Here is a 71,454-nt window from a genome sequence, read left to right on the forward strand (position 1 = left end):
CTGGCCTTCATGTTTGAAACACGGGGAGTGCTCTGTAAAACTACCCATGGCGACCCCTACCTCACAGCCACTAAGTCAGAAGCCCTGCAGACCTGGTCCTGGTCAAGGATTAGAAACCCTGCACTAGGGGCGTCTGGGTGGCACAGCGGTTAAGCGTCTGCCTTCAGCTCAGGGCGTGATCCTGGCGTCAGGGGATCGAGCCCCACATCAGGCTCTTCCACTAGGAGCCTGCTTCTTCCTCTCCCACTCCCCCTGCTTGTGTTCCCTCTCTCGCTGGCTGTCTCTATCTCTGTCGAATAAATAAAAAAATAAAATCTTTAAAAAAAAAAAAGAAAAAAGAAACCCTGCGCTAAATCACCACACAATGCCCATTAACCTCTCTAGCCTCGATTGAGGGAGTGAAAGGGGTAGAGTGAGAAAGGAATGTGGTGGCCAACAGAACGCCATTTCTCCACTTCCTGGGTCACATCCCAAGCGCCATCTGTGCCTTCGTGCAGACAGGCTTTTCCATTCATTTCCAGTCTCCGCTACCCAAGTCACACCCAGCATTTACTGCAAGCTGTGGTCCCCCCCACCATGCCATTCATTCTTTCCCCACAATCCCCTCAACACGATTTGGTTTCTGTTCTGGCTGTTCTCGGGGCACTTTAATACCTCCCAAGGAGACTACCTAATTTAGATCTTCATTATATGTGTGTTGTTTATTATTCTCGGGTTATATCTGTTTTAGAAGCATGGCCTGTTCAATAAGAAGAGAGTGGGACGCCTGGGTGGCTCAGCGGGTGAAGCGTCTACCTTCGGCTCAGCTCATGATCCCAGGGTCCTGGGATGGAGTCCCCACATCGGGCTCCTTGCTCAGCGGGGAGTCTGGTTCTCCCTCTGCCTCTGCCTGCTGCTCCCCCTGCTTGTGCTCTCTCTCTCTGTCTCTCTGACAAATAAATACATAAAATCTTTTAAAAAAATAAGGAAAAGAGACTCCTCTTTGGCAAAGAATGGTTTGCCAACACACCCCACGGAATCCTGAGCAGCAGCAAGGATCACTAGAGGAAGGAGAAGCAGAGCCAAACAACAAGAGCTCCGCACAAACGGACTACCTCATGCACGTGCTTGTGCCTCAGCGGCTTCACCGACACGGCCTTTCTGCTCAGCGTGTCCAACTGGGTGCAAAACTCAACTTCTACTCGGTCCCCCTGGTAAGGCTCAAACCCTAAAACAGGAGAGAAATCGAGTTGGAATGATCTCTTAGTCTTGGTAATGTTCAGTTTCACAGTTACTTTGATGTTATAAGACCCTAAAATAATTTCTACTACATCGAAAGTACATTTTGAACCTTTTAACAGGTAATCTGGAAGTCTTCCTGTCAGAAAGGACGTTTATAATCCGGGCATAACAGGCCAAGTTCTTGGGGGCGCCTGGGTGGCACAGCGGTTAGGCATCTGCCTTCGGCTCAGGGCGTGATCCCGGCGTTCTGGGATCGAGCCCCACATCAGGCTCCTCCGCTGGGAGCCTGCTTCTTCCTCTCCCGCTCCCCCTGCCTGTGTTCCCTCTCTTGCTGGCTGTCTCTCTCTGTCAAATAAATAAATAAAATCTTTAAAAAACAACAACAACAACAAAAAACAGGCCAAGCTCTTGGAGAGCACCATGGGATTTATTAAACCACTGGTCACGTGCACAAGTCCCCCTGGAGAGGCACAGAAGTACAGAAGTCAGGGCACAAGTGTGAATCTGGCTGCCTGGGTTCAAACCTCGATGCTGCCACTCACTCAACCTGCAGCCTTGGGCAAGTTACTTAACCTCTCTGTGCCTTGATTTCTTCATCTAAAAAACGAGAAGCATAATGGCAGGACTTACCACAGAGGGTTGAAGGCAGAATTAATCCATACATATAAAACTCAGAGAACAGTGCCTAGCACATAGACAGCCCCAAATACACACCACAGCCTAAAAATGGCAAGATTCTGCCAGGCTAGCAAGTTGGGAGGGTTGCTGGGAAATGCGAGATACTCTAGGTTATGTTTACGTGAAACATTTATAGGAAAACTCGGTTCTGATGTCTTGTCATGCAGTGCAGAGATTAGTCTGATGGTCTTGTTATAGTATAAACCTATAACTATTTATTTGTTTAATAATTTGGTAACCCCTTTTTTAGTTTTCAATAAACCCTTTTGGCAGCCATGAGCAAAAGAATGAATGCGTGCTTAGGGAAAATGAGTAATGAATTAATTTTCCAAGAAAGTTGATGAATACATGAATTATGTAATTCATCTGTGCTATCGACTGAATGTATCCTCCTAAAATTCATATGTCAAAGCCCTGACCTCCAGGGTGACTATATTTGGAGATGGGGCCTCTAAGATTAAATGAGCTCCTAAGGAAGGGCACCTGGCTGGTTCAGTCAACAGAGCCTGTGACTCTTGATCTTGGGGTCCTGAGTTCAAGCCCCACGTTGGGTGAAGAAAGGAAAGAGAGAGGAAGGAAGAAATAAAGAAAGAAAGAAAGAAAGAAAGAAAGAAAGAGAGAGAGAAAGAAAAGAAAAGAAAAGAATAGGAAGGAGGGAAGAAAGGAGCTCATAAGGAAGGGACTCTAATCTGATAGGATTAATGTCCTTGTAAGAAGGGACACTGAGAGCTCTGTGCTCTCTCTCTCTCCCCCTCACACACGCCAAGGAAGAGTCACGTGAGGACTCTGTAGCTGGTTAAGCATCTGCCTTTGGCTTAGGTCATGATATCCCAGGGTCCTGGGACTGAGCCCCATGTTGGACTCCCTGCTCAGCAGGGAGTCTGCCCTTCCCCCTGCTTGTGCTCTGTCTCTCTCTCAAATAAAAAAGAAAAATATATTAGTACTATTTTAAATGTCCAAACTTAAAACCAATTTGTTAGTCCTATATAAAAACTTCAAAAGCTGATTTAACTTTATCAATCGTAACACCCTTTTTTAGTCCCCAAAATGACTCAGATTGGACAGCAGAGGATACGGTCACCCCCCTATAGCTATAGCGGTAGGAGGGGGTGCCCTCCACAAGCTACGGCCCTTGGTAGATGTATAAAGTCATTGCCGATGTGCAGCCAGGCAAAGAGGTATCTGGGGGAATAAAAATTCCAACATATGGGGCATCTGGGGGGCACAGTGGTTGGGCGTCTGCCTTCGGCTCAGGGCGTGATCCCGGCGTTATGGGATCGAGCCCCACATCAGGCTCCTCCGCTATGAGCCTGCTTCTTCCTCTCCCACTCTCCCTGCTTGTGTTCCCTCTCTCGCTGGCTGTCTCTATCTCTGTCAAATAAATAAATAAAATCTTAAAAAAAGAAATTCCAACATCTCCCTGCCCACTCCAGTCTCCTGAATCCAACCATAAGAATGTCAGCAGCTGAAGAACAGGGTCATACTGAAACAGGGACGCTACCTCTGAACCGAATAAGACGCTGCACAATTGAGTAATTCAAGGCATTAAGGGAAAGTCCAAAAAGGGATAAGAAGGAATTTCCTTTTTCATCTTTCAAGTGGGCACTCAAGCCAATATATTCTTTTTTTTTTAAAGATGTCATTTACTTATTTGAGAGAGTGGGAGAAAGAATCTGAAGCCGACTCTGCACTGAGCAGGGAGCCCGATGTGGGGCTCGATCCCAGGACCCCGAGATCATGACCTGAGCCCAAGGCAGACGCTTCACCGACTGAGCCACCCGGGTGCTCCTCAAGGCAATATATTCTGAAAAATAAAGAAATGACCTTATTTGTGACCCCAGGCTTTTAACTCAGGTCACACCAGTTAGATAAGGATAGTTAGGATGTTATAGGACTGTATCCGTGCATAACCTGAAAAATAAAGGGGAATGAAATACCAACACTGTGTACTTGGTAGACTCCCCAACCCCACCCTGAGGCTGACCACTCAATTCCATTTTAGCATCCTTCACCAAAATGGTTAAGATTTATTGTTTATTTACATAAAAAGCACAATCTTGGACCCATTACTGATGTTAACCATTTCCCACAAGCAAACACTCCTGGACCTGAACTCTCACATCTTGTCTGCAAAATGGCGCGGATCAGCACCATTCCGTGAAGCAGGTCAAAAGAAACGGGATCTTGGGCCCTGAGGCACCCATTTGAGCACCTCCACTGACATCAACACCTTCACGTTGTTCATAGAAGCACACACACGCTCAGCTCCTCCCTCTCCCGCGCTCCCATCTCCCGCAGTCTCCATACACTCACTTCCCACTCCCTCCTCAACCTACTTACAGTTGTTCTGTCACTGTCCCATCCTACTGGAACTGACTGCATCAAGGTTACCTCAGAAGGTTCTCGACAGGATTACATCCAGTGTAAATTATGCACTTAACACGGGACCAGATTGTACCCCATCTGGGTCCTACTGGCACTAACAGTCCCATCTCATACCATCCCTCATCCAGGTCATACGGCACATACACCACCCTGCCCTCCCTTCAGTTCTGACGACAGGCCACGATTTTCCCACCTTAGGACTTGTACAGTGACTCTTCCCTGATTTCGAATATTTTCCCCACCTAACTCCTTCTCCTCCTTCAGATCCAAGTCACTTCCTCCTCAAGGCCTTCCCTAATCTGCTATCTATGGCAAACTCCACCCCACCCCACTCCCAGGGGGTACTATCACGCACCTGGTTCCAATCCTGGAGAGTAGGAAACAATCTGGAACTCTCTCTTTTGGCAGGGGTGGGGGGGACACACTAACTTGTTGCCTGTCTGAGATCACCTCATTAGAACGCATATATTAGGAAAACAATACCTGGACAGAGCCAGGCACTCAAATAAATATTTTGTTGCATGACTGTCAACAAGAAAAGAATATATGTGGACTCCCCATCGTATGGGACAAGAAAATTTAATGCAATTTTCCCTTCTTTTAGATTCCCGTTATTTTTTTTTTAAAGATTTGTTTATTTATTTTATTTTATTTATTTGAGAGAGAGAGAGAGAGATTGGGGGGAGGGGCAGAGGGAGGGAATCCCAAGCAGACTCCCCACTGAGGGCAGAGCTGGTGGTGGGGCTTGATCTCAGGACCCATGAGATCATGACCTGAGCTGAAATCATGAGTTGGATACTTAGCCAACTGAGCCACCCAGGGGCCCCAATTCCAATTATGTTTTTGGCTTAAGATTTATTTATTTGAGAGAGAGAGAGAGACAGAGAGTGTGTGTGGTGGGGGAGGCAGAGGGAGAGGGAGAGAGGGAATCACAAGCAGACTCCCCGCTGAGCATGGAGCCCAATATGGGCTTGATCTCACTACCCTACCATCATGACCTGAGCCGAAATCAAGAGTTGGACATTGGCCGCTTAACCGACTGAGCCCCTCCTGTTATGTTTTAAATTGGCATGTCTTTTGTCATTTTCATTAGGTTTCATAATCAGATTAACAGCAGCTAATTGGACAAGGCTAAGGATGACGGAGTAGGTGCTCAGGGCTTTTTAAGACACTCTCTTTTTCACCCTCGAGAGGTTGATTACTCTGACCCACCCAATTTATTTGGCAGCAGTAAATCCCTTCACCAGAGCTTTGGGTCCCGGCCTCTCTTTATGCCTCAGGGCCCTGGTTCCATCGGTCCTTCCTGCTCTCTTCTGCACCTTTAATCACTACCTTCGGCGTTAAAAACATGTCCAAGTGTTTCCCATCTTGAGAAGAATTCTCCCAGCAGGGGCTACCGCTGGTGGTGTCTTCCTGTCGGCATGGTTATAGGGACCAGGAAATTAACTTAGGAGCTTAGCAATCCCAGCGGCCTTTTCTCCTTGAATTCGCTATTTCTAACTAAACGTGCCTTAAAATCCCAGCTGCCACCAGATAATCACCTTTGGAGACTTCCACGGTTATCAATGACGGTCAAGTCCTGGCTTTTAAATCCCCGAAAAACTAAATGCAAAGCTGCCTGGTGTGGCGGAACTAACTCTCCCTTTTGTATTCAAGCTACACGGCAGCGGGTGGAACTTGAACAGGTACAAAGTTTTACTTCTGTTCATCTTTTCAAAGCCGGCCTGGCAGAGGCTGGCCAGGGACAGAGTCCAGCTGGGAAAGCATCTTATTCACGCAGCCTTTCCCCAAGGCTCCCCCTAGCAGGCAGCCATTCTGTCTTCTCTGCTCAGCAGTGTTGTTTTCAGGATGTCCTTTTAAAGCACCCCCACGTCAGTCTCTCCCAATTAGACCCTGAGCTCTTCCCAGGCAGGGTTTAAGAAAGTCTTCCTTACCTTGTCTTGCCAATACCTAGCACGCTATCATGAGCTGAGTTGAACTCAAATAGCACAAACAAATGAACAAATTACTGCTTTAGGCATAAAACAACAAAATGTCAGACCTGATAATTACAAATAGAATTCAGCAAGAGTGTACACACACACACACACACACACACACACACACACACACACACAGAAAGTGCTGGAGGAGGTCATCAAGAGGACGTGACCACCAGTTGACCTATGAGCTCGACCCCGGGGTTTAGAGGCTCCTCACCCCCTTCCCTGTCCTGGGAATGTATGTTCTGCCCACCATTCCCACAGCTGGAGGTCGCATAAGGTGTGGCTGAGACCATCTGGACAGTGCGTGTGACTGAACCCAATTAAGGCATCTATGTAAACGTTTAACATTCCGGGAGGTGGGTGCAGAGATCTACTCATTTTGGGTCCGCCCCAGACAAGCCTCGTATGTAAGTTCCCTTGCTTATTACACCGGCCGCCCACCAATCAGGAGTGGCCTGCCTCTTTCGTTGGTCTCTCCTTGCCCTCCATGTACGGGGGCCAGTGTGCAAACCAACAGAAAGGTACACGGCTATCTCCAAACCTTATTTTAAAGCATTTGAACGATATTTTTTTAAAGAGTATCCCTGTGCGGCGCCTGAGTGGCTCAGTTGGTTGGGCACCTGGGTGGCTCGCTTGGTTTTGGCTCAGGTGTGATCTCGGGGTCCTGGGAACGAGCCCCACATGGGGCTCCACACTCAGCAGGGAGTCTGCTTCAGGATTCTCTCTCTCCCTCTACTGCCCTCCCCCACTTGCTCTCTCTCTCAAATAAATAAATAAATCTTTAAAAAATTAAAATAAAATAAAAATAAAAAGAATATCCCTGTTTACTTGTAATGTTTTCCGGTTAGATTAGAAATTCAGTGCCTAGACTCATGGACAAATTACACAAATACTAGCAGCTACGTCCAATAACTGAAACGTCAACAAATGCTAGCCTGAGTTTTTAAGAACACTATGTATCTGTCCCTTGCTGCACATTATTTTCTTTTTTTTTTAAAGATTTTATTTATTTATTTGACAGAGATGGAGACAGCCAGCGAGAGAGGGAACACAAGCAGGGGGAGTGGGAGAGGAAGAAGCAGGCGCATATCAGAGGAGCCTGATGTGGGGCTCGATCCCATAACGCTGGGATCACGCCCTGAGCCGAAGGCAGATGCTTAACCGCTGTGCCATCCAGGCGCCCCTGCACATTATTTTCAATTCCAGAGGTCCACTTCAAGTATCAAAGAGCCTCTGATGGGAGCCAAGGACACTAGAGAAGTAGTCCTAATCCAAAAAGCCTCTTGCCAAATAGCATGTTCCAAATCTGACCCTGGAAATGGTGCCTGTAACCATCTCCAAAGCCAATCGATAAAATTTTAAAAAGACAGGTAAAACCTCATTTTAAATTTTAAAACGTGTAAACTGTACCTTTACAAACGACATCTAGAGAGAAGTAAGTTGTGTGATCAATGTAGTCAGCACCTTCCACTTCAGACAAAATACAGCCAAATGCAACTCTAGGACAGGAGTCGGAGGGTCTGGCACCATGGCAACCATCACAGCCAGCATCCACCTGCGAGAAAAGGAAACCATGACAGCAAACACAACGCAGGGTTAAAAAGCAGAAACATGCTCGAATCCTTGTCGTTCCAGAAGTGGTTTAAAGAACTGAAATAAACAGTGGTGAAGAGATTTCACCTAACGAACGTATCACAGACATGAGACGAAGATAAAACAATGAATGAGCTTTGTATCTTTTATTACTTTATTTTTTAAAGCAGTTTAGGAACATCGAGCCGAAATTTCCCGTACATTCCTCCCGTCTATCCTTAGCTTGCCCTATTACTGGCACCTGGCAATTGTTGGATTGGTACATCTGCTCAACTGATGGACAGATATTGGTACAGTCTATTTAAAGTTTATAGTTTAATAAGGGGTCACTCTTCGTGTTGTTCTGTCACGTATTTTAAAAATGTGTCTAAAAACATACTTTGTGGACCAACCAGCTTCAAGGCATTAAGAGAACTAGATTCGAAGGTAGAAGACAGACTGTTCCTGCCCTTCAGCAAGTCACAATCCAAGGGGAGTAAACGACAAAAATCACTAATTCAGTGCACGTTGTGACAAATGGTGAAACCAAGTGCAAATGTAGGCTTCTGGGAATTCCCAGTAGGGAGAGAATTTCAAATCGAAAGAATAGAGGACAAATTCTTAGAGAGAGTAGGATCTGACATGGGCTTTGAGAGAAGAGAATGATTTTTACCTGGCAAATGGGAGGGAGTAGGGTTGAGGACAGGGGTAGGGAGACGGCAAGGGAGGAGAGACAACACGTCTCAAGGAAGAAAACTGTAAGATTCCAGGTCAGTGCACCCAGAGGGGCAGAGCATGAGATAAAGTTGGGAAAGTAAGGAACAGGGGTACAGAGAAGCTCTAAAAAGACAAAGTTGTGACTTAATTTATCTACAATACGGAGGAATTCAAAACCTTTATTATTGGAAGTGCAGCGGCCTTCATTTTATATTTTTTCCTTTCTTTTCTTTTTTTTTTAGAGAGAGAGAGCATGTGCACTCAGGGAGGGGGGCAGAGGGACAGCGAGAGAAAGAATCTCAGGCTCCTCCCTGAGCGTGGAGCCCAACTCAGGGCTGGATCCCACAACCCTGAGATCATGACCTGACCCAACGTCAAGAGCTGGCTGCTTAACCGACTGAGCCACCCAGGCACCCCTTTGCTTTTCTAAATATACAAATAATACATATTTATTACAGAAATAAATATGAGACAGAGAAAGAAGCAAAACCAATTACACGTAATCCATAAGTCTACTGCCTATCTAAAGATAAACACTGACCACATTCTGATACTTACCCTGCTCCAGATGTTTTTACTCTGCATAAATATCTATGCACTGTTTTAAGGAAAACTGTAATATTATATATATTATTAATTTATTACCAAATGATTGCAAATATGTCAACAGACTGTTGAAACATTATTTTATTTTTTTCTAAAGATTTTATTTATTTATTTGTGGGGGGAGCACAAGCAGGGGAGCGGCAGGCTGAGGGAGAAGCAGACTCCCCGCTGAGCGAGGAGCCCGATGCGGGACTCGATCCCACGTCCTAAGATCATGACCTGACCAGAGCCAAAGGCAGACATTCACTGACTGAGCCACCCAGGTACCCCTTATTTCTAGCCATATTTTTAAATGCTGAAGAACAGATATGCAATTGATACTTTTATAAACAGAAACCACTACAAAGCTAAGAACAAGCGTCCCACACAAAGCAGTGAATTGGACTTCAAATTCCACTCTTCCACCACACCGAGTCGCCTCAGAGAGGCGGAGTACACAGAAGCAAGGCTGAAAGCCCCCCAGGAATAAAGCCGGTTCCCAAACTCCTACTCATCTTACTTTGATCGCTTTCGATCCGTATGTTTTATCTTCTTCCACAATGGCAGTGACTTCTTGTCCGACTTTGAGAGAGACATCGCCAGTCACAGCATCACTACTGAAGTAGATAAACTCATCAATCAAGCCATAATCACTATAGATCTTTGTCACCACTCCTCGCACTGTTTTCGGCCCGTCGCCACCTACGAGATGGGTGAACAACACATATCATTAGTTCATGTCCAAAGCAAATTACACATGAGAAATAAGCCCTCCCGCAGGAAGATATGGTAGACGACGACCTAAATCGAGAAAGAAATTGGACTCGGTTGAGATACAGATGACCGTGACAGAGGGAGCATAATGATTAAATGTTTGGGAGGCAGAAGGCTCACGTTAAAAGGTTGATGCCACCATTTCTCGGTAAGGCACAGTGGCCCAATGCTCTTGGTAGTGGATTTCTGCTGAAGAAGGCAGAGTCTGGGACCACACTGCCTGGCTGTGACCACAGCTCTTCCCTTTATCATCTGTGCAACCCTGGGCACATTTCTTAACCTCCCAGAATTTGTTTTCATCTGTAAAAGCAGGGCATTACTCATGCCTGCCTAGGAGAGTAGATCTTAAATGTTCTCACCACACTCACACTCACACACACACACACACACACACGGGATAATTATAAGGTGATGGACGTGTTAATGAACCTTACTGTGCAATCATTTCACAATATATACATATAACAAGTCATCGTGCGCACCTTAAACTTACAGTGTGATACGTTATTATGTCTCAATAAAGTGGGGGGAAAGGGTTGTTCTAATTATGAACTGACACGTACATGTCAACTGCTTTAAAACTGTGAATGCCTCCCACAGGTTAGAGCTTACACGGTAGTTGTTGTCATGGTTTCCGCATCTAGAGAGTCTTTGAACAGCCATTATCGTTACAGAATTTTATCATTATCAACAAGAGAAGCAGCAGCAGCACCTGGAAATTATTCAAACATCTCACCAGACAAAAGCACATAAAGAGATCTGGGGGTTTAAATCTAGCCCAAATGTGCATCCAAAACACTCGGGTTTATTTTTTTCCGAACAAACACAGTTAGGAAGCCAAAATTTGGGATCTGAACCTAGAGAGGAAGGCTGCAGAGCCCATTATGAACCACAAGGCCTTAGGTGCCTCCCCAAAATGAGGCTGGGAGAAATGGAAGGGAGGCTGGGAGACACATTGATTGTAAATGATTACGGTTTCAGAAGCCAAAAAAATCCTAAAAACTTTTATTTAAAGAATTTATTGGAGACAGAGCTCACCCACCAGCGGGGGTGGGGGGGTGCAGAGGGAGAAGCAGACTCTACTGAGCGGGGAGCCCTACTCGGGGCTCCATCCCAGGACCCTGAGATCACAACCTGAGGTGAAATCTGCCTCCTAACCCGACTGAGCCACCCAGATGTCCCGAGACATATTTTAAAAATGGGTCAAACTTGTCAAGCGAAATTATAAAACACGAAAAAGTGGAAGGGACAAGGGTGACAACCGCCACTCAAGCTCATGAAAATATATCAGAAAACTCTTCTGTATTGTCCCATTGGCAAAAAACGGCTAATAGGGCACCTGACAACGCTCCCGCCTCCCTGCGGGGTTTTCCGAGGACCACGTGGCAGGAAGGCCCGGTCAGCCCTGAGCCCGCGCAGGGCCAAAAAAAGGCCTTGGCATGCTTCAGAGCAGGACCACCGCCACCCCAGCGAACCTTCTCGTTTTCACGGGGGCCCGCCGGCACAGTGACGCCAGTGTCCCCTGAGTCACCCCCTCAGTGCCAGACTCTGGGGCAGGATTTCAGGATACAAAGGTGAGCCGCTTCAATGTGCCTCTGGCCTCCTACCAGCGACAGACCTAGGACTTGACCACTTGGCTTCAAGTACACGCGTGTTTGGGAAACAACAGCAAAGGCAGCCTCTCTCTAATCAGGGTGATCCACTCCTACTGGAAACACGAGAAGGAATCGGTTGCACATTTACATAACATAGGCACGATATAAGTTCCGAAGGCATCGGGCGAAACACAAGGGTGGGGCACAGCTCCCCAGGGGCCTTCTCTGTCTACACCACCATCACTTTGGACAGGAGGGTTCTGGGCACGCTCAGGGACTCGGGAATGCCTCTCCCCCAAGACAGCCATGGCCACGCAGCCCCCTTCTGAGCCCCTGAGGCTCTGAACAAGGAGAGGGGAGCACCTTTAGGTGCAGGCCCCTGGGAGGGAGAAGTCGAAACGAATACCTTCCAAGAGCCTCATCTGCTGCTCCCTCTCGGCCTCCGACGAGTTCACCCTCCTCCGGAAGAAGGCAAGAGCCCTGGAAATAAACCGAAGCATGGTTCGGCGGTTTGGGCAGCCTGGGCCCCCAGTCACAGCACCAAGCTCGCTCCCGTCCCAGTCTCTGCCACCCAGCCGCACACTGATCACAGCGGTTGTTCCGACGCCGCGCCCGCCCCTCTGCCCCGCGGGCGGTCTAGCCAGGGGGCCACACGAGCCTTGGCGCAGGTTGCCACCCGACGGGCCTTAACGTGCCGCGTGCCCAACATCCAGCCAATGGGGGCGTAGTGCACTCCGTGGAAGCCACCCAGGGGCGGCGAGCTGGTGGGCGGGGTTTCGTGGCTCCTCCCATCACAGGCGGGGGGGGGGGCGGAAATGTGGTGGCCCACCGGACATCACTTCCAGTGCGACCTCGTTTTGCACGTCTTAGCGTGGAGGGTCCCTGTGCGCTTCTGCAAGGCGGGCCTGATGCCTGCCTTGGAAGGTGGCACAGCAACTTGCCCCGAGGTCGGAGGCAGGCCCCCAGGCTCTGCTCCCAGGTGTGGAGCCCCCACTCCTCACTGCGTGAATTCTTTCTCTTTCTTTGCCTCTAAGTGCCCTGCACCACCAGCCCCCACCAGACCCACCTCCTCACCCCTACACTCACTCCACGGGGAGATCAGTGGTCAGCTCTAAGCAGGGCTTTCTGTTCTGTGTTAAGTGATACCACCGATACTGTGGGAAAGCCGAACTGGCACGTCTACACGGGTCTCAAACCAGAGGCTGTGTCTCGCTCTTCTAGGAAGGGAGCCGACTGTGCCAGAGCACTCACTATGGGGCCGAGAGCCACTTTTAAGTAGTATCTGGAGATGAGGATGGCTAGGTAAGGAGAGCCGGGTGATGGAGCACGATGCAGGGAGTTTGGATTTCGTCACTACTCTTTTGGGGACCATGCGGACATCACATTAATAATGTTAAAAGGAAAAAAAGAATAGTAAATATTTTAACAGCAAAATGAGTTTATTTGGGAAGAGCAGACCAAATGCAATTCAGTACACATGAACCATGGCGAACTGTCAGCAAGAACAGAGGACAACATAAAGCTTTCTTTGATAGAGAAGAGGAGGGCGGGTGGTTTTGAAGGAGAGTCATTAGAGGGGCGTGAGAGTCCAGGGTTGTGATGGCCTCTCATTGGCTGAGTTGTGGCACTTTCTCATTGGCGGGGCTGTTGCTGAGCCCGGAGGAAATCTTCCTTCCTCCTGCTGCGGTTGTAAAGCAGGCTCCTGCCTGTCCTCGGCGAAAAATGCTGTTGACAAGTGGTAGTGAGTGAGAGCTCCCCTTTTAGAGCTTTCCCACTCCGTCTTAAATGTGGTTGCCTTTGTTCATTTTCACATTTTCCCCTTTTGATCAAGGTCTTCCCCCCAAAGCATCACTGATCAAGAGTCAGGTTTTCCACATTTAGTGGTTTTGTCCCTTAGTACCAGGGAGGACCTTCCCTGGCTGCCATATCTCACGTCGGAGGGCAACCTTTGAGATCACACTTAGTGACAAGGAAGGGTAGGAGGGAGAGTTCTCAGGCATTCACATCTAATGTGTATATCTTGGGGCCCCTGGGTGGCTCAGGTTGGGTGGCTGCCTTTGGCTCAGGTCATGATCTCAGGGTCCTGGGATCGAGCCCCCCCATAGGGCTCCCTGCTTAGCAGGAAGCCTACAAGACTGCTTCTCCCTCTCCTCCCTGGCTTGTGCTCTCTGTGGCTATATCTGTCTCTCTCTCAAAGAAATAAATAAACTCTTAAAAAATAATAAAATGAAGTATATATCTTATCAGGTTTATAGGCATTGGAGATCATCTCAAAGTTTTGGGCTAGTGTCACCCTGTTAGGCACATTGTTTCTACAAAGGTTTATTGGGCTCATATACAAAGCTTAAAAATAAAGCAGAATTAAAAGTAATATGACAAATCCAGATTGAGCAATGGTTCTAAGCCTGGAGCCCCAGCCTCAAGGGAACCAGCTAAAGAGATCAAAGGACCATGGATTGTTAGGTGAAATTCACTGTAGCCAATGTGCTTGTTCTCTCATTTCATGCAATCGGGTTTCTATTTCTCCAGAGGACTTTCTACAAGTGTCTCAGGCGGTATTGGCTATGGCACAAGCATCTCCTTGTTCAACAAGTAGATGATTGAGGGCTGCACGATTATCCCAAACTACTTTAGCCAGCGAGTCAAGTGATTGCTGTTGGGCTGCTACTGCTTTGGCTGTGGAGTCAGCTACCTCCACTAATGTGAGGGAGAGAGTTCTGATCATGTGTTCATCGGCACTTCCTCTGACCCAAGGAAGAAAGACTCTCCCTACGGAGGCAAACCCAGAGACGCGTACATCTCCTGGAAGTTCCCATTTAAGGCAACTGTGGAGGTTTCTTGGGATGAGCTGATGGGAAGCTTCTGCTTTATTATGGATGTTGACAGGGATGGCTAACCAACCCAATAAACATTGACTTCCAGTTTGCCTGCTATCTAGTCACAGGCCCACGGGAAATGCCATCCACCACCAGACAAAAATGAAACCAGGCGGAGCTTGGAGTACTCTAGCTGGGGTCTGGTTATTGATAGGTCCATGAGCCAGAATTTCCTAATGGACACGTTCAAGCCAGGAATCAGAGGAGTTGGGATGACAGCCTGTGAGAGGCCATCCCATCCTCAAAGAGTCCTTTCTAAAAATCCTGCAGAGAGGAATCAGCCGATTTGTATTTCCGCTGGGCGCAGAGCGACCGGATACACTTAGATAAGGAAAAGAGCATGAGGTGGTGAAGATTATACAATTGGCAAAGGCGGAAGGATTTAACTGACCCAGTACAGTTATGGCTGAAGAAAGATGGAGACAAGGTGTGGGGACAGTGGACCACAGTAGTGTAACTTGATAGGTAACATCCATGAGTGTGTGGGAATAATTGAAAGTGGCATTTGGGAACTAAGGACACATTGGTGACAGGCAAGACCAAGGGGTCTCTGACACCATGAACAGATCCAGCAGTCTGAAAGCTTTCCCCCTTTTGCAATAGATTGGATAAGAGCATTATTTTTCCAAGAATGAGAGGGAGAAAATAAGGTAAAAAGCAGCAGCAAGAAAATGGTATGCTTTACACATAATAACCAATCATAGCCTACTGGCACTGACAATTTAAACCACTTCCAGTGAGGTGTAGAAATCTTACTTCCATTTAGGTCTATTGAACCTTTTCTCTCTCTTTTTTTTAAACCTGTGCAGGTTTTTGAAGACTTTATTTATTTGCTTATTTGAGAGAGAGAGAAAGAGATCACAGGGGAGGGGCAGAGAGAAAATGCTAAGCAGGCTCCATGCCCAGGGCAGAGCCCAATGTGGGGCTGGATCTCATGACCCTGAGATTATGACCTGAGCCTAAACCGAAGAGCTGGTCGCTTAACCAACTGAGCCACCCACACACCCCACCCTTTTCACTTCTAAATATAAATGTCAAGTATTTCCTCCACATCAGATGACACGATTTTTGCTTCGACCATCAAAATAATTTTAAAAACTCAAGAGGAAGATAGTTTATTATATTTCCTCTTATTTTTACCCATTCCAATTACTTTTTCTCCTTCCTAAAGTGCCATCCTCCTCAGGTGATCACTTCCTTTCTGTTTAGGAAACTTCTCTTAGCCATTCTTTTTTTTTTTAATATTTATTTATTTATTTTGAGAGAGAAAGAGTGCACATGCGATGCGTGGCCGGGGGGGGGGGGGGGGGGGGGGGACAGAGGAAGAGGGAGAGAATCTCAAGCAGACTCCCTGCTGAGTGCAGAGCCTGACATGGGGCTCTCGGGTGTCTTGACCTTGAGACTATGACCTGAGCCAAAACCAAGAGTCGGTCGCTACCCCTCTTAGTCTTTAAAGGTATGTCTACTGGTCAAAATTTCTCTTAATTTTCCTTATCTGAGAATGTCTTTATTTCCCCTTCATTTCTGAAGGATGTATTCACAGGGATGGGATTTGTGTTCCAGTGGGAAAGTGAACCACTGATTAGTCCGGCTCCTTACCACCTCCTTCAGTTTCTTCAAAGCATCAGGTTTGCCTTTTTTCCCTTGAGCAAGTAGGAATTGCCAGATCAGTACACACAACTTTGTTGAGTTCCTTAAACAGTTCTAGAGAGGCCACTGAGATGTTCAAGAGCAGTGGTGAACGGGCATTGTCAGGGAGTCTAAATACTCCAGCCAGCTCTCATCGTTAAAACTGGGGCGGCATCGTTGGGAATCCACTTCTTGCAGGCAGCTTTTTAAAAGTCATGTGTATAAGCAAACATACATATTTACACAATTTATTAAATGGTCTTAAAAAATGATCAAGCTTGAGTTGGATTTGGCTGAGAAGAAAGATTAGATGAAACCACAGAAGCGCTTCTGAGCATACCAGCAAGAAATGCCGTGAACAAGGGCAAACGAAAACATGAGAAGATCCCGTACGGTATCCAGGACCAACAATGGGTTAAGAGGAGTCCTTAGAAATGACTATGTGGTTAGAAGGAGTTCAGGATATGCCACGCCAACATATGCACTTTTGTATATTATTTTGAGCTAAAAAAGCACTTGAAAAACAGCAAATACAGGCAGAGGCTTTCCCTGAAATCCCTGTGAAAATTAATAAAAGGAAACCTCATTTAAAGTGCAGTCAGGGGGCGCCTGGGTGGCTCAGATGTTTGGGCATCTGCCTTCGGCTCGGGTCGTGATCCTGGGGTCCGGGGATCCAGCCCCATGTTGGACTCCCTGCTCAGCGGGGAGCCTGCTTCTCCCTCTCCCTCTGCTGTTCCCCCTGCTTGTGCTCTCTCTGCCTCTCCCTCTCAAACGAATAAATAAAATCTTAAAAAAAAAATAAAGTGGAGTCGGAAGATCAGAAGGGGAAGGTTTTAGGTCCTACCATTCCTTATAAATTGCAGACCCCAACAGGAAGAGACATATCTTGCAAATAAGACACGACATTAGCTATTACTATCCCAGCAGGAAAAACAAAAGGTGTTCCCCCTTCCCTGTCCCTCAACAGCCCAGCAAATGAGAGACAGTCATAACTCAAGCCAATGAAAAGCCACTGTACTTGGAACTCCGAGTTGACTCTAATGGACTTTTTGTTTCCAACAGCACTTTCAGCCTCCCACTTTCCTCTATAAAAGAGCATTCCTGGGACACTGGGGTGGCTCAGTCGGTTAAGCATCTGCCTTCAGCTCAGGTCATGAGCCCAGGATCCTGGGATAAAGCCCCGAGTCGGGCTCCCTGTTCAGCTGGGGAGTCTGCTTCTGCCTCTGCCCCTGCTCCTGTGCTCTCTCGCTCATGCTCTCCCAAATAAGTAAGTAGAATCTTTAAAAAAGCCTTCCTCTCTTTTGTTCTCCCGATTTGCCTGCCATTAAGCCCTTGTTTGCTTGTCCTTAGTTATATTGTAATTCTCTCCTATTCCCAAATAAACACATTTTTACTGGTAAATGACTGACAATTTTAAGATTAACATCCCCTTATGAGTCTAAAGACAGATCCTCCAAAATGAACTCAATTGTCATGAAACCCCTCCTTAGAAATTTCGTCAACCAGGGAAATTGATTCTTAACCACAGGGGGGAAATGAGAAGTCCACACCACATCCAAACTCTGTCACAAACTACCGTAACTCCCATCTATTCTACTAAGAATCCACTCATGTTTCCTAAAAATCATTTACTCTCCCCTAAATTGCCTACATCTCCGTTCCACTTCCCCTATTAAGATGATATATAAGCTCTCAAATCTCACTGCCTCTCCGGGTGTTCACATTTTGTTTTCTGTGATGTCCCCGTGCAGGTAATATTAAAAATTAGTAAATGTGTATACCTTTTCTACAGTTAATCTGCCTGTTGTCGATTTATTTCATAACCTAGAGGTGTGTATAAATAGAATCTTAGAGTATAGAGGGAAAGTTTTCCTCTCTTACAGGTAAGAGAAGGACAATGGGGCAATTCAATAAAGAAATACACATGACCAGCAAATATACCAAAAAGAAAACAATGCGCCTGTGGGATTGGTGAAACTCACAGTGCTGAGTTAGCAGAGAAATGTGAATTAAAAAAAGGTACAATGGGTTGGCTGGCCGGGTTTTCTGTGGAGACAGTGGGGAAGGGGGGTAAGGTAAACAGGCGGAGCCTTCCCGGGACGCCATCTGCACGGAATCAGTATAGCGGTCCAGACACTCCCGGTCCCCGAGGACGTTCCCGGAAAGCGATCCCTGGGGAATACCACCTTCCAATCCAATCCCTTCCTGCCCTCGGGCTGTGCCCTTGGGAGCCCAGAAGGAGGCGGAGCTTGATGGGGGAGGTCCCGGGGGTGGTCTGGTGGGCGGTCCCGTGTCGGCAGTCGCCGCTCTGTGGACCCGGGAGGGGGGCGTGTCCACACTAGGGGCGGGGTTACGCTGGCGGCGGCCGCCCCGGCAGCCGGCGAGGGGCGGAGCTCTCCATACGCTGCTCCGGAGGGGCGGTGGCGGTGGCCGCGGAGGCTGCATCGCCGGCCCAGCCGGGGAAGGGGTGACCGAGGGCGGGGCGGGGCGCCTCAGGCCTCGCGTCCACCTGTCCAGCCGCTCGCGCTCCCCTGGGTCGGCGGGGCCTGCGCCGGCCCGGGCCCATGGCGGCGTCGGCGGCTCTGTCGGCGGCAGCGGCGGCGGCGGCCCTGTCGGGCCTGGTGGTGCGGCTGTCGCGCTCGGCGGCCGCCCGCGGCTCGTATGGCGCCTTCTGCAAGGGGCTCACGCGCACGCTGATCACCTTCTTCGACCTGGCCTGGCGGCTGCGCATGAACTTCCCCTACTTCTACGTGGTGGCCTCGGTGATGCTCAACGTCCGCCTGCAGGTGCGGATCGAGTGAGCGGGCGCCGCCGCAGCCCCGGCAGGAGGGTCCCGCGCGCCGGGCCGCGACGGACAGGGGCGCCGGCATGAGGGCCGGCCGCCGGGACACGGCGGGGGCAGGAGGCGGGGCGGCCCGGGCCCCCGGGCCCTAGACCTCTGCGGGACCACGCCGGCCACCCGGCCGCCGAGCCGCTCGGCCCCGGCCACGACCCGCCTGCCCGCGGCGCCGCCGGTGACCTATTGCACAGAAACTCGCCAAACGGGCCCTTTCCGTTGGGCTTGAGAAAAAAAAAAACACACACAACAGAAAACCCAATTTGAGTGCGGCCGACCTGTTGCCTCACGTTGGCCAGAGCCCGGGAAGCAGCAAGGAAAAATTCTGCAGCAGGTACTTGACTGGCCCCGATCCGCAAGGTAGGAGGCCAGAAGCTGGACCCGCGGGCTGGCGGCGGCGCTTGCCATGACATCTCGGTGACAGGGGGAACTGTGGACGGGACCCCAGGAAGCCAACCCCTGAGCTGCTCAGGCGGGGAGCCACAGGAGTCCCGGAATCCCTGGTCCTCATTCCCATACAGGAGTGAGGGGTGGCGGCAGCCCGGGCATCTCAGAGGGTCAGCCCATCCTCGCCTGGCTTTCCCCAGAGGCCCTGGTGCTGCCACCTGAACCCCAGGGAATGGAGGGGAATGGGCTGGGGGAGGCGCTGGGGAAGGCCCTAGAAGGAAAAGATGCTGCCACCCTTCACCCCTTAGGGGGCCAGACAGGGAGGGTGGTTGTGTTCTTGGTCAAAGCCCTGGTCGGGCCCCTTCTAAGCCCTCAGGCCCCTGGGGTCGGGGCCTGCTCCTGCTGTGCCTGCTGCTCCCCGCCCGCTCTGGGGGCGTCCTCTGGCGCTGGGCATTTGGACGTTAGGAGTGGGGAGGCCAGTGGGAAGGCCACTCGGCCCTGTCCCTGCCCTGCAGTCTTGCTCTGGCGCCATCGCAGCCACCCTCCCTCCAGCCCCTGTGTCTGCCCTCCCGGTGCCACTGAACACTGCCTCCAGCAGCCCCTGTGCACCCAGAGGAGCCTGGAAATGGAGATCTTCTTGAGCCCAGGGCAGCTCTCAGGCTGGGGTGGAGAGAGCGGGTGGAGGAGGGGCTTGCGAGGAGGCTGCACTTGGGCAAACTGGCACCACTCTCCCTGGGGAGGCCACTGTAAAGTCTCCATCTCTTTGTCTTTTCAGGAACCAGCGTTTGTAGGTGGTGACCCACCCCTTGTCTGGCCTTGTCAGGAGACTCCAATCCCTGCCCAGGGGCCACCCCTGGCCCCAGAGCTGCCTGGGGAGCAGCTGGGTGAAGGGCCTGGCCCAGGAGGAGAGAAAGGACCATCCCGGCAGAGGCACGGAGGGCTGGGGTAGCCAGTGGTCCGGTTCTGGCATGGGGAAGGATGCCACCCTGTCACTCAGCACTGCAGCTCCTAGCAACACTTTGAGGGAGTTCTGTTCTCCCACCTGATCATTGGAAAAGCTGGCTCTGGGACAGGGAGAGGTCTGGCCTGGTCATACAGATAAGAAGTGGTGGGGCTGAATCTGCCCCCAGCCTTGGAGAAAACCTGGCATGGGTGGGGTGGGGGAGGGGAGCCGAAGGCCCCCCTGGGGGACCTAGGGGCAGAGAGAGTGAGGTCCAGGGTAGGTAGTGTGGGGAGCTGGCTTTTCTTGGAGTGGAGTGGGAGGTCACAGGGAAGACGGTGGTCAGAGCTGAGATGGACACAGGAGAGAGTCCTAAAACGCCTTGCGGGGCGGATGTCTTTACCCACAGAGCCTGGCCTACCCCTGCCACCCCACCCCAGGCTGGACCAAGGGCTCCTCAGCAGTTGAGTGGCACAAGCCTCTCAGTTTGGGTGGCAGGGTGGGGGTAGGGCTCCTGGGGACAGGAGGGAACCAGGAGGGTAAAGGGAAAACCTGGGATGGGGCTGGGACCCACGCATGACCCCATCTCTCTGTCCCCAGGCTCGCCCCCCCCCAGCCCAGGATCCCGCTGGAGAATCTCTTCTGGATGGGCTTGGATTGGTCCTGGAGGCCCCAGGTGTGGGGTTCCCTGGTGCACCAGGAAGGCCAGGCGTGGCCCCGAGGGGAGCCAGGAAGGACCCCGGTCCCACAGCGGCTCTGCCACTGGTTGCTCTAGGCCCCAGCCTCCAAATTCCTGGGACTGAAAACCCAAGCAGTCTGGCCAGGCCCGGGGACAGAGTGGCCCAGTGTCACACATCCTGCCCTCCTCAGCTACGAAGCTGGAGGCCAGGTCCTGAGTGAAGAGCTCTGCCCACCTCAGCCCGGGGACTGAGGCCAGATGAGGCCACCATGTGTCCCCTGCAGCTTCCCACAGACAGGGTGTGATGGCTTCCTTCCTTGTGCCAAGTGTCCTCGTGGCGCTTCCTGTGCCCCATCCCTTTCCACCCTGGACCACTTCTGGGAGCCTGCCAGCCCGCCCACTCCATTCGCAGATGTCTGGGGACAGCGCGTGAGAAGAGAGGACAAGGGGCCTCCTTAGCTGATGCACAGATGTGCCCCTTGCAAGGCCCCGCCTCACCCTCGGGGTGACCTGCTCCCCAGCTGTGGCTTTGTTGCTCTGCTGGAGCCCCCTGGGGCCTGTGACTCCTTTTCCCCATGGGGGGGGAGCCTCAAGGCCCTGGCCGGAGAGCCCTGCCTTGCGGGGCGCCCCAGCCCCTGCCTGCCCCGCTGCGGGGCCCGGCAAGTCTCCGCACAGCCCCCCGAGGGACCGGCCGGGGCTGCACTGCCCCCACCTGTGCTGCTGCCTTGCTTTTCTGACCGGTTTGGCCTTGAGTAGTTCGCAGCCTGCCCTGCCCCCACCCCCCCACCCCCCGCCCCGCTCCCCGCACCGGGCCCTGGCCGCCTGACGGGCTCTCCATGCACTTTATTTATTTGCAGTCTGTTTTCCAGGCGGCAGCGCTTCTACAAAACCCAGACAGGGGCGAGTAGGGTGACTGTCACTTCCCCGAGCGTGGTTAACTGTCCCGGGCAGCACCGGCTGCTCCGAGAAATGCTCTCCTTCCCGGTGTTGTCAGATCTTGTCAGTCTCAGTTAAAAAAACAGCCCTCCCTGAGTTCAATAAAATAACATGAAACTGGGGGCCGCCTCTTGTGGTGCGGTGCGGTCGCCTCAGAGGAGGGGGGCTGGCGGTGACGTCACCTGGGAGGGCTGCAGGGGGCGGGGCCGGGGCGGAGGCCCGGTCAGGAGATGCGGGGAGACCCGCCCGCCTGGGTCAGGGCCCCTGGAGGAGAAGGCAGGGCCACGGGCCTGGCCGGAGGGGTGGCGATCTGTCCCTTTCACAACCTTATTTGAACAGCCTGGCACCTGGGTCTTCTCTCCGTTTTAGAGCCGGGCCTTAGAAAACGCTTCATCCAGTGGAAGCTGGAGGGTGGGCTGCGGGAGGTGGGGTCGAAGAGCCTCCCTGCACAGCATTTTGGGTCCCCTGGAGGCCCGTCTGCAGCAGCAGGTGGCAAGATCCCCCTTGCCTCCCTGCCGGCCCGGTGGGTGGCCAGTTTTGGAAAAGATAAGAGGGTGGGGACTGGAAGCCTGCTGCCCTTCCCCCACGCTGAGACCCGAACCGTCCCTTGAGAGCCCCAGCCTAGTGACTCCCCATAGAAGCCTGGCCATGGCTTCCAACTACTGTAGGGCTGAGGGTGGGCAGGCAGGCAGGCAGGGGGCTGGTGGAGGGTGCCTGGGGAGCCCAGTGGTCGAGGTAGAAGAAGGAGGAAGGCCCACAGTCCCCTGGGGGAGGACTCCTGAGGATGCAGGGTCATGGTCCCCCTGAGGAGCACAGCCTGGGGTAAGGGTCTTGGCTGTGCTCCACCTGCTGGGAACGTCCAGGGGTCAAAGCACCCTGACGAATCAGACCCTTTGAGCACTGGCCACCACAGGAGGGATGGACCCCAGTCCCTGCCAGTGCCCTGAGCTTCCCTCTGCTGTGTCCAGACCGTCCCGTGCAGTCGCCATTGGTCCCAACCCCAGCCCAGAGATCACGTAGCCTGCCACCACTGAGATGGGGGGGTCAGACCGGAGCGCAGGGTCCCAGGAGCTCAGGGTCCTGGGCACGTTGGAGAGGGAGGCGCACCCTCCCTGCCACCGAGGAGGGCAGGCAGCTTCCGCTGTGGTCCAGGGTGGCGTCCTGAGCCCAGCTCATCACGGACCATCGCGTGGCCCCAGGCCGGCCACGGGCTCTCTCGCGTGGCCTGTAGGGAGCCTTCAGGGTGGCCGTGGCCTTCTGCGAGCCGATGGCTACTCAACATTGGTTCCGGCTTCACCTGGAGCAGCCTGGTCTCTAGGAGGAGAGGAAAGCAAGCGGAGGGAACTGGCAGGTGTGGCGAGCCCGCCCGGGGCCCCGGGGCCCTGCTGGCTGCTTTGTTCCCGTCACCTCCCCATCTTCCCCACGGCCACCTTTGGAGGAGGTCATGGCGAGGCTGTGGTCCCCGGATGACCCGCGAGGTTGCTCCGAGCGCCAGGAGGTTCCTCACCTCCTCCCCTGTCCTTGGAGTGGACCTTCCCCCCACCATCCCCCCACAAGGAGCTGTTCCGAGGTCGCAGCCGTGAGAGAGTGAGGTGTGGCTGAGCCCGTCCGCTGGGCATGTGTGTCTGAACCCGGTGAAGGCCTCAGTACAGACCCCTGATTCTGGCAGGTGGGTGTGCGGACACGTCCTCAGGCGGCAGCCGCCAAGACAGGCCTCGTGGGTCAGTTCCCTGGCGCTGTGCTCCTGCCTCCCGCCTGCCCCTCCGCTGTGCTCCGCCCCTCCCCTGGGCCGGCCGCCCTCCTCCCCAGGGCTCACTGCTGTGGCTGCACCTAGCTGGGACCACGCGTCTCCCTGGTGCGCAGGCTTTCCCAGTATCAACAGCCCCTCTTCGTCCTGGGCCACGTGTGGGTCTTTGGTTTGTTTTGTTGGAAATGGGAAATGCCATTGCTTCAGCCGTGCCTCCGAGGTTCTGTGGCCCCTTTTATAAGAGAAGCTCGAGTTTAGAGTTTAGAAGATCTTATGTGTATTGCCAACCACGAGAGGACACAGTATCGGCAGTGCCCTTCTGGAGCACAGGGGTCACCCCCGGATCCCCTCTGTCTCCGCCTGTCGGTGTTTGCAGCTCCTTACCTGCATGGGGAGCACTCCGGCTGGATCCTCCGTCTCTTGCCTGCTTCCCACTGACGTGCTGGGGACCCTCTGAGGCTCCCGGGCTGCCTTTGTGGAATGCTCTAGTTCCCTCCTCCCACGGGCCCTGGCTTCCACCGGCCACCTTTGCACCCTTTCTGGGCAGGCTCGCAGCCCCCTCCCGTCTCCCCTCGGTGCGCTGCTCCCCTCCATGGAGGAAGGGGAGAGAAGAGGGCTAAGCAGCAGCCCTCCGCGGCTCACCCCGCTGAGACTCGGCCACCCCTGCAGGGCTCACACCCAGCTGGAGTGTGGATTCGGGCACCAGACCACAGAGGAGAACCTTCCAGACTCCACTCTGGAGCCCACCCTGCGCTCATCCTGTGGAAGGAGGCGCCCCAAAGGCAGGGGACAACGGCAGGCAATGGCCACTGAGCCATTGCTCCCGCCTCCCTGCGGGGTTTTCTGAGGACCACGTGGCAGGAAGGCCCGGTCTGCCCTGAGCCCGCACTTGGCACAGAAAAGGGCTCGGCTCATCAGATCCACGCTTCAGAGCAGGACCGCCGGCCACCCCAGAGAACCTTCTTGTTTTCACGGGTGCCCGCCGGCACAGTGACGCGTGCCCCGGTGTCCCCTGAGTCACCCCTCAGTGCCAGAGTCTGGGGCAGGATTTCAGGATACAAAGGTGAGCCGCTTCAGTGTGGCCTCTGGCCTCCTAACAGCGACAGACCTAGGACTTGACCGCTTGGCTTCAAGTACATGTGTACTTGACATCAAAGGCAGCCTCTCTCCAATCAGGGTGATCCAGCATCCGGGACCTCAGGAAGGATCTGCTGGGGCTTCTGGGGAAATGCGGGGGAGCGGAAGCACCCCAGATGCTTCTCTGCCAGCACCGTCACCCCTGGGGTGGGACAGGAGAATTTGGGGCTCGGTGGATGCAGACCCAGCTGTTGGGAACTCGGGAACAGACCCACCCCAGGCCCACGAGAAGGAGCCACGCTTGCAGCCTGGAGCCAGGTTGGGGAGCCCCGCTGGAGAGGATCCCTGCATGGGGCACAGAGGGACTGAGATGCCCCTGGCAGGGCACCAAGCTGCCTCAGGCTGCCCCATCTGCAGTGTCTGCCTTCCTCTGGAGGAAAGCCACAGCTCTGGCCCCAAGGCTGAGCAAGATCCCAAGGTCACCACCACCTGCGAGGCCCGCCCCACAAAACAGAGCCAAGGGCCTGCCTCTCTCGCAGCCTCTGCCTCGTGGATGCTCTGTGGTCACAGCGGCCTCTCAGGGTCCGTGCCTTCTGTGTCTGTGTCTCAGCTTCTGTGCCCCCCGAGGAGCGCCGCTGCCATCCCAGGAGCTGGCCGGAGCCCTGAGCTGGGGACCTCCGAGCGCTCCCCGTGTAGGGCCCGCCCTGGCCACCATCCAGCCAACGGGGAGGCAGCAGCCAGGCTCCTGGGGCCACTAAGAGGCGGAGGGCAAGGGGGTTCCTGTCTCCTCCCATCATTGGTGACATCACCAATATGGTGGCCCTAGACAAATGAGCTGCGGCAGGTGCCCCTGCATGTGCTTCAGGGGGACGGGGGCTCCCCTGTGGGGTCCTTAGGAAGATGACAGCCTGTCATGGAAGGCTTTTGAGCAAGGTTGCTGCCCTAGAACCTGCTGGCTGCTCCTTATCCCCAACAGTGGGTTCTCTGTCCTGTGCCTCGGGGACCACACCCTTGCGAATGGTCAGTAGGGAGAGCAGGCAGGCCTGGTCCGAACACCCTAGAGATACATAGCGGGACCACGCGGGGTTTCTCCCTGCAATGCAACGTTGGTTTCACAGCTTAAAGTCAATCAGAGTTTTACTCCGTACTAACAGAGGAAGGGGGGGAACTGACTGTTACGGTAGGAGCGGGAGCGAGAGCTGACAAAATCCAACGCCCAGCCGTGATAAACATTTCCAACACAACTGGTATCTAGAAAGGAACTTTCTCAACCTAGGGAGGAGTGTCCACGTAATCGTAGAGTGTGCACGATCCTTAACGGTGGAGGGATGAAGGTTTTCTCCACCATGGGGAACGGTGCAGGAGGCGCGCTTCTGCCCTTTCTCTTCCACAGTACACAGGAGAGCCCCGCCAGCGGGGCACGCGCCTCATGCCCCGAAATAAAAACATTCCGATTGGAAAGGAAGAAGTACAACGATCTTTACTCACAGATGATCCTATATGGAGAAAATCCCAAGAGCTACACAGAGACCAAAAGGCCCTAGACCCGTAAGTACATTCGGCAAGGCCACAGGACACCAGATCAGTATTAAAATCGCAATTGTATGTCTATATACTAGCAACAAAAATTCAAAAATGAAATAAAATAATTTGAAAAACATTGCCGGGAAGGTTTAAAGGAGCTCTAGATAGAGGGGTGCCTGGGTCGTTCAGTTGGGTGAGAGGCAGGCCCTTGATTTCGGCTCAGATCATGATCTCAGGGTCCTGGGATGAGTTCTGCGTGGGGCTCCGTGCTCAGCAGGGAGGCTGCCTGCAGATTCTCTCTCTCCTTCTGCCTGTTTCCCTCCCCCTGCTCACGCTCACTTGCTCGCTCTCTCAAAGAAATAAATACTTTTAAAAAAAAGTATAGATAGAGACATTTCATGGTTAGGAAGACTGAATATTGTCAAGATGGCAATCTTCCCCCATTTCATCTGTAGATTGGACACAAGCTCTATCCAAAGCTCAGCTGAGTCTCCTATAGAAATTGACGAGCTGATTCCACAATGTAGGTGGAAATGCAGATGACCTTAAATAACTAAAGCATCGTGAAAAGGGAAAACAAAGTTGAGGATTTACCATAGGTATCCCGAGACTTATTATAAAGCACAGTAATAAAGACAGTGTGGTATTGGTGCAGAGATCAGTGTGTAAATCAGCGGAACAGACTGAGAGACTATAAACGTATCCCTACATATATGATCGATTGACTTTTTCTTGTGGCAAAGTACACAGAACGTGAAATGTACCATTTTACCCATTTTCAGGTATACGATCCAGTGGCCTGGAACACTTTCACAATGTTGTGCAACTGTCACCAGTATCACGTTCCAGAACATTTCCGTCACCCCAGAATGGAAACACCATACCAGGAAGCTGTCGCTGTCCATTCCTTCTCTACCCCAGCCCTTCGCAACCAAAACGGTGCTTTCTGTCTCTCTGCCTCTTCTGGGCGTTTCATAAAAATGGAATCGTACAATATGTGACCTTTTCTGTCTGGTTTCTTTCCCTCAGCATAAGGTTCGGAGGTTCAGAGAGATTGTTGCTTGGGTCAGCACCTTGTTCCTGTTTAGGGGGTGAATTCTATGCCACCGTACGCATAGACCACTTCTGGTTAGCCATTCCCCCGGTGATGGACATTTGTGTTGTCTCTACCTTTTGGCTCTTATGCATAGCGCTGCGGGAACATTCGTGAACGAGTTGTGTTTGAACACCTGAGTTCACGTTTTGGGATCCATATGTGGGAGTGGAATTCCTGGATCGCATGGCTGTTCTCTGTTTAACTCACCGAGGAACCCCCACAGTGTTTCACAGAGAGGCCGCACCACTGTGTGTTCGCGCTAGTAACGTATGATGCTTCTGATTTTTCCACATCTTCTCTGATACTTGTTATTCTCCTGTTTTTAAATGATGGTCCTCCTCGTGGGTGTGAAGTGCTGTCTCATTGCGATCTTGATTTGCATTTCCCTAATGACTAAGGATGTTGAGCCTCTTTCCATTGCTTGTTGGCCATCTGTAGAATGATTCGTACCTAGGGATAAATTTGACAAACGATACACAAGACTGTACCGTGAAACCTCAAAAGAAATGAAAGAGCAGGTGTAAATGCGGAGCTGTGTGTGCTCATAGATTTGAAGACTCCGTATTGCTAAGTGTCAACTCCATGAAACTGACGTGTAGATTCAGTGCATTCCCAATAAACGCACAGCAGGACTCCTTAAAGAAATTGCCAAGCTGATCCCAACGTTTACACGGAAATGCAGAAGGCGGAAGACAGCCAAACGATTTTGAAAACGAACAGTTTCAGCACTTCACTACCTAGGTTCAAGGCTCACAGCCATCAACCGGGCCTCGTGCTATTGCAGAACGATGGAGATCAGTGCACAGAACGGAGAGTTCAGAATATACTCAGAACTACACAGACGATGGATTTTGACAGAAGCGTCAAGGCAATGCAATGGAGAAAGGATAATACTTTCAAGAAGTAGTCCTGGAAACATTAGAAAAGCGGGCCCGTGAGCATGCAACTTGACCCTAACCTCACATCACATACAAAAATTAACCCCAAACCAAGACATACATGGCAGAGAAGAAACCAGGGTATATGCCACCTGTGTTGGGGGGACTGCCGTTCTCAGCTGAACTGCGGGGTGGGCTCCTCCCCGATGTCAAATGCAAGAAAAAGTCAGACCCTATCACCCCGGGAATCACAGCCAAAGGGCTAAGGCAGATGCCCTGCAGGCTCACCTTGACACCTACGTCCCCCACCACCTTTTTGTGCCCCAAGACCTCCTTCCCTTCCGCTTAGGAAAAACTGCTCTGCGGGCTGCCTGGCCCTCTCGCTGAAGGCCAGAGCAACAGCCCCGCCAGGCGTTCTGATGTAGTTCAAGGGAGTGGCCAGCAGGTGGCGCTGCTCTCTCAGCGCAGCCCAGACTCGGGCCAGGGTAAAGAGCCCTGCACCCAGCTTTGGCAGAACTAGCTTCCTGTAAGTGGGTGCACAGTGAGGAGGAGAAGCACAGGTTTTCGAGTTACCCGAGATGCACGATCTTGAGCACAGAAGACCCGTGAACGGATGCTGGGCTTCCGATGCCATGCGTGCTACACCCGTGATTCTCAGGCACAGCGGGGGGAGCAGGGCGCCCCGTGTCCCCAGGGTCCGCTGAGAACACCATTAGTACTGGGAGATGGCTAGTCCCATCTTGAAGCGAGGCGCCTTGCGATGCCAGCAGGCTTGCGAGGGGGAAAGCAGCTGGGTTGGAACCCTGGCTCTCCGGGTCACGAGCGGGTGCCAGGCCCCTCGTACTTACTCTCTGCCCTTCGCTTCCTTCGTGTGCACAGGGATTAGCAATTCCGAGGTTCTGCGAGCCATCAGGGAAGTCCTGCACGTCAAGGAATAAGCTCTGAGCACGGAGCCCGCCACGGGGAAGCCAGCAGTAACGGAGGCCTGGTCTTTATTAGCTGTGAGCCTCCTTCGTAGCTCGTCACACAGACTGTTCCGTCTCCGCGACGCCGAAAGGCAGCCCCGTGTCAGTGTCAAGGCCACGGACTTTGTCGTTGGGTACAGCAGCTGTAGCACTTCTCAGGGGCCGTGGAAACAGCCCCGGGCCTCCCTGAGCCCCAGCCTCGTGGCGGTAAAAGGAGCATGTGCCACAGCCTCCTCGCAGGCTGTCCCGGGGACCAGAGGCCGCCGTCTGCGGGCTGCGGGGTGCAGAGGAGGGGCCCGGTAGGTCACAGCTGCTGGGGCGCCCTGCACACCGGGGCACCGTCCACGGCGCGCCCGGGCCCGGACACGACTCCTTCCGTCCGCCGTGTCTGCACCTTGTCGGTTCCCTCTCCTCCGCCCGCGCTCAGCTGCGGGCCCGGGGTGCCGCAGGGATGCAAACGGAGAGAAAGGAGAGCCTAAAACAGAGGGGATTCCATCCGTCCACGTGTGTCCAGCTTCGGGAACGACAGCCGCCTACTATCTGACGGTTGTTCTGCAGCTGCGGTCCGCAGGGAGGTCCCCGAAGGTCCTGGGTTTCCTCTGCGCCCGGCTTTGCTGGAAACGTCCTGAGTCCTAGCGAGCCTCATTGTTGGCCCCCAGCAGCCACAGCAGCAAGCCTCTTGGTGCGCTCTCTCTCTCTCTCTCTCTCTCTCTCTCTCTCTCTCTCTCTCTCTCCAGTGTCTCTGGGAGAACCGAAGTACAGGAGCCTGGCCTCATTCCGGCCTGCTCTAATCTGCCCTCAGCCTCCACCCATCCCTCTCCATGCTTGTCCATCACATGGGTCTTCCCAGGAGCAAAAGGACTGCCTCAGCCTCTTATGCCACAGAAGGCTTAAAATTGCAAAGTCAGCCATATTCCTTTCTCTGGAAACTTCACATAACTTTAGAGGACTATGCCTGACCTGGGGCTTCTGAGGTCCTTATGTCCCCACTACCCAGTTACAATGCACCTGTCCTGGGAACCCCTTCCCTTAAGAATACCTTCTGCTTTCAAAATTCGTGCTGGTGGTTTATCCTGATCCTTGCAGTTCTCAATCATGAAAGATGGCTGGCAGGGGCTAGTTCGTAGACCAGTCTGTGACAGTTTACCTCCATTCTTGACGCTTGTGAAAGTGAGATCATTGCCCTGCAGTGCCGGGGAGCTGGCCTTAGTCTTGGTATCCAAGCAGGTTGTGACCACGGGTCTAACTGCTTATGACACACTCAAATGTTCAAATTCAAAATGTTCCAAGTTGAACTTGTCTTTTCTAAAAATCCAAAATACCCATCTCTTCTTTCTTGGCTCCCTATCTTGGGTGGCGTTACCAAGTAGCCACCCAGAAATCAGGAGTCATGTCTGATCTGAGTCGACACTATCCTTCTCCCTCAAGTATCCAGGTAGTAAGACTCCAGTCCCTGTGGCTTTGGGAATCCATCCCCACTTTCCAATCCCCATGAACCTTGCCTTGGTTTAGATACAATTATTTCCCCATTGCTTCTCTCTCTCTCTTTTTTTAAAGATTTTATTTATTTATTTATTTATTTGAGGTGGGGGGGATTGAGAGAATGAGTGGGAGGAGGGGAAGAAGGAGAAGCAGACTCCCCACTGAGTAGGGAGCCCCATTCGGGACTCGATTCCAGGACCCTGGGATCACGACCTGAGCCGAAGGCAGACGCTTCACCGACTGAGCCACCCAGGCGCGTCCCCATTGCTGTCAGTGCCTACCTCTTCCCAGGTTTTCAGCCCCACCCCGTGCCAATGCCAAATTCATCCACATTCCCGATTATGTGATTCCCAGAAAACATAAATATGGCCATGCCACTCTTCTTTGAAACATCTTTCAAGAAATCTCAACATTTAGGAGTGGGACACACTTCTCCAGAGCCTCTGATCCCTTTTCTCTGAGTCCAATTTCCAGTGTGCGGAGTGCACGCTGAGTTTGGCCTGCTCTCCAGAGAATAACAAGCTTAGTCAAGCACTTGCTGTTTAGGAGGTCCTGGATTTTCGGTTGCTCTCTAAGGCACATTGCATTTCACAAACGTCATGGAAATGATCAAACATGAGGAAGTTGAAAAATAATACGAGAAACTTTGTGTTCCCATCATTTATGTACAATACGTTTCACCCCCTAGTCCATCAAGCTGGATCTCTGCCCCTTCCCCTTTCCTCCTACCATGGGATCATTTTTATTTTTATCTCTTATTTTTTTAAAGATTTTATTTATTATTGAACAGACAGAGAGAGAGAGAGCACAAACAGGGGGAGCAGCAGGCAGAGGGAGAGGGAGAAGCAGGCTCCCTGCTCAGGGAGCCTGATCCCAGGACCTGGAGATCATGATCTGAGCCAAAGACAGACGCTCAACCATCTGAGCCACCCAGGTGCCCCTACCACGGGATCATTTTTTTAAAGATTTTATTTATTTATGTGACAGAGACAGAGCCAGCGAGAGAGGGAACACAAGCAGGGTGAGTGGGAGAGGGAGAAGCAGGCTCCCAGCAGAGACCGATGTGGGACTCGATCCCAGAATGCCGGGATCATGCCCTGAGCCGAAGGCAGACGCTCAACGACTGCGCTACCCAGGCACCCCCACGGGAGCATTTTTAAATGAACCTCATACGTTATATATGAGTATCTATAGGAAATAGCTTTCAAAAAGGGGACCAGAAAGCCTTATGAAGAACTCCAAGTATGTAATTTTCAGATCTGTTGTATTCATCTATTTCATTGGCTTGTGAAATACTTTAGACATCCCCAATGGCAGGAATGTGGCTGACTTTGCAATTTTAATTTAATTTTAATTAATTAAGAGAGGGGGTGTTGGAGGAGCAGGGGTGAGAGTCAGGGAGGGGGAAAGAATCTCAAGCAGACACTGCGCTGAGCACCGAGCTTGGACGCGGGGCTCGATCTCAGGACCCATGAGATCATCACCTGAGCCGAAACCAAGAGTTGGATGCTTAACCGACTGAGCCACCCAGACGCCTCCCCATGTCCCTGAATACTTCTGGGGGAGACCTGTGCTCTTCATTACCTTCCTTGGATCGACACTAGACCCTGCTCCTAGGAGACTGAATGCCCCATCCTGAGCAACTGGGTGCCCTAAGCTGCCCTCCCTGACTGGTGATGCCGAGGTTTACCAGTTTATTAAGGAAAGGAAAGCGGTAGGTAAATGAATTACTCCCTGTGACAAGGGATCCTTTGGGCCACTACATGAGGGCCACAGATGCGTATTTGAGGATTGTAGGGGTGTTGAAGGAAATCTCCTGACCCTGTAAGGCAGAGCTAGGGTGACTAGTATGGTCCTAGAGAAGAACATATAAGAAGACAGGAGGATCTGACCCCAAAAGTAAAAGCAACAAAAGCAAAAATAAACAAGTGGGACTACATCAAGGTAAAAAAGCTTCTGCACAGCAAAGGAAACCATCAGTGAAATGAAAAGGCAACCTATTGAATGAGAGACAATATTTGCAAACCATATATCTCATAAGGGATGAATATCTAAATAGATATAAAGAATTCACAGCACTCAATAGCAAAAAACCAATCTGATTTAATAATTGGCAGAAGATCGGAATAGATGTTTTTGCAAAGAAGGCATATAGACAGCCAACGGGTACATGAAAAGATAGCATACATCATTTAATCATCAGGGAAATGGAAATCAAAACCACAATTAGATATCATCACTTCACACCTGTTAGAAGGGTTCGTATCAAAAAGCCTAGAAATAACAAGTGCTGGGAAGGATGTGGAGAAAAGGGACCCTTGTGCACTGTTGGTTGCAATGTAAGTTGCAGCCACTATGGAAAACAGTATGGAGGTTCCTCAAAAAATTAAAAATAGAACTACCTTGATCCAACGATCGCACTACTGGGAAAACAAAAACACTAATTCGAAAAAATATATGGAACCCCATGTTCACTGCAGCATTATTTAAAATAGACAAGATACGGACCACCTAAGTGTTCACTGATGGATGAATGGATAAAGAAATTGTGACACACACACACACACACACACACACACACACACACACACACTGGAATATGATTCAACCATAAAAAAGAAAGGAAATCTTGCCATCTGCAACAACATGGATGGACCTAACTCCAGCATTGTGATAACTGAAATAAGTCAAATGCCATATGATTTCTCTTATACACAGAACCTAAACACGTACCTAGATCTATAACCATACATACATAATAGATGTACACATATAGAAAATACATAGTTGTATATATATTTGTATTTACACACACACAAAACTTAACTCATGGACACAGGGTATAGATTTGTGATTGCTAGAAGCAGGGGATTGGGCTGGGAGAAATGGGTCAATTGTTTTAGGGTTATTTTTTAGTTTGCACAAATTGAAAAAAAAAGAAGCAATAGGTATTTAGAAATATAATAACTTAAGGGTTGCCCAGGTGGCTCGTCAGTTGAGCAACTAACTCTTGATTTTGGCTCAGGTTGAGATCTCAGGGTCATGAGATCGAGCCCCACATTGGGCTCTGCCCTGGGCACAGAGCCTGCTTAGGATTCTCTCTCTGCCCCTCCCCTGTGATCTCTCTCTCCCTTTTTCAAATTAATAAATAAATATCTGGGCTCTGTGCTCAGCAGGGAGTCTGCTTGAGATTTCTCTCTCCCTCTGCCAATCCCCTCTGTTCACGCATGCTCTCTCTAAATAAATAAATAAATAAAATCTTAAAAAGAAAAGAAATACAATAACTTAGCAGTGACATTTAAAGGAGAGTGGCAGGGGCGCCTGGGTGGCTCAGATGGTTAAGCATCTGACTTTGGCTCAGGTCATGATCTCAGGGTCCTGGGATCAAGCCCCGTGTTGGGCTCCCAGCTCAGTAGGGGGTCTTCTTCTCCCTCTCCTTCTGCCTCTGCATCTCCTTGTGATCTCTCTCTTGCTCTTTCTCTTTCAAATAAATAAATAAAATCTTTTTTAAAAAATTTAAAAAAAAATAAAGGAGAGTGGCAGAAGGTCACACATGAGTGTGAGCTCCTGGGGCCTACTGACTCATGCACTCCCTTCCAGATGGCTGTCTCAGATCCCTGGTAGAGGAGAATTCATTACACAGGATGCTTTTATAAATAAATCTAAGGTCTTATGTGTAAAATGAACATTGTGTTAATCAAAGGAATAAAAAAAAAGAAGAAGAAAAGAGAATGAGAGGTTTTTTGAGTTCTAAGCATATATATTTTTCTTTACCCTCATACTTAGTGAGCCAGGGGTGGGAAGGGCACCATTTGAATTCCAGCAGTTTCCAAAGGGGATCTTTGTTTGTTTTTTTCTCTTAATTAGTTGTGTTTCTTGATAAAGCAGCTATATTACCAGAGGAACTTCCTGGGGTATGGATGTTGTAATTGTCAAGTTCGAATAAAGTTAAACAAATAATTTGGATTGAGTTCTTCCCAGTGTCGCTCAGTGAGAAGTAATCACACAGATAAGCACAATACAAACAAACAGACTCTTAAATACAGAGAACAAACAGGTGATGGGCAAATTAGCTGAAGGGGATTAAGAGGTACACACTTCCAGTTATAAAATAAATAAGTCACAGAGGTGAAAAGTACAGCATAGGGAATAGTCAATAGTATTTTCATAACGTTTCGTGGTGACACATGGTATTTACACTTGTGATCAGCTTTAAGTAATGTACAGAATTTCAAATCAATATGTTGTACATTTGAAACTAATATTACATTCTATGTAAATTATATTTCTTTTCTTTAAATATTTTATTTATTTATTTATTTGACGCACAGAGAGAGAAAGAGCACAAACAGGGGGAGTGGGAGAGGGAGAAGCAGGGTCTCCGATGAGCAGAGAGCCCGACGCGGGACTGGATCCCAGGACCCTGGGATCATGACCTGAGCCCAAGGCAGACGCTTCACCGACTGAGCCACCCAGGTGCCCCAATCCTCAATTATATTTCAATTAAAAAAAAATAAGTACAATGGGCGCCTGGCTGTCTCAGACAGTGGAGCATGTGACTCTTAATCTCGGGGTTGTGAATTTGAGCCCCGCGTTGCGTGTAGAGATGGCTTAAAAATAAAATCTTAAAAAAAAGGCACAATAAACCAGGGGCAAAATATTAAGCACAAGACTGTGCTGATGAACATGAAAGTATGAGTTTAGATAATTCTCATTAGAAAAAACATCTTAGAAATGCCATAACTGAGATTTTCTTGATGAGATTAAATTTGAATTCATATTATCATTATCATTATTCAGTGAAGGGGGGGCAGAGGGAGAGAGAGAGAGAGACTCTTAAGCAGGCTCCACGCCCAGGACGAGCCTGATGCAGGACTCGATTCCACCACCCTGAGATCATGAACTGAGCCGAAATCAAGAGTCAGACGTTTAGCCCACTGAGCCACCCAGACACCCCTTGAATTCATATGATTATTAGTAGTGTACGTTGGAATGGCTAAAACTTATATTGTTTTTATCATTATTCCATTTTATGACAGACTCCTGGATTTCAGGGTGTGACTTCTATTTTCTGTCTTGAATTGATGCAAAGTAGCCTTTTTCTAGGTCTCTCTTAAGGTGACGTCTACCGATTTGGTGCAGGGCAGTTCACGGGTTGGTCCGGAGAGCCCTCCATCCTCCATCCGGGTCGCCCTGTAACAGTGAGGCCGGCCTTTTAGAGTCCTGCCTCTCCTCACAGAGACAAACCTTGGAAAAGTGCATCAGCTGACATTTTTCTAACTCTAGCTTTGTTTTTCTTTTGGATTTGGCAGCCGTGGAGTTTGGTTTTGAGGCTCTATGTAAAATCATCCAAACTGGCAGCTCCAACAGCATAGCTGGGACTAATATTGCCGTGAACGAGTAGACTCGGGGTAGAATGAATCAGGCAGAACGGCTGGCATCACGACAATTTTTAGGCAGACTCTCAGCTTCCTGAAAGTTTAAAAACTGCTCCTTAAGAAACACATTATTTATCGTTCCTCTTCTGGAGTCTTGATTGATTTTTCTTGTATTTTTAGATAGCCATTCTTAGGACCATGAAACACACACACACACACACACACACACACACGCCCCTATTGTCAGCCATTACTTGGATTCATCTCACTGTCAAATCTACCTTGTTTTTTTGCTTTGTTCTCCACATTCTTGGAAAAACATAACACCTAAAATTAATACAACGTCATATGTTAATTCTACTTTTAAAAAAATCTCATCCTCAGGGCGCCTGGGTGGCTCAGTTGGTGAAGCGTCTGCCTTCGGCTCAGGTCACGATCTCAGGGTCCCGGGATCCAGCCCCGTGTTGGGCTCCCTGCTCAGGGGGTGGGGGAGTCTGCTTCTCCCTCTGCCCCTGCCCCTCCCCCTGCTCATGCTCTCTAACTCTCTCTCTCTCTCAAATAAATCGATAAAATCTTAAAAAAACAACTCACCCTCCAATTTCTTCCCTCCATGAAAGAACCGGGTTTTTTAAAAAATGTAAATAAACTACGACAGAATGAGAAGACTTGTGTTGATTATGGAATGAAAGTGGGTAGTGGATAAAACTCTGAGGATGTATCGAAGTCAGTCATGTAAATCCGACTGTGCAGTTAGACCTAATCAGGAAACTGCCTAGCGAAACCAAATTTAGCAAGCTCTGCTGCTCTCTTCAGATATTATAACTCTTTATAAGATCTTCATAGGAATGTTGCTCTGTGCAAGGACTTTCAGCCTATTTGATCTTTTTTACAAGGAGACAGTATACATTCTAAGTTATGTATTGGATACACACACACACACACACACACACACACACACGATTTCCCCTGCTCAGATGTTTTCAGATGCATGTAAATTCAGATCTAACTTCAGGCAATGGCATTGAACCAGAACCAGACTCCCACTGAAATCTGGTCAGTTGGCCATAGGATTATGGGATTGTTTTGATGCCAAAAAAAAAAAAAAAGAACTCAGGAAGCCCAGAACTGGAAACAGTGGGCGCACAGTTAAATCCTGTTTAAACTGGTATGAGAACCTGGGTCCCTTAACTCTAAAGAATGTCCCATTACATCACAGTGCCTGCTTTTACAAAACCTTTGCAAGGACAGAGTCAGAATAGTTAAGTCAGAGGTCTGCTTCGGGCATGGCAGCGTGAGGAGCCCTACGCCCCCCAACCCCGCCCCGGCCGAGGGAAACCGGTGGAAATTATTTCCAAACCAGCCCTTTAAAGTCTCTGGAAATGGTGCTAAGGAAATGCAGTAAATGAAGAAACACTGATTTAAGAAAACCCACTAATACAGCTCTTGATGGGCTTGATGTGATTTGTCTTCGGGGGGCTGTGCCTTTGGCTCTGGCTCTGTCGGTTGTTCCCCTTGTTTACAAGCTGTGCATTTGGGGGTGCCGGGGCGGCTCAGTTAGTGAAGCGTCTGCCTCCGGCTCGGGTCATGATCCCTGGGGTCCTGGGATGGAGCCCCACATCGAGCCCTGAATAGAGCCCCACATCAGGCTCCCTGCTCAGGGGGGAGCCTGCTTCTCCCTCTCCCTCTGCCTGCAGCTCCCCCCGCTTGTGCTCTCTCCCTCGATAGCTCTATCTCTCTCCATCAAATAAATAAATAAAATCTTTTTAAAAAACCCAATATGGGGGCGCCTGGGTGGCACAGCGGTTAAGCGTCTGCCTTCGGCTCAGGGCGTGATCCCAGCGTTATGGGATCGAGCCCCGCATCAGGCTCCTCCGCTATGAGCCTGCTTCTTCCTCTCCCACTCCCCCTGCTTGTGTTCCCTCTCTCGCTGGCTGTCTCTATCTCTGTCGAATAAATGAATAAAATCTTAAAAAACAAAACAAAACAAAACAAAACCCAATATGTGTATTTGTGCTTACACAAAGGATCTTAGAGTTTTATATATGGAAAGATGTCAAAACCTATCTGTCCCGCATTTGTATCCGACAGGGTGAAGGCAATGGTCACAGGGGTTGGACTATCCCAGCTCTCTTTGAGAGCTGTCCACTGCCAATACACCCTTCTCTTGGTTGTGTGACAGAGTCCCCTGGCCGGAGCGACTTGGTTTGATACTGGTTGCCTCACCCTAGTTGAGGCAATCAGAGTCTTTGTCCCATGAATTTTATCTATTTTTTAAAGATTTTATTTATTTATTTATTTATTTATTTATTTATTTATTTGAGAGAGAGAGAGAGCAAGCAAGAGCGAGCATAAGTAGGGTGAAGGGCAGCGGGAGAAGCAGACTCCCTGCTGAGCAAGGACCTCCGACGTGGGACTCGACCCCGGGACTCCGGGATCAGGACCTGAGCCCAAGGCAGACGCTTCACCCTCAGAGCCACCCAGACGCCCCTGTCCCGTGAATTTTAGAGTACTGAACTAGACCCCAAGACTGAGTGATTTCCTCCTAAGTCTCTTTAATGCCATTTCTTTTGAGAATTTTACTTAGATGATCTACTGTTGATTTCTCCAGAGCTACTCGTGTTCCTGTCCTCGTGACACTCCATAGGTTTGGTTTCTTGGATTTTGTAAAATACTTGTGTTTCTCTAATAAAATCTGTTGTTGTTGCCGTTGTTGGAGACGTTCCCACTTGTAGATTTTTATTTTTTGGAATGTCTGCAAATGTGATCAGGGAATGCGTGGGTCTGCTATCAAGGGTGCATACCGACCGGGGCAGAGTTCTGAGCTCTGTAATTTGAGGCACTGATGTCGGGGGGTTGGTGGCAGGGTGAGGGGGCTCCAGGCCAGAACTGAAGTTCTCTCCCTTTAAGGTAAGAAAGGTAGTAGATGGGGGCGCCTGGGTGGCACAGCGGTTAAGCGTCTGCCTTCAGCTCAGGGCGTGATCACGGCATTACGGGATCGAGTCCCACATCAGGCTCCTCCGTTATGAGCCTGCTTCTTCCTCTCCCACTCCCCCTGCTTGTGTTCTCTCTCTCGCTGGCTGTCTCTCTCTCTGTCAAATAAATAAATAAAATCTTAAAAAAAAAAAAGGTAGTAGATGATCTGACACCTAGTGCCCATAAAAAAGTGGCCACTTAAAGAAGACTGCAAGTACATGTGGAGATACTGTGGGGCTGATGGAGCGTCTTCTGTTCCTGCTAGAATAAGGCAGACGTAGCACAACCCGCCTGGTTCTGCCCAAGAACAGTCCAGAAGTCATGAGACTCGAAACTGGAAGCTGCAAGCATGCAGTTGATTCCTGCTCAAGCCTGTATTAGAATCTTGGTCCCTTAAAAATATGCAATATTCCTCATCGTACTACTCTACCTGGTCTTAGAAAGTCTTAGTAAGGGCAGAATCCGGGGAGGCAGGTCAGTGACGATTATCTGTGGCACTGCCCCTTAAAAAGATCAGTACATTTCCCCCTGCTTGTATAACATTTCCAGTGAACTAAAATTGCATGTCCTCTGCACAGCTTACCATGATTCAAGCATTCGTCCAATAGCCTTACCACTATCATCATTAAAATCTCCCCCCACGGGAAGGGAGAGCAAGAGTGTGGCCATCTGTCCTGCCTGAAGATGCGTTTCCCCGCCCCCCCTCCCCCCGGGGCAGTGGGTCCTGGGTCTCTCCCTGGGATTTCATAAGGATCTTGGGCTGCGGGCGTGAGCAGCTCTGTTCTTGCCGTCCAAGCAAGAGGGGCCCCAGCTGCACCGTCTCCTGTCCTGCAGGAGGGGTTCCTCAGCACACAGGGTGCAACGCACCTCCCCTCCCGGTCTCCCATGGCAGCTGGGACCGTATTTATAAACAGCCCCGTTAGTACCCAAAGAATGGGTTGTCCATGGCGCTGGAAGCCGCTCCCCCCTGCTATGCTCCCCCTCACCGCAGACAGAATCCTGTCCCCGCAATGTGCGTCCCTCTCCCCAGAGAGTCTCAGAAAGGCTCTTCTGGGTGGTAAGCAGTTTGTAAGGGACCGTGGGGTTAGGTGAGCAGATGGCCGGTGACATTTAGGGAACTGCTAGGAACACCTTCTCAAGCTTAATGAGAGTCTGGTAACGAATCTTTGTCATGGTTCAGATGAAGCTTGCCATGTCCAGCTCCACTGGCCCCCAGAAGGTGGGGGAAGCTGGCCAAGTGTCGAGCATCTTCCCTTGGCCTGACCCTGAATGAGAGAGGTACGTGAGCTAAGGTAACTAGAGTCTTGGAAAGCCTGGGCACACCCAGACAGGAATTGCTACTTTCACCGATTAGGGAGAGGGTTATGTCTTTGTTTTCCATGACAGCAAGGAATTTTGGAACTAGAGAAATCTTTTGGAATAAGAATGACCTCAAGGGTAGAGAAATCATTGTTCTCACTTCTCGAGGGCTTCTTTGTGCCAGGCGCTGTGCTGTGCAATATTGGCAGCGTCTCACTTAATCGCGGCATCACCTGTTGGTGGAAGAGATCATCTCAAGTACTATTCTTCGCGGTTCCACAGCTACAGGTGGATTCTGCCTTGGAGTTCATGTGCGACTGACCCAGACCTCAAATGACTTGTTTCCACGGATTCTAAAACTAAGATGATAGTTTCAGCAAGTAGTGAAGGCCTGAACCTTTGGGCCACTTTAGAGCTGAAGACAGAGGTGCCAGGGTAGCCGCTCTTCTCCACCACGGAGCTGGGGAGCCTCCTTGAGTCCCTTGCCTCCCCACCTTGACTCTACACTTAGGCCACCCTCGGTCAAGTGTCCCTGATTTTCAAATTCTCTTTTATCTTCAAAATCTACTTTACCGTAGACCTCATTCCCAGGTATCTGATTAGAGGAAGTCCCTAACAAATGAATGGCATTGACATGGGATTGAATAGGAGTAAATGCTCTATTTTACGAGAGTGTGAAGTTGGCGCAAAGGACTGAATTTAATTATGGGTCATCAGATAGCCGGGAAGGCCAGCAGGAAGCCACTGGAGTGAATCCCTGTGTGTGCCTGTGTGTGTCCCTCTCCATGACCTGTCCGAGCACCCGCCATTACTCCTTATAGGAGCGCTCATACAAGAGAGGGACAGACATTGATAAAACAAATAGTCAAACAAGCACGTCTTTTTTATTTTTTAGATTTGATTTATTTGAGAGAGAGAGAGAGCGAGCACAAGCAAGGGGAGCATCAGGCAGAGGGAGAAGCAGACTCCCCGCTGAGCAGGGAGCCCAACGTGGGACTCGATTCCAGGACCCTGGGGTCATGACCTGAACTGAAGGTAGATGCTTTGCTGACTGAGCCACCCAGGCACCCCTCTCCTTGGGATTTCATAAGGATCTTGGGCTGCGGGCGTGAGCAGCTCTGTTCTTGCCGTCCAAGCAAGAGGGGCCCCAGCTGCACCGTCTCCTGTCTTGCGGGAGGGGTTCCTCAGCACACAGGGTGCAACGCACCTCCTCTCCCGGTCTCCCGTGGCAGCTGGGACTGTATTTATAAACAGCCCCGTTAGTACCCAAGGAATGGGTTGTCCATGGCGCTGGGAGCCACTCCCCCTTGCTATGCTCCCCCTCACCGCAGACAGTACCCTGTCCCCGCAGTGTGCGTCCCTTGTCCCTCTCCCCAGAGAGTCTCAGAAAGGCTCTTCTGGGTGGTGAGCAGTTTGTAAGGGACTTAGGGGTTAGGCGAGCAGATGGTCAGTGACATGTAGGGTATTACTACTAACGAGACCTCATTTCAGCACTGCCACAGCCACAGGTGGGCAACAGATGGCCTTTCCAAGCTTGCGATGGGGATCTAGTAATGACTCATTGTCACAAGTCAGATGTGGCTCGGATGCCTGGCTCCACCGGCTGCCCAGTGATAAAGGAGACTTTCAACTTGTAATGTGTGTGGGCCCTGCTCCTGGGCTCCCCGGGAAGCTGCACTTGAACATTTATCAAGGTCAAAATGACTTGGCAAAACCTCAAAGCAGGGGCTCTATTTCTCCCCTGAGCACACATCATATGTCTGCCTCATTTAAAAAAAAAAAAGCAAAAAGCAGCATTCCAAACATAAAGATAAGAAAAACAACAACAAAAACCCCCTCCCTGGTTCCCACAAGCTGTTTGTCAAACAGCCTTGTGCATACTGAAAACATAAGATAAAGTCTGTAACTTTCTGGAATGTCCTTTCTCATGATGACTTATAACTCTTTATATAAAAAACACATATAACCCTGCACCAAATGTTCCTTCCCCCGGAGCACTCTGTTCTTTGTGAAGAAGGGCAGCTGTCCTAACTTGGGCTTGGATAAAATTCTTTTCCTTTCTCTTTAAAAATTTTGCAAAAGGTTTGCTCATTTTATGTGGACACGGGCCAAGTGTCTTCCATCAGCTGTTAGAGAGCCTCTGAGCTGTCGCCATCCACATACCAGGGAGTGCTTAAGGTTGGTTCACCCCGCCCTAACTCCCCCAGAGAGATTTTAAGTGCCAGTGAGGGGTCCTGGCCTGGATGGGGGGGGGTCTGGGCCTGGGGAAAGAGACATTACCGCGGGGAGGTGGGGAATGTGTTATTAAACGCCCTCAATACAAAGAGAAGACCTGCAGGGCAAGAAGCTGGAGAAAACTATGGGAGACCATGGGGATTTCTCACATCTGCTTTCCATTTGGGGTCAGCAAGTATAAACAAACAGCTCCCCCCCCCCAGACACACACATATACACACAAACACACACGAAACAGTGTTTGCTCCCCACAGGAAGCGGAGGCAAACATAGGGTTCACCTGACTGTGGCTTCACTCTTAGGGAACAAACCCTGGCTACTTGACGTTCAATGTCCGAAAACGGAACTGTCGTTTTATATATTTTAAAGTTTTTTTTTTTTTTTACCTTGTGGATAATTCCGGGTTAGCTAGGTCCACAACAGATATTTTGCCCTGGAAAGGTGTCTCGAGGCACCGTGGCAACTCAAGCAGGTGGAGGCAGGTCTGCCGTCCCCTTCTCGGTATGGGGCACAAGCGGGCTCTGTAGCTCATCCGCTTCCAGCTGGGTCAGTTCTTGTACCTTCTCCTACACTCCTGAGGCCGCCATTGGACCTCCTGGGCGCCACCTCAGTCCAGATTTCCTCACACGGGGAAAATTAACATCTTTCAGAGGCTGTGCTGTTCTGTATCAGACCTGAGCATGCATTTCTGCTTGAATATTCTTTTGTATCCCTCTTTAGCATTTAAAAATGCTTTTTAAGTGGCTTTTACTATTATTCAAGCATATTCCAAGGCAATTTCTTTTTAATTGCTTTTTTGAATTGAATCATTAACACAACGCTACCTATTTTAACTGTTATTTTCTCCATATGTGAAAGCTTATGAGGAGCTATACTAATTTTGTATTTGACCATACAAATGAACTCATCTATAACCTGTAATAGTCTCGCCTCCTTCAATAGGTTAATCTTGGGCCGGCTGGGTGGCTCAGATGGCTGACTGGCTGCCTTTGGCTCAGGTCATGATCTCCAGGTCCAGGGATCTGGCTCCTTGCTGTAGGGAGCCTTCTTCTCCCTCTGCCTCTCCCTCCTGCTCCTGCTTTCTCTCTCTCAAATGAATAAATAAAATCTTTTTAAAAAAATAGGTTAATCTCTGTTATTCCTTTCCTTTATTCTTTGGCATGGAAATGTACAACATCATGTTTGGAAAGCATTCCATACCTCTTACTTTTGTCTCTTGGTTTCTACACTGATAATCCTCCTTTGATCTCCTATATACCAAATTAAGATATTTCTTTTTTTTTAAAGATTTTATTTATTTGAGAGAGACAAAGATACCGACAGAGATAGCGAGAGAGAGAGAGAGCACAAGCAGATACAGCCCAAGTGGAGGAGAGGGAGAAGCAGGCTCCCAGCTGAGCAGGGAGCGGGACCTGGGGCTCTATCTCAGGACCTTGGGATCATGACCTGAGCGGAAGGCAGGCGCTTAACCGACTGAGCCACCCAGGGGCCCCAAATTAAGAGATTTCTCATCATTAAACCCTCTTTACGTTAACTGGTCATAGAGCATCACTCTCTGAATACGTGGTTCTGGATAATGTTTGCTAATATTTGGGGGTTTCCCATTATACTGCAATGCAACCACATCTATAACCTCTTGTGCAAAACTTCTCTAGCTGAGAAATGCATGATTAAGCAGGAAATTGTGTTGGAAGAACCTCCCTCAAGTGGTGTCCAGATGCAGGAATACACAAATATTCGCTAGGCCTGAGGGGCAGACAAGGTGAAGAAGGAAGGACTTCTCAAACCCCCAAAGAGGGCCCCACTGAGGCCCACATGCATCAGGACCTGCCTACACCAAATAGAGACAGACGTCCAGATTGAGCCAGATAGAGCCAGATGTCTTGGGCTACGCCCCTGGCCCCGCCCCTCGCCCGCCAGGGGACCTTCGGCCCCGCCCCTCCATTCTCACCCCGCCTCCTCGAGCGGCCATTGGACCTGACACGCCCCCGTCCTCTGCGGCCCTAGGGCGCCCACCCGTGTTGCGCCTGCGCACTAGAGAGCACCGGGGCTGGTGGGCGGAGCCCGCGCCGGCCCCGCCCCCGAACCCGGCTCGCCTCCGCGCACACGCACTTCCCGCCACGCCTCCCCGCCCACTTCGACCCAGCCTCTCCCAGCCGAACCCAGCAAGCGCGAGCGCGGCGCGATGGACGGCCGAGTGCAGCTGATCAAGGCCCTCCTGGCCCTGCCCCTGCGGCCCCAGACTCGGCGGTGGAGGAACCCGATTCCCTTCCCCGAGACGTTTGACGGCGACACCGACCGGCTCCCGGAGTTCATCGTGCAGACGGGCGCCTACATGTTAGTGGACGAGACCCTGTTCTCCAGCGATGCGCTGAAGGTGACGTTCCTCATCACCCGCCTCACCGGGCCGGCCCTGCAGTGGGTGATCCCCTACATCAGGAAGGAGAGCCCCCTCCTCAATGATTACCGGGGCTTCCTGGCCGAGATGAAACGGGTCTTTGGCTGGGTAGAGGACGAGGACTTCTAGGCCGGGAGCCCCTCGGGCCGGGGGGCGGGTGCTCGGGGGAGGGTCCGCTGCGCCCGTCGCCGCCGCCCAGATGGCCGCGGGCTTCGCCCCGCCACGCCTCCCCCGCCCAACTCTCACCTCCGCCGCGCTCTCCCCCGCGCTGCAGTCCCCTCCCGCGTAGTGCTTGCCTTTGTTCCAGGAATAGCGCTCCAGGTCCCCGCCGCTGCCTCTGGGCCCCGCTCTGGAGCGCGCCGCCGCCCTCTGCGGCCCGCCGGGCCCCTCCCGTGCACACTTGGACTCGGGCCCGCGCTCCAGCTGCGGGCCGGGCTCCCGTTACACGCCGGGCAGACCACCCACAGCCCAGCGGCCCCGGGCTGCCTCCGCCAGACTGACCGCCAGGCCTGCAGCGCGCTGCCCGGAGACTCGCGCTACCACTGCCGTCGCTGTCGCCGCCGCCGTCCACCGCGCGCCACGACGGCCTGCGGCTCAGCCAAGAAATATCTGAGCCGGCCGCGGCCCCTGGACAGTGGTTCCAGCAGCTCGTCACCTCCCCCCGGCCCGGAGGGGGCGGCCAGCCTCTCACCTGCAGCGGGACCCGTTCCCCCCTCCTCCCAGAGACCTCTTCTGCTCCTGCCGGATGGCCGCCAGGTCCCAGGGGTGCCTGGCAGCCAAATCCAGCCATTCGTTTTCTTTCTCCTGTGGACCTGTTCGTTCTGCCCAGAACCCAGTTCTCTTCTCAATTCGCAGCTGTCTCTGATGTGTGCCTTTTGTTCCACACAGTCATTAAGCCCTGCACTCTGCCCAGCTCTTCTACACTACCTGGACAAACGTCTTTTCCTCCTTTTCAATAAATGTCAGACGCTATTAAAAAGAAATTGAGTGTCGGTGAATGTGGCACCTCTACCTCCCCCGGTCGGTCCACGGGGTCCGTGTGTCTCGTTCAGCAGGTGTGTCCCCTGCCGTTCTGTGGCTGATGTTGAATCTGGCCTCATGGAACGGAGCGGGTGGTCCTGTGGTGGTGCTGGGGACCGAGACCCCACTGGCCGTCCTTCAGCCCCGATGCTGACTCCTCCAATGCACTCAGCTCCATGCCCCTCAGGAAGTGGACCTCCAGCTGAGTCTGGCCCAGGGGATATCAGGAAAAGGCAGCTAGGAGGCTTCTGGGGAACACTTCCTCATTTCCAAAAAGCTGCTTGAAAGCACAACACCTTTCTGTGACAAATCGTGAATCCCACGCATTTGTTGCTGAACACCTGTCAAATTTTATTGAATCCATTATTCAGGGCAATCAGCAGGATGACGGGTTCTTTAGAAAAAGCATTTACATTTATAAAACCTTGATTGTGCGAGTAGTAGAGAAGGGAATGCAGAAGTGTGGTTGTTAATTTAGCACAAACCTGGCTGAGGAACTACAGGACAATAAAACTGCAAGTTTCTCTTTTCCTGCGGAAAAGGAAAACTGTCACTTCTTACTGTTGTCTTCACGCTAACCTCTGAAATCTACAGTGCTGAGAAAAGCCTCGGCTACCTTATCTATGGCTGGAAAAGTTAAGTATCCCCTTAGAGTCAGAAAAGGTGGGCTTATAAAGCAGTACTCAGGTATAATGTTAAAAGGGTGGAATCAACCCTCTTCCTAATTTCTGAGTTGGGTGCTTTTTCCAGAATATGGGAAGGGAGTGGGAAAGGGCTGTTCGCTTATGCATGCATTGGCCTGACATGCTGTAGAAAACAAAACTGGATTTCGAGTGGCATGGGGAGAGGACTAATGCATATGGGCCAGTCCTCAGACTCTGCCTTCTGCCTGCAGGTGGGACCCTTGGCTTTGGAGCCTAGGTTAGATTGGTTTTAATCACCCGTAGCCTTTCCTTGTCTTTCTCCAGTGCTATAGCAGCCTTTTGTTATAACCATCTCTTTGCACAATTGTGAGTAATTAACTGCTTCCTCTGAACCAGTCAACCCCTGAGACAGTGCACCTGCCAGTAAATTTCCTTCCATCGATGTCCTGTCGCGGGTCACCACTAGTGACAGTTTTGACAGTGGCATCACTATGACATCATGGGTTAGCAGCATTTCACTTACGGCCAGGGATGGAGTCCTCAAACCTAGTCCTCATATCTAGCTGGCAAGTAACCCCACTCCAAAACCCTATTTCACAATCTGCTCTTGGGACCACTTCTAGCACCAAATACGCTTAAAGCTCCCTCCAAAACAGATCTCATAACACTTGTAAGGGAGGGAGGGAAGCAGGATTGAGCAGAGGGAGGGTTTAAAGAAACCCAGCAGTTCCAATTGAGGATTCAGCTGATTCTACAGGGAGATCCAAAGCTGGAAGAGCCATTCAGAAAAGTTACAGATTGAGTAGTTGAGGCTGAGGCCTTGGGACCACCACATTGACTAGTCACTGGATATGGTCTTACCTGAAGGCCACAGGGTACCCCTGGGCAAGGCAGCTCCCTTCAAGCCATAGTAACTCCTGGGGAGTGATTGAGCTATGGCTCGCGGCAGCCTGGGCTCTAGCAGCTGGGGGAGGAGAACCTCAGTCCTGAAGGTGGGGTCTGGGCGGTACTGTATAGCTTTAACTTCACTTACCAGTTGGGGAAAGGAGCCAGCCTGATGGAACATAATTCAGCATGTTCAAGGAATAAGAAAGATCTATGCCAGCTGATTTGGGGAGATTTGGCAAGATTTTAAGTAAGAAACAGAATATGTGGAAAATTGCACCATGTTTCTGTTGTTAAATAACTCAAAAACGCTGGCATATGAATGCCCACGCCCACGCGTGCACACACACGACTGGCTAGGTATGAAGAAAACTATAGAAATAAACACACTAAGTTGTTAGCATGAGTCATAAGAGGTGGGAAAGGGTTGGTGCCCGAGATAGGGTAGGGCCTTTGGGGAGAAGGACCCACACAAGGAAGGAAAGCAGAAAGATTGTACTAAAATGAGAGGGGTACTGCATGTCCCTGAAAACTGGAAAAATCTATAGAAACTTGTGAGGACGATATGGTGTTAATCAGGGTCCCAACAAGAAACAGATGGTACACACAAGTGGGGTCACAGAGGAGAAGTAAATGAAGGGACTACGAAATGGTGTGGGTATGGTTAGAGGAAATTGTGATTGGATCATTGTTCTGCAAATACCCACTCCCCCCCCCCCACTCTCAGGAGGGAGTGTACCTACCTGCTCCTCTAAGTCTAGGCTTTGTCATGCTCTTGCTTTTATCAGTGCGAGGGGAGCGAACAGAGGATGTCAACGTGGTTGTGTGGTTTGGCTGGTCCCCTTGCCCTGATTGCCGTGAGACGAGCTGGCGCCAGATAGCCGCTGACACTTTACACTGCGCCACACAGTGATTCACGTGGAGCAGATCTGAACACAATTTGCAGCCCAGAGCCAAGCCCACCCTAACTGCATCCTGCTGAGGAAGAGCCCCAGACAGCCCAGAGCACAGGAGCAAGGAGAACAGGTGACTTTTAAGTTTTGAGGAATTCCTTATATGCCATTATTGGAGCAATAGCTGACCAAAACTGACACCAACAAGACATTTTGAGATGCCCCGAGGCTGGCAATGGTGGGGAGCTGTGACCTCCCAGCAAATCACGAAGGGGTTAAGCAGGGCGTAGTTATCCGAACACAATAGCTATAAAAGAGAATCCCTGCCAGGACATGGATGGACCTGGAGGGTATTAAGCTGAGTGAAATAAATCAGACGGAGAAAGACAAGTACCGTATGATCTCACTTATATGCGGAATCCAAAAAACAAAGGAACAAAGAAACAAAAAAGCAGAAATCCAGAGAACAAACTGATGGTTGCCAGAGGGGAGGAGGATAGGGGGATGGGCAACATGGGTGAAGGGGAGTGGGAGGTGCAGGCTTCCGGTTTGGGAAGGAATAAGTCCCAAGGATGAAAGGCACAGCATAGGGAATATAGTAGGTGGTATTGTAATGGCGCTGTATGGGGACAGATGGCAGCCACACTTGTGGGGAGCACAGCAGAACGTATAGACTTGTCCAATCACTATGTTGTACACCTGAAACTAGTGTAACGTTGTGTGTCAACCATGCTTCAATACAATCAATAATGATTTTAAAATAAACATTAAAGAGAATCCCTGGAGAGCACTTGTGGTCTTTGGTTAAGAAACTCAGCCGCAGTCACCTCTCCGTCTGATAGAGATGAAGCTCTCTCATTGGCCAAACTCAACCAGAACCCAAGGATCTCAACAATTCAACGACTCAACGAACTCAACCAACCAGAAGCCAAAGGGCAAGGAAGTCCTTCACTTGGCAAGGAAGTCCTTCACTTGGCAAGGAAGTCCTTATCTTGGCAAGGAAGTCCTTCACTTGGCAAGGAAGTCATTCACTTGGCAAGGAAGTCATTCACGCAGTCCAAAAAGGTCAGCCTCCTGGGCACAAAGTAGGGTGGGGGAGAGTAATTACAGAAGGACAAATGAAAGATACTCAAAAGATACATGGACAATCAATTCCAAGTGAGGCACATTTGAGAGCGCCAAACCCTAACCGCTAGACCACCAGGGAGGCTTGTGAGGCACATTTGAAAAGATGCGCAATCACATTAGTGATCAGAGTTGGGTGTGTGTGTGTGTTTAACTTAAACAACAGACATTTATTTCTCACAGTTCTGAGGGTTGAAGGCTGTAACTCAGGAACAGCCGGAGGGAAGAATGCAAGGTCTGTAGCAAGGGGCGCTGAGCTTCCAGGCCCAATCAGAGTGCGCCATTCTCCCCAAATCCCCACATGTTCGCCAACCAGGAAGCTCCCAGACAGATTTTAAATAGAACAAAAATGGAGTCCCACTTCAAAACTATTCGATTGGCAAAAGTAACCATAACGACAACATCAAGTGTTGAAGGGATATGGGGAAATAAGAATTCTTATAAAAAGCTTGTGACAGTGTGCAACGAAATTGGAGATGAATGTGACAATCCCTTGTAAAGTTTATGCCATACATGCCCGACCAACAAGCAATTCCAATAAGGATGTTGACTGCAGCATCTGAAAAAAAAAATGTGTGTACGGTTAAGATCTCTGCTAAGCTGTCTGTAGGGCTCCTTTGTCGAAATTAATAAAAGGTGCCCCCTGGTGGTGAAAGCCGCCTCGTGTGCACAGTGGGGCAAGCCGATCGTATTTTCAAGCTTAAAAGAAAGAGCCACCCCTTAGTAAGTGTGGATGCAGTCCTATTGTCTGGCTTGGTGGGCTCGGTTGGGGGCTGGATTGCAGCGTCAGTCGCACGCTTGGTAAGGGGCTCCGCAGAAGTGAATGCCTACAGGACCATAAACAGAAGCACTGTTTGCAGTAGCTGAAAACTGGAAACAACATAAGTATTACCAGTAGGAAAATGAACACTCATATACACACATATATACATTTCCACTGGTCCTTCCCCCCCTCTTGTCTTCTCTTTAAAGTGTAGATAATAATTTTAAAATTCACAAAAGTTGCAAGAATACTTCAAGCAACTCCCATGTCCTTTTACCCCATTCAGCATTTCTTTCTCTATTTATCTCCGTATCCACCTGTAAGATAGAGGCAACGTATATTTTCTGAATCATATGCATCACTATATATACATATATAAACCTATATGGGCTTATACATATGCATGACTATGCATATATAATTTTTAAGAAATCATTTGACAGTAAGTTCATTAAAATGATGAAGTATATCTAGAAAAAACTACCACTAAGATAATATTTAATGGTTAAGTACCAAATGCTTTTCCTCTGAGGTCACAAACTAGACAGGATTGTCCACTATCACCATTTTTGTTCACAATGTCTTGGCGGTCTTAGCCAGTGCCGCTAGTCAATAAAAGGAAATAAAGGGTATTGAGATTGGAAAAGAAATAAAAGCCATTATTTAAAGATATGACAGTGCACGTTGAAAATTCAAACAAACCAGGAGCCTGTCTGGCTCAGTGAGTAGAGCATGTGACTCTTGATCTCAGGGTTGTGAGTTCAAGACCCATGTAGGATGTAGAGACCACTTAAAAAATAAAATCTTAGGGGCGCCTGGGTGGCACAGCGGTTGGGCGTCTGCCTTCGGCTCAGGGCGTGATCCCGGCGTTATGGGATCGAGCCCCACATCAGGCTCCTCCTCTGGGAGCCTGCTTCTTCCTCTCCCACTGCCCCTGCTTGTGTTCCCTTTCTCGCTGGCTGTCTCTATCTCTGTCAAATAAATAAATAAAATCTTTAAAAAAATAAAATCTTAAAATAATCCCACTTATGATGGTATTATACATTATTAAATACCTAGGAATAAATCTGCAAAAGATTTGCAATATTTTAACACTGAAAACTGCAAAATATTTCTGAGCTAAGTTAAATAAAATAAATGGAAGAAGGTAAGAGGGTAATGAATTGAAAGGTTCAAAATTGTTACAGTATATATCCTCCCCAAATTTATTTCTAGATTCAGTGTAATTCCAATAAAAATCAAGCAGCATTTAGGAAAAAATACAAGAGGATATCTCCATGATCTTAGCTTAGGCAAACGTATCTTAAACAGGATACATAAAGTACTAACCATGAGAGAAAGGGGTAAGTGACTCTAAGATATGGGAATGAGTAACATATATGGAAAGGCAAGGAATCTTGGCAAAGGTGGCCAAGTTAATATTGCGGAAGAAATACAAAGCTAGATGGCTTACACTACCAGTTCAAGGCTTACTGTAAAAGAAAGAAAAGAAAGAAAGAAAAGAAAGAGAAGGAAGGGAGGGAGGGAGGGAGGGAGGGAGGAAGGAAGGAAGGAAGGAAGGAAGGAAGGAAGGAAGGAAGGGAGAGAAAGAAAGGAAAAAGAAAAGAAAACAAACCCAGAAATTAAAGCATGTGGTATTAGTGCAAGGATAGATCAACAAATGGAATATAAGAACCGATCCAGAAAGAAAGCCACACTTGAGGTGCCCGACTGTCTCAGTTGATGGAGCGCGTGATTCTTGATTTCGGCGTTGTGAGTTGGAGTCCCACGTCTGGTGTAGAGGTTACTTAAAAATAAAATCTTTAGGGGTGCCTGGGTGTCTCTGTCGGTTAAGCGTCTGCCTTCAGCTCAGGTTGTGATCCCAGGGTCCTGGGATGCGGCTCCCTGCTCAGTGGGGAGTCTGCTTCTCCCTCTCCCTCTGACCGTCTCCCCTGCTTGTAGTCTTGCTCATTCTGTCTCTCGCAATGAATAAAAAATCTTTAAAAAAATAAAAATATAAAAGAGAAATCCACACTTATATGAAAACCAGATTTATGACAAAGACACCACCTCGATTCAGTAGGGGAAAGAATGGTCTTCTCAATAAATGGTATTAGGTCAATTAGATAACCACATTTAAAAAGTAATCATTGGCCCCCACCTCCAAGCATACATAAAAATTAATTCAGTACGGGTTATAGAGAAAATATGAAAGTGAAAGTTAAATTAAGGTTTTATTTTTTTAAAGATTTTATTTATTTATTTGTCAGAGAGAGAGAGTGAGACAGAGAGCACAAGCAGGGGGAGTGGCAGGCAGAGGGAGCGAGAGAAGCAGGCTCCTCGCTGAGCAAGGAGCCCCATGCAGGACTAGACCCCGGGACTCTGGGATCATGACCTGAGCTGAACACTTAACCAACTGAGGCACCCAGGCTCCCCAAGAAATATTTTGGAAAACAACTTGGCAGTGCGTTTAGATTGGATTCCCCGTAAGCTGACTTTGACCAAGAATTCATGTAAAAGTGATAGATCAAGAAGTGGTCCATATAAAAATACACTAACGGGGAGTAAAGGAAGAAAGCCAAGCAATACCTTGATATCGACCAAAGTCCCACAGAGGGTCACTTGACCAAATCCGATAGGGGAACTCTACAGACAAGTAGGTCACACCTCAGACTTGTCCTCATCAGGGACTTGAGAGCTAAGGCTTTTATAACTACACATCCATCAGTCATCAGCCAAAGCCTGCTCTCTGGAGAACTTAAATTACTAGCTCCTGGCTCTTCCTGCTTGCAGACAAAGGGGAGGCTGGTAGCCTGTGGGCAGACACATTGGCCGGAAGAACACAAGATAAGCTGATGGGTATGAGCATGGTTAAGAGTTCCAAGGGGGAGAAAGACAGAATGTTAATAGCATCTGCTTCAGTGGGCGTTAGTTTTAATATTCTTAATACCATGAGAAATAATATGACAGCTAGAGTCAGCCCCTCCAGCCCTTCTTATAGTTATTTGCATAAGTACTTAAATATACCTGCTTAAAATACCTGGAGTATATTCTTTTGTTTGCAAATGCCTGTTTCTCCTTCTGTCTGCACTATTCTGAAAGAGTAGATGGAAGCATGGACTTCATCTTAAGACGATGATGAAATAAAGTCATGTGCACAAGGCACATCTAACATTTCTTTATACGTATTAGGAGCTTAATACACATGAGTCTTCATTACTTTTAAGCATTAGATATTAGCATGGTTTCTTGTAGGCAGAGTGGGCGGCGCTGGCCCTGATGTTATGGCTACTCACATAGCAAATTCTTTGCTCCTCACCTTTGGGGCCTTGATCACACAAATTGTGTGAATGTCAATTCATTAAATAGTGGGTTTAAATGGCCCGTAGTGGTCTGAGGTTCCAGGGGTGCCCAAGAGCGTCCTTCTCAATGCACTCAGTGGTCTAACGACCCGCTAAAACTGGACAGACACAGAAGATCTGTTCAACTCATTTGGAAGCTGACTTGGTGGTTGAAGTGAGAGGAACTCTGGATCCAGCCAGGGGGATACTTCCATCCAAGTAATGATAGTACAGAAAAGAGCTGAGAAAGATGGGAACAGTCAAGGCGTTACCTAACCAACTTTGGGGCCCAAGATAGGCCATCTGTGTGATTCCGTGAAGATAGAACAAACTGGAGTAGAGGATTATAGATCATCCTTCAAACTGAAAGTCAATTTGAATGTTCCTATTCTTTAACTTTTTTTTATTTTCAAAGATTTTTATTTATTTATTTGAGAGAGAGAGAGAGAATGAGCAGAAGCAGGGGAAGTGGCAGGCAGAGGCAGAGGGAGAGGGAGAAGCAGACTCCTGGCTGAACAGGGAGCCAGAAGCAGGGCTCAATCCCAGGACCCTGAGATCATGACCTGAGCCAAAGACAGACCCTTAACCAACTGAGCCACCCAGGCGTTCCTCATATCCCTTGACCTTAACCTTATATTCTCTACAGGACCAGTTCAAAATCACTTTATTTTTTTTTAAGATTTTTTTTTTATTTGACAGAGAGAGAGACAGCCAGCGAGAGAGGGAACACAAGCAGGGGGAGTGGGAGAAGATGAAGCAGGCTTCCAACGGAGGAGCGTGATGTGGGGCTCGATCCCAGAACGCCGGGATCACGCCCTGAGCCAAAGGCAGACGCTCAACGACTGAGCCACCCAGGCGCCCCCAAAATCACTTTAGACTAAATCTCCTGCTTAAGATTTCTTGGTGAATGTGAATGCAGGCTCCAAATTTGTGGGTGGTGGCATCTGAAGTTTTGTTTAATGTCTGATCCTTTTATCTTCTCTCAATACCTTATGGGCCGTTGTTCTTTCTTTTTCATTCAGCATTGTACTTGGCAACTCTGCTAACTTATTACTTGAATATCCTTGTATTTCTTCTTTTGGGTAGATGAGGACAGCTCAGTGTTTGTAGATAGACCTCCCTGGATTTTGAAAAGGTCTAAATTTAACTTCACCATCGTCTTCATCCCTAAAATGTCATTTAACATCCAATATCTGAAAGTGGGTTGATAGGCTTTCACATTATAAGTTAAATACTGCTCCTTATAGAGACCTAAAAATGACAAAAATTCCTAGCTGAATTATCCCCATACTTTCCGGTGTCATCTGTCTTTTCCAGCCCCATCACTGGGGGGACGAGACTGGGGTTGAAAAGTGGAAGGCTAAGGCTTCCAACTGTCTTGATTATGGTAAGGTAGAGGAGAGGAGAAGAGAGGGAAAGAGTAATTATTTTCTAAAAGCCTCACCTTGGGGCGCATCGGGCTCTCTGCTCAGTGGGGAGTCTGCTTCTCCCTCTGCTCCTCCCCCTGCTCGTGCTCTCTCATTCTTTCATTTGTATGCTCTCTCTCTCTCTCAAATAAATAAATCAAATCTTAAAAAAAAGCCTCATCTTTTTGGTGACAGAGGCGAAGCAGGTCAAAAGAGAGCGTTTTGGGGCGCCTGGGTAGCGCAGTCGTTAAAGCGTCTGCCTTCGGCTCAGGGCGTGATCCTGGCGTACCGGGATCGAGTCCCACATCAGGCTCCTCCGCTATGAGCCTGCTTCTTCCTGTCCCACTCCCCCTGCTGTGTTCCCTCTCTCGCTGGCTGTCTCTCTGTCACATAAATAAATAAAAAAATCTTAAAAAAAAAATTAAAAAAAAAAAGAGAGCGTTTTGCTGTGGGAAGGACTATCTTTGGGACACTGCATCTTACTTGAAAAGTAAAAATTTAATAACAGAGGCAAAGAGATATTCCTTCACATTACTAGCGAGAATATAACTTGAAAACAATCTTTCTGGAGTGAGATTTGGACAGGTCAAAATGGTTAATGTGTTATATGGACTTCGATCTATGTATTAATTTTAGGAATCTCTCCTAGTGATCTTACTAAGAACGTGTCTACTTCGAGGGAAGAGGCGTCTTCTACTCAGATTACGGGACAGGCTCTACTGCAGTCTTTACATCGAGGCCCAAATTCACAGGCATATTACTGTATCTGTAGGTCCAAAGGGGTGCTGAAATACTGAGTGTTCCCCTTTGGTTATCTGACAACAGCTCTCAGCTGCCGTCGGACATAGAGAAACACCAACAGCAGGAAGAGAAAAGAGGTTCCAGAAGCAGCTGGGCCCTGGCGGCGGGGCACCTGTCATCCCAGGACTAAGCAGGGCAGGTGACTGGGATTGGGGCTGGTGGCTCGGCGCTGGAGAAGAGGGGACCCACTGAAGTGAGAACCAGGGCAGAATGGATTTGGTGACTGTCTATGAGGGGCCCGTCAGAGCGCGGGCGTGAACACTCGGGATGAGTGGGGGACGTCGGTACAACCAGCAAGAGGGCCAAAGGAAGTAAAGGAAAGGGAAGGAACTTTGGGTCCAGGTCAAAGGGGCTTCTCTTAACCACACTCTTCATCACAATGTTGAGGGTCCCCCCCCCCCCGCCCCTGCACACAAACAGAAATGCCAAATCCGGGTCCTTGCAGTACGGATTTGGTGATAAGCTGCAGTGGTGTTAAGATCGAGGGGCTATTGCTGGCCTGGCTAGGTTTTGATTGTTCAGCAGACTGGTTTTTTTCCTTACTGTTCAGTCGTGACCATTGCCTCAGGCCATTCAATGGTTTGAGATCATGACGGGCTTTCATTTTACTTTATTTCATTGAGTGTGTTGATTGAGCTCTGTCCTTTCCACACCTGGTCCCATGAGATGTGGGACTTCATTTTAGACTTATTACTGTTCAGGACAGCTTGGTGAAGTACCTAAGTAGTCACAGAGGCTTCATGATGGAAGACAAAGCCCTGTCTCGACCCCCGAAGAAGGAAGCAGGGTAGGAGAGCCCTGCAAATGCTCCTGGAGCAGGGCGCCTCAGATTTCTGGTACTCTCTCAGCTTGGCCCGTAGGCTCCAAGTCTCTGGTGGACAGACAGATCCGTGGTACTCTCGAAGTACTCTCGAAGGGTCCATTTGGAATTCTCTCCCTACTCTGTCTCTGCCCTAGGGCTGCCTCTGGATACGGGGGTACACTCAGCACTCTGGGGTTAAGGGAGGAGAGCCATTTCACGACTGTATTCTACTATGATTCCCCTGAGACCAAGACTCAGTACATGGAACCACCCAAAGTCAACTTCGTTTCCATTGAAAATTTTTGTGGATTTCACTGTCACAAAATTTGTGTAATGTTGTCTTAATTACGGGTTTCAAGTCATTATTGGCCCCAACCACCACCAATAGATAAATAAAAGGGTAATTGCATTTCTCTCTTGTCTCTTATAGTCATCTTCCGTTTCGTCAGTCTTCACAACGCTCCCTCCTTCTAAGGTAAGGCTTCTCAGTGGGTGTTGAGTCGAGAGCTAGAAGGAGGTCAGGGAAACAGAATGACAATTGCAAGGCAGAGGGGTTGAATGGCAAAGTAATGAGAAAGAACCACCTTCCTTCCTTGCAAATGCCATTCCTTTGTCCCTTTATGGACTCTCGCTAAAGTGTGCATGATTGATTCTTGCAAACTAAGACCCTCTCTGAGACATTTTCAGCATGAAAGATGACTGGGGATGATACAACTAGAGTAGATGAAGGAATGATCCCTGACAGAGCCATGCTGGTGGAGGAAGAGAACTGCAGGGCATTTTTGTTGGGAGAGGAAGGGGGCTTAAGGACATTGTTGGAAGGATACCTGGAAGTCCCTGCCCATTCTACCTACTTCTCCAGCCAGGTGGACACAGATCATAGGGAATATGCTAGACCGATTATATAAGCTGTTTCCAAACACTTTCCAAACCACGTGGGCAGGGTCTATGTTTAAAACCAAACAGTGAATATACTGAACAGAGCCATCCTTGAAACCCATGCAGGAAAGCCTACAGCTAGCACCTCGACTTCGGACCTCATATTAGCCAGCTTTCAATTGTTTCAAGAACTCTGTGAACTGTAACAACTTTATCTTATTAAGTAACTAAAAAATAACCTCTGATTTCAAGACTTTGATCTATTACATGCCAAACTGAAAGTAAGTGATGCTTCCGTGATTTCTTGGAACAAAAACATTATCATATACATAACACAGATGTTCCTCTAGCTCCCTGTATAGCGTATGAACAACTGCACATGTACAGCAGTTTACCTATTTAAAAGAAGAGAGATGGAGAGAAGGGGAAAAGTACAAAAACACTGGTATGATGGATTCCTTTGCATGTTCTTGAAAAATCGCCCAAATTAGAAATGTGGCAGAGTTGACCAAGTACTGCTTTATAAGCCCACCTTTTCTGACTCTAAGGGGATACTTAACTTTTCCAGCCATAGACAAGGTAGCCGAGGCTTTTCTCAGCACTGTAGATTTCAGAGGTTAGCGTGAAGACAACAGTAAGAAGTGACAGTTTTCCTTTTCCGCAGGAAAAGAGAAACTTGCAGTTTTATTGTCCTGTAGTTCATCAGCCAGGTTTGTGCTAAATTAACAATCACACTTCTGCATTCCCTTCTCTACTACTCGCACAATCAAGGCTTTATACATGTAAATGCTTTTTCTAAAGAACCCGTCATCCTGCTGATTGCCCTGAATAATGGATTCAATAAAATTTGACAGGTGTTCAGCAACAAATGTGTGGGATTCATGATTTGTCACAGAAAGGTGTTGTGCTTTCAAGCAGCTTTTTGGAAATGAGGAAGTGTTCCCCAGAAGCCTCCTAGCTGCCTTTTCCTGATATCCCCTGGGCCAGACTCAGCTGGAGGTCCACTTCCTGAGGGGCACGGAGCTGAGCGCATCGGAGGAGTCAGCATCGGGGCCGAAGGACGGCCAGTGGGGTCTCGGTCCCCAGCACCACCACAGGACCACCCGCTCCGTTCCATGAGGCCAGATTCAACATCAGCCACAGAACGGCAGGGGACACGCCTGCTGAACGAGACACACGGACCCCGTGGACCGACCGGGGGAGGTAGAGGTGCCACATTCACCGACACTCAATTTCTTTTTAATAGCGTCTGACATTTATTGAAAAGGAGGAAAAGACGTTTGTCCAGGTAGTGTAGAAGAGCTGGGCAGAGTGCAGGGCTTAATGACTGTGTGGAACAAAAGGCACACATCAGAGACAGCTGCGAATTGAGAAGAGAACTGGGTTCTGGGCAGAACGAACAGGTCCACAGGAGAAAGAAAACAAATGGCTGGATTTGGCTGCCAGGCACCCCTGGGACCTGGCGGCCATCCGGCAGGAGCAGAAGAGGTCTCTGGGAGGAGGGGGGAACGGGTCCCGCTGCAGGTGAGAGGCTGGCCGCCCCCTCCGGGCCGGGGGGAGGTGACGAGCTGCTGGAACCACTGTCCAGGGGTCGCGGCCGGCTCAGATATTTCTTGGCTGAGCCGCAGGCCGTCGGTGGCGCGCGGTGGGCGGCGGCGACGGCGACGGCGACGGCAGTGGCAGCGCACTGCAGGCTTGGCGGTCAGTCTGGCGGAGGCGGCCCGCGGTAGCCGGGCTGTGGGTGGTCTGCCCGGCGTGTAACGGGAGCCCGGCCCGCAGCTGGAGCGCGGGTCCGAGTCCAAGTGTGCACGGGAGGGGCCCGGCGGGCCGCAGAGGGCGGCGGCGCGCTCCAGAGCGGGGCCCAGAGGCAGCGGCGGGGACCTGGAGCGCTATTCCTGGAACAAAGGCAAGCACTACGCGGGAGGGGACTGCAGCGCGGGGGAGAGCGCGGCGGAGGTGAGAGTTGGGCGGGGGAGGCGTGGCGGGGCGAAGCCCGCGGCCATCTGGGCGGCGGCGACGGGCGCAGCGGACCCTCCCCCGAGCACCCGCCCCCCGGCCCGAGGGGCTCCCGGCCTAGAAGTCCTCGTCCTCTATCCAGCCAAAGACCCGCTTCATCTCGGCCAGGAAGCCCCGGTAATCATTGAGGAGGGGGCTCTCCTTCCTGATGTAGGGGATCACCCACTGCAGGGCCGGCCCGGTGAGGCGGGTGATGAGGAACGTCACCTTCAGCGCATCGCTGGAGAACAGGGTCTCGTCCACTAACATGTAGGCGCCCGTCTGCACGATGAACTCCGGGAGCCGGTCGGTGTCGCCGTCAAACGTCTCGGGGAAGGGAATCGGGTTCCTCCACCGCTGGGTCTGGGGCCGCAGGGGCAGGGCCAGGAGGGCCTTGATCAGCTGCACTCGGCCGTCCATCGCGCCGCGCTCGCGCTGGCAGGGCCGGGCTGGGCGGGGCTGGGTCGAAGTGGGTGGGGAGGCGTGGCGGGAAGTGCGTGTGCGCGGAGGCGGGCCGGGTTCGGGGGCGCGTCCGGCTCGGGCTCCGCCCACTAGCTCCCGTGGTCGCTTTGGCGCAGGCGCGGGGGCGGGACACCAGGATGGGCGTGAACGTGGGCGTGTCAGGTCCAATGGCCGCTCGAGGAGGCGGGGTCAGAATGGAGGGGCGGGGCCGTGGCCCCAGGTGGGCGGGCGGCATGCGAGGGGCGGGGCCAGGGGAGGAGCCCAAAACACCGGGTCTTTTGTGGTGAGGGCGGAGCGGGTTCACGTGGAGAAGATAGGGCCAGATACTCTGGTTTTGAGGATTCCCTCAGGGGTACACCGTCTCTGCTGGCCATTCACCTGTGGTTTGGGTGAGAGTCCATTCCATTTTGCCCTTTCCACCCCTCAGTCTCAGTCCCGCTGTATCCTTTGCGGACCTTGTCTCTTGACGCCACTCGAGTGAGATTCTGTGAACACATTTTCCTGCTAGTTCATGCTTATTTTTGAACCTCTCAGCCAAAGAAGTATTACACCACTGGTTGTAGATGAGGTTGCCTTGCTGCATAAAGGGAAAACTTCAAATACTAGCCAACGTAATCCAAAGCAGCAAATTTAAAGGATAATGCACAATGGTCTTTCAATAGAAAGAGGTATGGTGATAAGAATCTCTTAATTTGGTATCAAGATTGCTGGCAGTTCTCTGCTGTGTTGCCTTGTCCATATGTAGTTCAGTACTGCAGCTTGCTTCTTCATGGCCAGTGGGAGAGGTAGAGGAGTCAGTCTGCAAGATGGAGATATGCTTAATGTAACATAATCTCAGGAGTGGCATTCCATCACCTCTGTCATATTCTCTTTGTTAAAAGCAATTCACAGCCCCCATGCACACTCAAAGGCATCATCAGGAGGTCGGGATCATGGGGCCACTTTAAAATATATATATTTTTTAAGGTGTGTGGGGTGGGGGGACCACCCTGCCCTGCCCTGCCCTAGGTGTGCGGGGGTATGTCGTGTGTGGTGGGTGATAATCAACTGTGACCAACAAAGAATAACCAACCCCTAAAAAGGAAGTAAGCCATTGAAGGTGTTATAATAGAGATGTTAAAAGGATTTAAGTTTCCTTTTAGCTTTCTATAAAAGACCAACCCTAAAGGCCCTAGTTGGCAACCCTGTCGCAACCCTGTTGGGACCTCTCACTCTTGAGAGCTTTTTCTGTATCTTCACTTGGTAAACTTATATCGCTTAAAAAAAAAAATATATATATATATATATGTATATAGTCAGGTATATATATATATATATATATATATATATATTTGTATATACCTGTATATATATATATATATATATATATATATATATATATATATCCAGGTATGTGTATATATATATCCAGATATATATACACACATATATATATTTCTATCGCTTTAAATATGTATATATATTTTAAAGACTTTATTTGAGAGAGTATGAGCACGGGGAAGGGGCAGAGGGAGAGGGAGAAGCAGACTGAGCAGGGAGCCGGACGTGGGGCTTGCCTGGGATCTTGACCTGAGCGGAAGGCAGATGCTTAACTAGCTGAGCCACCCAGGTGCTCTAAAGTTTGCCATAGTATGGATGTGTGTACCACGGTGATGCATTCATCTGTTGAAGGACATTGGACATGTTTCAAGTTTTTAGCAATTACTAATAAGTCAGCTATAAATATTCATGTACAGATAATTGTGTGAGCATATGTTTTCATTTCTCTAGGGTAAATACCTAGAAGGAGGATTTCTATGCCATATACTTCATTAAAAAAAACTCTCATCAATCTGGGAATAAAATAGAACTCCTCAATCTAATTAAGGGCATCTAGAAAAACCTACAGCTGACATCATACTTCAAAGTGAAAGCCAGAATGCTCTCTATTCAGATCGAGAACAAGACAAGCATGCACACTCTTACCACCTCAATTCATTATTGTGCTGGAGGTTCCAGCCAGTGCAATAAGGAGAAAAGGAAGGGAAGAAGGGAGGGTGGAAGGAAGGAAGGAAGACCAAGTAAAGGTGTCTATATTGGCAGAAAGAAAGAAGACAAACTCTTTTTATTTGCAGACTACTTGATCATGTATGTAGAAAATAGATTCTCTAGGATCTAGGATCAACAACAACAAAGTAGAACTAATAAGTGAATTTAGCAAGTTTGCAGGACCCAAGGTGTATATTCAAAAATCAGTCATATTTCTAGTAACAAAGAAGAGACCTTTGAAATTAACAAAAATTTAACACCATAGAAATGTGTAAAACTTAGGGTTAAATATGACAAAAAATGTTTTTTAAAAAGTGTACACTAGGGACACCTGGGTGGCTCAGTCGGTTAAGGTCATGATCTTGGGGTCCTGGGATCAGGTCCCACATCAAGCTCCGTGCTCAGCGGGGAGCCTTCTTCTCCCTCTGCCTGCCTCTCCCCCTGCTTGTTCTCTCTCTTGCTCTCTCTCTGACAAATAAATAAAAATCTTGTAAAAAAAAAAGTGTACACTAAAAACCACAGAACATTCCTGAGATAAATTACAGCCGAACTGAGTAACGGAGAGGAACATGTTCATGGGTTGGAAGAGTCAATGTTGTTATGATATTAATTCTCCCCAAATTGATCTATAAATTCAAGGTCCCAGCAAAAAATTTTAATATATAAAGAGTAATCGATTCTAAAATTCATTTGAAAATGAAAAAGACATGCGATGGTAATAGTGCATTGAAAAATAATTAACTTTAAGGACTAGTACTATTTGATTTCAAGATTTGTGATAAAGCTAAGTAATTAAGACACTGTAGTATTGTCATAAGATAGATTAGTGGAAGAGAATGTGGAATCCAGAAATAGACCCACACATATATGGACAGCTGAGTTCTGGCAAAGATATAAATGCAATTAGGTGGAAAAGATAGTCCTTTCAACAATGATACAGGAACAATTAAATATCCATTTAGAAAAAACTACATTGCAGGGGCTCCTGGGTAGCTCAGTCGGTTGAGCATCCAATTCTTGGTTTTGGGTCAGGTCATGATCTCAGGGTCCTAGGATCAAGCCCTGCATCGGGCTCCGTACTCAAATGGGGAGTCTGCTTGTCCCTCTCCTTCTGCCCCTTCCCCTGCGTGTGCTCTCTCTGTCTCTCTCTCAAATAAACAAATAAAATCTTTTAAAAAATTAACACAAAATGATTCATAGTTCTAATGGTAAAACCTAAAATTATAAAACTAGGAGAAAACAGGAAGAATCATGTGCAGCCTCAGATTAAGTGAAGATTTCTTACTTATGACACCAGAAACAATGCATAAAAGGAAAATTAGGTAAATTGGGCTTCATCAAATTAAAAACCTGGTGTTCTTCAAAATACACTTTTAAGAGAATGAAAAGGAAAGGCACAGACTAGAGGAAAATATTTGTAAATCACATATCAGATTAAGACTTGAATACAGGAGGGGCGCCTGGGTGGCTTAGTAGGTTAAGCGTCTGCGGATGGCTTAGGTCATGTTCCCAGGGTCCTGGGATCAAGCCCCGCATTGAGGCCCGGCATTGGGCTCCCTACTCAGCGGGGAGTCTGCTTCTCCCTCTGCCCCTCCCCCTGACTAGTGCGCACGCGTGCTCTCTCTCTCTCAAACAAATAAATATAATCTTTTTTAAAAAGACCTGAATACGGGAAATATATATATATATATATATAGTCAACATTAAAAAAGCAAACAACCCAATTAAAAATGGACAAAATATTTGAACAGACACTTCATAAAAGAAGAGATATGTATGGCAAATAAACACACACAAAAAAGATGTTTAACAGCATTAATAATTAGGGAATTGGAAACTAAAACCATGATGAGTTAGCACTTCACACCTATTGGGCAGGCTAAAGTAAAAACAAAATAGAACAAACCAAAATTGACAATACTAAGTGTCATTGAGTTTGAAGAGCAAATTAATCTCATACGTTGCCAGTGGCAATAGAGAATAGTAGAGCTGCTTTGGAAAATATTATTGGCATCTTATTAGATTCCTTTATGCAGGGGCTCCTGGGTGGTGCTGTCGTTATGCGTCTGCCTTCGGCTCAGGGCATGATCCCAGTGTTCTGGGATCGAGCCCCGCATCAGGCTCCTCCGCTGGGAGCCTGCTTCTTCCTCTCCCACTCCCCCTGCTTGTGTTCCCTCTCTCGCTGGCTGTCTCTCTCTGTCAAATAAATAAACAAAATCTTAAAAAAAAAAGATTCCTTTATGCAAATTTGCAGAGTATAATTTCCCCTCTCCTGAGATAATCACTATTCTGAATTCTACTAGCATTTTGTTTTGCCCATTCTTGACATTGATATAAAAAAGAATCATAAACTTCTATACTTTCTTGTGCTCACTTCTTGTACTGAATATATTTTCTGTGGCAGTCATCGATATTGCTGTACTAGTGGTTCCTTTTTAAATATTGTCTAGAATTCCACTGTATGAATATACCACAATTTATTTGTCCATTTGCCCAATCTAGTAACATATTAAAAAATACTACACCAAAATTAAATGAAGTTTATCTCAGGAACGCAAGGTTGTTTTATTAACTGAAAATCAAATATGTAATCTGCTATACTAACCAAGAATAAGAATGTAGTCTATAGAACAATGATCCCTCAAAGATGTGTGCATCCTGATCCCCACAACCTGAGAACAGACAGCAACAGGGAATAAAAGTTGCAGATGGAACTAAGGGTTCTAATCAGTTTATCTTAAAAGAGTGAGATTATCCTGGATAATCTAATCAGGGAAACTCTTAAAAGAAGAGGGAGGCAGAAGAGTGGGTTAGAGAAGTACTGCGTGAGATAGACAGAGCCCACCACTATTGACTTTTAAGAAGAAAGAAGGGGGCCAGGAGCACAGAAAGGAACATAGTCTGCCAATACCAGGATTTTTGTTTGGAAAGACCCATACCAAACTTCTAGCCTACAGAACTGCAAGATGATAAACTTGTGCTAATTTGTGATAAATACGTGATAATTTCTTGAGACTGAAATAGAAAACTAATATAAAGAGAAAAAATCTAGGGCGCCTGGCTGGCTCAGTCAATAGAGCATGTGACTCTTGATCTCAGGGTTATAAATTCCAGCCCCACCTTGGGTGTAGAGATTACATAAAAATAAAATGTTTAAGGGGCGCTGGGTGGCTCAGTGGGTTAAGCATCTGGCTCTTGATTTCAGCTCAGGACATGATCTTGCAGTCCTGGGATCCAGCCGAGTTGGGCTTTGCACTCAGCGTGGAGTTGGCTTCAGATTCTCTCTTCCTCTGCCTCCCATTCACTGTCTCCCTTTCTCTCCCTCAAATAAAATCTTCAAAAATAAATAAATAAATAAATACATAAATATATAAATAAACAAATAAATAAATAAGATATTGAAAAAAAGAGAGGATGGTTCCTGGAAGACTCCGACTCTTGATTTTGGCTCAAGTCATGATCTCAGGATCTCAGCCCAACCCCGGTTGGGCTCTGCGCCTGGCGTGGAGCCTGCTTAAGATTCTCTCTATCCCTCTGCCTTTGCCCCTTCGTCCCCCTCTCTCTCCTTCTCTAAGAAAAAAAAAGAGAAATCCATGTGATCATACCAAGAGAAACTGAAACTATATTTGGCACCTTTCATTTCCTACTGTTAAGGAATAGATAAAATTCATGGAGAGCATCTTGGGATTTTTGGAGGCAAGAAAGACATTTAGTTGCACTGGTAGAACGCTTTTATTGAAAATCTGTATGGATGCAGGCAGAAGTCATACTATACAGCCCCTCAGACCTTGTAACACAGATCAAACAAGTAACCATGGTACACATCATCGGTAATAACATATATTGACATTGCCAGCCCAGTAATCTATTTTGAGAGACACAGTATCTTTTAAGTGACAAAAATACCAAAGCAAAGGCAGAGGGACACTTATAATATTTCAAAGTGTCATCATTGAAGCTGGGCTAATAAAACGCAAGGACAGACGCACAGCCCGCACAGAGGATGTACACAGGCGCACTACTCAGCTCTTTAACGCAGGGACTTTAGCCCCTCCACGTGCAGCTGGCTCCGCCCTCACCAAGAAGACTCGCGCCTGGGCCCCACCCCTGGCCCCGCCCCTCGCCTGCAGCTCCCCTGGAGAACCCGGGCCACGCCCCTCCACTCTGACCTCCCCTCCGCTTCCCCTTAGCCTGCTCCTCCCCACTCAGCTCAAGCCCTAGGGCGCCCACCTGGTGTCGCGCCTGCGCACCCACCCCGTATCGCGCCTGCGCCCTAGCGACCACCCGGGCTAGTGGGCGGAGCCCGAGTCGGCCACGCCCCCTGACCGGGCCCGCCTCCGTGAACACGCACTTCCCGCCACGCCTCCCCGCCCACTTCGACCCTGCCCCGCCCAGCCCGGCCCTGCCAGCGCGAGCGCGGCGCGATGGACGGCCGAGTGCAGCTGATCAAGGCCCTCCTGGCCCTGCCCCTGCGGCCCCAGACCCGGCGGTGGAGGAACCCGATTCCCTTCCCCGAGACGTTTGACGGCGACACCGACCGCCTCCCGGAGTTCATCGTGCAGACGGGCGCCTACATGTTAGTGGACGAGACCCTGTTCTCCAGCGATGCGCTGAAGGTGACGTTCCTCATCACCCGCCTCACCGGGCCGGCCCTGCAGTGGGTGATCCCCTACATCAGGAAGGAGAGCCCCCTCCTCAATGATTACCGGGGCTTCCTGGCCGAGATGAAACGGGTCTTTGGCTGGGTGGAGGACGAGGACTTCTAGGCCGGGAGCCCCTCGGGCCGGGGGGCGGGTGATCGGGGGAGGGTCCGCTGCGCCCGTCGCCGCCGCCCAGATGGCGCCGCCACGCCTCCCCCCCCTAGCTCTCACCTCCGCCGCGCTCGAGTGGCCTCGCTCTCCCCTGCGCTGCAGTCCCCTCCCGCGTAGTGCTTGCCTTTGTTCCAGGAATAGCGCTCCAGGTCCCCGCCACTGCCTCTGGGCCCCGCTCCGGAGCGCGCCGCCGCCCTCTGCAGCCCGCCGGGCCCCTCCCGTGCACACTTGGACTCGGGCCCGCGCTCCAGCTGTGGGCCGGGCTCCCGTTACACGCCGGGCAGACCACCCACAGCCCGGCTACCGCGGGCCGCCTCCGCCAGACTGACCACCAGGCCTGCAGTGCGCTGCCACTGCCGTCGCCGTCGCCGCCGCCGCCGTCCACCGCGCGCCACCGACGGCCTGCGGCTCAGCCAAGAAATATCTGAGCCGGCCGCGACCCCTGGACAGTGATTCCAGCAGCTCGTCACCTCCCCCCGTCCGGAGGGGCCGGCCAGCCTCTGACCTGCAGCGAGACCCGTTCCCCCCTCCTCCCAGAGACCTCTTCTCTTCCTGCCGGATGGCCGCTAGGTCCCAGGGGTGCCTGGCAGCCAAATCCAGCCATTCGTTTTCTTTCTCCTGTGGACCTGTTCGTTCTGCCCAGAACCCAGTTCTCTTCTCAATTTGCATTATTTTCTTAGTTCTGTGTTTTTTGGTCAGCATTGTAATTCCGCCATTCTACACAACTCAACACTACCTGGTCTTTTCCTTCTTTTTAATAACACTATTAAAAAAGAAATGTCTCAATAAATATGGCACTTCTCCTTCCCTGTTTCTGTAAAGGGGTCCATGTCTGGTTCAGAAGTGCTTTCCCTTGCAATTCCATGAGTAATATTAGAGACACTCTCATCTTTGTTGACTCTTGCATATAAAACATCAAAGTTAGAATCCTCACGTGGTCCTGGGGATGGAGACCCCACTGGCAACTGGTCAATCCCAGATGACTCCTTTGAACCAGTTAGGATTGTTCCAAGCTTCTTAAGAAATGGATCTTCATTTTGGCTAAGGCACTGTGAGAAGTCAACTGGGAGGTTACTCTGAAAAGTAAATGAGGTTACTCATTTCCAAAAAGTCGTTTGAACCGTACCCAAATTGTCAAAGACCGTTAATCCCACACAGGTGGTGAAGAATGTCAAAGTTTTATTTAACCCATTTTTCAGAAAACCAGCAGAATGATATAGGTGCTTTAAAAAACATTTATAGAACTTTCATTATGTGGGTACTGGGGGTGGGGAAAAGCATGCAGAAATGAGATTGTTTATGTACAAACTTGGTTGATGACCTATAGAACAATAAACGTATAAACTTACCTAATAAGCAGAAAAAAGTCATTTTTCCTTGTTTCTCCACAGTGTAACCTCTTATATTTATAGTACTGTAAAAAGCTTGCATTCTCTCTCCAATTGTTGGCCATCAGAATTAAATATCCTGAGTCAGATGACTCATAGATGGGCTTACACACAGTTCTGTGGTGTGATGTTTAAAGGTTGTACTATCAACTTTCTGTCTCATTTCCAAGTTTTGGTGATTCTCCAGAACAACACAGGGTAGTAGAATAAATCACACCAGTGCTTTTTTTTCTTTTTGACTTCTTGTACCTCTCTCCATCTCTTTCTTCATTTGAACGGGTGAGCCTTTGCCATTCATATGTTACGATTCGCAGGACTGTACATTGAGCTGGAGGTATATTACCTGGATTATGTGCCTTGACTCTTTTGTTGTTCCTCCAATAGTGAAACCACCATTAACTTGCAATTTGGCATGTAATAGGTCAAAGTCTTGAAGTCAGGAAAAATTGGAGTTGCTTAACGAAGTTTTTAAAATTTACAGCGTTCTTAAAAATAATTGAAAGCAGGCTAACGAGCTGCTAATTCAAGGCGCTGGCAGTTGGCCTGGGTGGGTAGAAAAGATGATTGTTTTAAGCATATTCACTGTTTGGTTTTTTTTTTTTTTTTTAAGATTTTATTTATTTATGTGACAGAGAGACAGCCAGCGAGAGAGGGAACACAGCAGGGGGAGTGGGAGAGGAAGAAGCAGGCCCCCAGCAGAGGAGCCCGATGTGGGACTCGATCCCGGTACGCCGGGATCACGCCCTGAGCCGAAGGCAGACGCCTTAACGACTGCGCTACCCAGGCGCCCCCACTGTTTGGTTTTAAACACAGATTCTGCTAATGTGGTTTGAAAAGTGTTTGGAAACACTTCATGGAGTTGGTCTAGGGTATTCCCCACACTGCACCTGGCTCTAGGGAGGCAGGGACTTCCGGCTATGTTTTGAATGATGTCAGCACCCCCCATTCTCTCCCAACAAAAATGCCCCACAGTTTTCGTCTCCCTCCAGCCTGGCTCTGTTGGGGAGTGTTCTTCATCAACTCTAGTTGTATCATCCCCAGTCCTTTATTGTGAGAAAAATGTCTGGGAGATGGTTAATGGTTCTCAAGAATTAATCCTAAGCATTTTCACAAGAGTATAAAGGGAGAGAAGGAAGAAATGGAGTTTGTAAGGGGAGAAGGGAGGCTCTTTTTCATTAGTGTCTCACTTCAGGCTGCTGTAATAAAATGCCCCCGGCTGGGTGTCCCTAAACAAGAGAACATTTATTTCTTACAGTTCTGGAGGCTGGGAAAGGCAAGGTCAAGGTACTGATACATTAGGTGTCTTGTGAGAGCTCACTTCCAGGTTTGCAAACGGCTGCTTTTTTGTCATATCCTCACATGGTTATAAGAGGTAGGTAGGGAGTTCTGGTCTCTTTTTCTTATACGGGCACTAATCCCACCATGGTGGCTCCGATCTCATGACCTCATCCACACCTAAGAACGTCCACCAGTGCCCTACGTCCAAATACCATCCCATTGGCGGGTGGGGCTCCGACATACAGATTTGGGAGAGGGACACACATTTGGTGCATGTAATGACGTTGCCACTTCACCCCTAAGAGTTGTCCTCGCTTTGTTTCCCTCCCATCGTCCTCAACAATTTACTCTCTGCCTCTACTCCGAGGCCCCAACTCGGATGTGAACACCAAAGGAAGGAGAAACATAAAGACTGATTTTTTTTAAGGAGGCATGAGAGAAAGGGCAATTAACCTTTTTTTTTTTTTTTTGGAGGTTGGGGCCAATCTTGACTTGAAGTCTATAATTAAGATAACATTACACAAATTTTGTGACTCACATGGACAAAAAATTTAGTATGTAGCACAGAGGGGACAAAGTGACTTTCGCTTTAGTGTCCTGAGATCTTGGGTTGCAGGGCAATCCTGGTAGAGAGAACTTGTGTAATAAGTGGCTTGAAAGTACGATTCTCAAATTGTCACAAGCAGAATTCTCACACAGCTTGGTGATGAACGAGTGTCAAAGTCTCTTTAAATTTATTATTCAGGAAATCAGCAGAATGACAGAGCTGGTTCAAAGAATCATTTGAACGGTGTGGGAAAAGGAATGCAGTAATACAATCGTTAATTTAGGTGCAAGCCTGGTTCATGTCCAGAAAAACAGCACTTCTTATTATATTTCTACAAATTAACCTCTTTAGGCTACAGTATGTTTTCAGTTTTCACAAGGCTGACTTTATTGCATTGAAAAGATGTCCTTGATTTAGAGATAAAGGCCTCTATGATAACAACACAGCTGGAGACGTTTGAGCGCTTCCTTTGTCCCCGGACATTTACACAGCTCTTCTTTAGTTAATCCTCAGCATCCCGCATGACGTAAGCACCATTTATAATTGAGGAAACTGAGGCTTAGCATGGCCGATTCATTTGCCCGAGGTCCTCCAGCTACAAAGTGGCAGAGCTAAGACCGATGCTGAAGACACCAGGGACCTGAACAAGGAACCAATGTGCCGACTGCCCTGGAGCCATTTTGATTTTTAACAGCTTCCTTGACGTGTCATTTACATGCCATAAAATTCACCCAATTAAGGTGTACAAATAAATGGCTTTTTGTTTAGTTACAGAGTTACACAAGCATCACTATAATCTCATTTTAGGACGTCTTCACCACCCCCCGGAAGCAACTTCATAGCTGTTATCACTCACTCCCTGTCTTGGTTCAGGCTACTAAAACAAACAGCATAGACTGGGGGGGGGGGGCTTTAAAAACAAACATTTATTTCTCAGTTCTGGAGGTTGGGAAGTCCCAGATCAAGGTGCTGACAGATGCAGTGTCGGGTAAGGATACTCTGCTTGCAAATGGCCGCCTTCTTGCTAGATCTTCACAGAGCGTGGGCCAGCGGGGGAGGGGAGGAGGGGAGCTTTTTGGTTTTTCTATTTTTAAAGTCATCTCTGCACCCAGCGTGGGGCTGGAACTCACGACCCTGAGATCAAGAGTTGCATACTCTTCCCACTGAGCCAGCCAGGAGCCCCTTTGGTTACTTTATTGAGATATGATTACATAAAAAGCTATACATATTTACTTACGTATGTATACATGTACAACTCAGAGATTTGGGGGATAAATATACAACTGTAAAACCATCACCATCATCAAAGCCATAGACATATCCATCACCTCCCAATGTTTCCTCCCACCCCCCTTATTATTTGTGTGTGTGTGGTAAGAACACTTAACATAAAATCTACCGGAAAACTTGATGTAAGATCTCTTAGAAAGAACACATACAGGGAAAGGTCCTTGACATTGGTCTTGGCAATGATGTTTTGGCTATGACACCAGAAGCACAGGTAACAAAAACAAAAATAAGTAAGTGGGATTTCATCAGACTAAAAAGCTGCTTTTTTTA

General features: G+C 49.3%; 1 protein-coding gene and 1 long non-coding RNA gene across 3 annotated transcripts; both read left to right on the forward strand.

Moving 5' to 3' along the window:
* The first annotated feature begins 18,436 nt into the window (after nt 1-18,436).
* On the forward strand, nt 18,437-21,912 carry LOC113270978 (small integral membrane protein 10-like protein 2A). Of its 2 annotated transcripts, XR_007188391.2 has the most exons (3): nt 18,826-19,213; nt 20,016-20,319; nt 20,781-21,912. XR_007188391.2 is itself a non-coding variant. In XM_044391635.3 (2 exons), exon 1 carries the CDS (start codon nt 18,582-18,584, stop codon nt 18,816-18,818), a length of 237 nt encoding a protein of 78 aa, XP_044247570.1. In that variant the 5' UTR covers nt 18,437-18,581; the 3' UTR covers nt 18,819-19,213; nt 20,016-21,912. The 2 variants fall into 2 exon arrangements, 1 of the variants encoding a protein (XP_044247570.1); XM_044391635.3 differs by having other exon boundaries at nt 18,437-19,213; nt 20,016-21,912.
* Nucleotides 21,913-23,032: 1,120 nt separating this feature from the next.
* LOC130544221 (uncharacterized) lies at nt 23,033-27,139 on the forward strand. Its single transcript, XR_008960341.1, has 2 exons — nt 23,033-26,167; nt 26,926-27,139. It is a non-coding gene; the product is annotated as an uncharacterized LOC130544221 (long non-coding RNA).
* The last annotated feature ends 44,315 nt before the right edge of the window (nt 27,140-71,454 follow it).

This window comes from Ursus arctos, chromosome X (genome assembly GCF_023065955.2).
Source record: "Ursus arctos isolate Adak ecotype North America chromosome X, UrsArc2.0, whole genome shotgun sequence".
Lineage (NCBI taxonomy): Eukaryota > Metazoa > Chordata > Mammalia > Carnivora > Ursidae > Ursus > Ursus arctos.

What these genes read in the sequence shown, in the direction of transcription:
- LOC113270978 (XM_044391635.3), top strand. Translation starts at nt 18,582, where the DNA reads ATGGCGGCGTCGGCGGCTCTGTCGGCGGCAGCGGCGGCGGCGGCCCTG.